The sequence below is a fragment of the Enhydra lutris genome, unplaced genomic scaffold, assembly GCF_002288905.1.
Source record: "Enhydra lutris kenyoni isolate GAN:26980312 unplaced genomic scaffold, ASM228890v2 scaffoldscaffold2, whole genome shotgun sequence".
NCBI lineage: Eukaryota > Metazoa > Chordata > Mammalia > Carnivora > Mustelidae > Enhydra > Enhydra lutris.
Window position 1 is genome coordinate 73,549,481 of NW_019154086.1, and position 72,089 is coordinate 73,621,569.

The window sequence follows — 72,089 nt, forward strand, 5'->3', positions numbered from 1 at the left end:
TTCATAGCTTCTATTGGTGGGGCATTTGGTTGTAAAACTTTGTGGAAACAAATATAAGAGATATCATGCAATTTTTAAGCACATTAAGTTGCTCCTTCGTACAAGGGAACATACGGATGATGGGAATACAATCGTGGGTTCATAAGTTATAGAGTCACATAGCACAACAGAAAACTGCTTTCTGTCTTGTTGGAAACAACAGGACATGCTTTTCTTCTCGAGTACAGGCTCTACCAGATTTGTGGGATTCTTAGGCTTGTCTGCTTTTGCCTCACCTATAGAAAACTCATATCCAGAAATAGTAAAGTCTACCCGTTGAATTGCTTAAGATTAATTGCCTTGTTTGCTTCAAGAACCTTGTAACTCCCTGCTCTGCACTTACGCCTCTGCTCTGCATGAATTCCTATGATGTATGTTACATGGTTACCTGAAGTCTTTGCATTAATAAATAGGAGAGTCTAGGAGTGGCTCAGAGTCTATCCTCAGGCTTCCTCTCACCTCCCTTAACTAAACGGTAGTCTTGAGTAATTATTTCTGCTGCCTTGGGTTTTGCTGGTCGAAGCCCACAAGATAGTAGTCTAACACCACAATATGGATTTTTAAAGAACCTGGTATGATTATTCAACATTGGTAACAAACACACAGTTATGTCATTTGCTCTCCTACACTGATTTGCAGCTCTTCAAACAAAGTAAGAATTTAAAAAGTGGTGAACTTGAAATTGAACTTGAACTTGTGTTACTCAAAACCAGGCATATAGGGGATGTAATAAAAGAGATTGAATGACTGGAACTCAGACTAGGCAAGGGGGGAAATAGTCTTAAAGAAAAAAAGAAAGCTAGCTGATGCCCTGATGCCTTCAGTAGGAAAAAAACAAGACAGGCCCTGGAGCCAGCCTGATCATGCCCCAGGAAGGCAAAGTGTGTATTGAAAAATTCTGGCTTTGAAGGTATATAGACTTGGATTACAGCCCTAGCCCTGCAATTTACTATTTGTGTAATCTGAAAGTGTCTTGAAATTCATCACTTCTAAACTTATGGAAATAATACCTGCTTGATTAGATTGCCATAAAGAACTAATACAATGAAACTTGGGTATAAGAGGAACCAACACAAGAGGCAGAGAAGAGGTCAACAGTAATAAAGGGCAACAACCTGGATGGAGTGTTGCTACAGAAAAAAACAAGCGTATCAGGATGGGGCCAGAATGTTGTTGAACATTACAGAAACCAAAAAGTACTGGTAGGATTTTGGATAAGATGAATGAAAAGTACCACGAGGTAAGTTTTATCCTGTAAAATGTATTTTATCATGTAAAATAAGGCCTAATGAGAAGGAACAATAGATCCAGTGTGGGGTGGGGAGGCTAGAGAAATGGGGAAGAAAGGGGAAAATCAGATCAATGTAGAGGAGTGGTTAAGGGGTTAGAAGAGAAGATATGGAGGAGGTATGATTAGTAAGAATGTTATATGACCCCAAACTTTATTTTCCACTCTAACTAAAGTTTCATTAAAATATATCAACTTTTCATGAGACATCAACCTTTCTAAATTAATAATCAAAAAATACAATATCAGTAATTATCATATGAAATGCATATGGATTTCCCTTAAATAAGTATTAGAGATATGGAACCCATGTCACACCATACACTTGGACAATGCTAAGTTTAGCATTATATGTTAATTCCCTTTGCCATATTCACCTTAGCATTCATTATAGAACCTAAAATTATTCTTAAAGATTAAGGCAAACAAATATCTCAGTGAATAAATAGAATTAGTGATAGGTGATCATGCAATTCACTTGAGGTATTGATTTAAAACATTTAACCTTTTATTTTTACTTGTGAATAATACAAATAAACTAAGAAATTATATAACATCAAATAAATTCATTTAATTAAAATTAATATAGCATATATTTGGTGATTATTTTTTCTAAATTTCTGTAAGAAAAATATATAAAATGGTGATTCAAAAAGGGTTGTCTTAAAATAGAATTGATTCTGATAGCAAACAGTACATCAAAGAAAATAAAATGAAATTCAGAATTCTTGTGGCAGGAAGTAATTTTGAACACAGTCTTGCTTGAACAAGTACATAAGATTATCTTGAATAGAAAATTGCAAATATCTGTCCCAGACTCACTCTTATGAAGCCATCATGACATTTCACCTGTGTAGCTTCCTTTGAGTTCCGGAAAGGTTCCAAATGGGAAAACCGTGGCTCCCTGGAAAGGAAGGAACTCAGCCCTTTATGAATGAACTCCAAGCAATATTCTAAAAACATACTCAAAAATAAACTTACAAAGCACCTACTACATGCCTTAGGGATAAGAAAATAGAGATAGCCAAGTTTTAAAATCTGTTTCTCAGGGGTTTCTAGCATTGCAATACACTTGAAGTTTAACAAATGAGACATCTTCATTTGGAAAAAAAAATGAGGAAACTCTCTCATAAGGATTTTGGATAGCTCTTATAAAACTATATTTTGATGATCTAATTTTAAGTGGATTAGAAACATGAAGATTAAATTTCTCTAAAAAGAACTACTTAAGAATCAAGGGTAGGTTGCTTGGCCAAGGATAGCTTGGCACTGGACAGCCTCGAGGCTTTGAAAATAACCCTCAAATATTTGATGAACCCAAATGACAGCCAAGTTCCCAGAAAATATTGAGCAGATGGTGGTTACTCATATGTAAGCTAAATCTCCTAGTGGACTTAAAATTACTGGGACATTAACTATGGGATATGTAAGGGAAATAAGTGATCAGAAGAAAGACAAGTAGGGCTAAATGTTCCTTTTTTTTTTTTATTCAAATCCTAATTGATTTTGTCCCCCATGTAATAGAATGTGTGTGTTCTTAAATCTGTTACTTTGAGTCCAGCATGGTACATATTTATTTTACCACCTATGTTATGGTACCCTATGTGCTTACGTTGTCTCTCATTATTCTTATTGTTTCACCATATAACTTTTAAATGAGCAAAGAGCAATTCTCCAGAAGCTCATAAAACTTTTAATCCATTTTCATTGTGTTTTGCTTGTATTTCAAAACATGCAAGAAGAGCAGAAATCACATGTAGAAAGGATGGGTGAACATGTTAAGAAGTGAAATACCAAAACTCTTAACATTTCCTGCATAGTCTGCCACCTCCATGTCCCTCCACTTATACTTCTTCATCTGTCAACTAACTCCCAACATCTAATATCTTCAAATGTATTATACTCTGTTTTCGGGTAATTTTTTTAAATTAGTTTATGTTCTCTACAAAACATCATTCAGTTGAAGATACTGCTTATCTCCCAGCCAGATCTCCACACCTATGCTCCAGTCTTTTGGGGTTACTGGGTTCATACCTCTGCAAATCATTGTCTCTTTTTTGCTAATCTGACACACTTCCTTTTGTGTCTGTGAACTCTGCTCATGCCCCACACAATTGTGATGTCCAACTCCTCTCTAAAGCCTTGTGTGACCTCCCCAGCATAATGAGAGTCTGCATCTCTTGGTTTCCAGCCTGTGCCCCCACTATTTCCTTGATAGTAAGAAGAGATCTTAGATTTATCCTCGTATACTTGTGTGGGAGAAGTGGATAACCATACAACACTGTTCTCCCTCTTCTGTATGATAGAGTTAGGTTTGTTTTGTTTTGTTTTGTTTTTAAAAATATACCCAAGCAGAGTCCTTATTTCTGAAATCTTCTTGCATCTGAATAGAGTCTTGTCAAGTAGAAGGGGTATTTCTCATTTCCAGAACAAAGAAATTAATCAACAGAGTTACCTTCTCTCTCTTCATATATGCCATCTTATGATGAGAAACATGGTATTCTGAGGCTCTGGGGGATAGTAGATCCATAAGATGGAAGGACCTGGGTCTCTGAACCACCACCTAGAGGAAAGTTGCATCCCAAACAGGAGCATCCACATTTAATACCAGAATTCAACTTGCATTTGGTTAAGCCACTGAAATTTTGAACTTTGTTACAGCAACAGAATTACTTTGCCTAGCATGCATGGGAATATCATATCACTCAATAATTGCTGAAAAAATGAATGAATAATTGAATAGGTTTGTGCATAAAAGTGTCCAGCTGTCAAAGAATTCCCTCCAACTAAATGCAAGAAGCATCAGCCTGAGAATTTAACTTTAGTTTTTGATCTCAATAAAAGCACAAATGACACGGAAGAGAAGGGCAGACCTGTTATCAAATGCTGTCAAAAGTTTTAATCATACTTTTTAAGGCTTCTCAGAGTTCCCCATTTTCTTCAGTTTCTACTATCTGACACTCTATTGGTACGTTACTACTATGATTACTGTTATTACTGCTGCTGCTGCTACTGTTCCTACCACCAGCAGCAAATATCTGTTGAGCATTTCCAACACACCAGGGACAGTTGTAAGTCATGTCTCCACTCATTTCATCTCACACCAGTGTTATGAAGAATAAAGTAGATCATGGAACTGAGGCACAAAGAAGTTCAGCAGCTCCAGTAATCAGGCTCCAGGGATTATATTGCATAAGAAGAGTCAGCAGAATTGAATCTGCACTCTAATGTACTACAGTTTGTATACAGTCTCTTATACCAGCTGCTGGGGCTCAAAGGATTCCATTTGTTGAAAGGGTTTTCTGAGAAAGTATGTGCATCACTGTGCCCTCCAGATCCTGAAAATAGAAGCACACCATGGCTATATGCATCTATGCAGAGGCTCCTTTTAAACGTTTGCCATTAAGAAAATATTTTTAAAAATATAAAAATACTAAAAAATATTTTTTTCCAAAGAACAACAGGGGTGATAAAAACAAAATTGTCTCTACTTCCTTAGGATTCAATACTTGATCCCTTTATTTCAAATTAAGCAAGAGCCATTAGTTAGGAGGCTTAGTTCTTCAGAGCTCTAAGCATACACAAATGTGACTCAGGTGGTTTCCTCTCCAGGGGCTCAAAATCAAGGAAAGGAGAGAGGAGCCAGGCCAGCAGGTCTTGTGGTTTCCATTGTTTCATTTGGCTATGGTTGCAGCCTTTGGCTTGTTCCATATACTTATGGAAATGCAAACCTCAAAGGTTTGGCTAGAACTTTATAAGTTGTTTGTGAAATTCCCAAAGACAGAAAAATAAACCACAGAGCTTTGGGTGATAAATGTAGCATGGTGTTTTTAATGGAAATTCTCATAATAACCAGCCTCCTTCAAGTGTACAATTTCCACCCTCAAAACTCATTTCTTTATAGTATGCATTTTCATAGATATCCTCATTTTCTTCCCTGAAGGAGGCTCTTGACAAGAACAAAATAAAAATTAAGCAGGAAAACAAGTATGACACAGTAGCAAGAGCCCTTGACACAGCCTGCAAGTCAAGAGATCAGGGTTTTAGTCCTAATTTGCCTCTAAGAATATATTTAAACTTTAATGGGTCACACAATCTTAGTGTCATGTACACAGCTTTTTTACTTGTCATTTAAGATGATCAGAGTCTCTCTTCTATAGCACACTCTCTTCAAATTCTGCCTTTTGTACTGTTTTATAGTTTCCTCTTATACTCTGAGACTATCTTTTGTTTTTATGTGTCACATAGAAACTCACTATAATTTGTAAGGATTATGTCTTTGAGCATGTATTGTGTGAGGCAATGGCTACTCAAGAAATTAGAAGCCATCTTGTATTTCAGAGGAAATTCTGTATAAGAGAATTGCTTTATGGGTGGAAAGCCAACCAACAGATGTTGAAACAAACAGAGTTAGGAAACATAAGAAAGTCTTCCCACTATCCAGTAAATTCTTTGAAGCAAAAATGTTGTGCCTCCAAGATCTAAAGTGCTCTTTCAATATTTCCTAACCTAGGAGACCCACGGAGACATCATCTAAGTGGCAGGGATCTAAGTGTTCATGGGATCTAGCTCCCAATCTCAGACATCATGTAGTATCTCATTATAGCATTTGGGTGCTTGCTCCTTGTTGTTCACCAGGAAGAAACTGAATATCATCCATATAACTGACCTGTGAGATGGTCTCTGAAATGTGCTGATAATTAAAGCCTCCAATTAGTGAGACAGTGAGACAGAGAGCAAGAAAGATGATACAGCCTTGAGCTTCTTTTCTTTCCATAAGCTATTGATTACTGTTAGAAATAACTGTACTCCATGTAACCTGCACTGGTACCATGATGGTAACATGAAGGCATTACTGAATCCTCCAAATACTTACTGTTAATCAGTGTTTCACCTTAAGCATCTGTACTCCTAATGTTTCTTCCTGTCATGGATTACTATAATTTCAGTTTCCACCTGCAAGGAAGCTATTACCATGTTAAAGGTGAAGAAGATGAGCTTCTCAGTCTCAGTATTATGTTATAGGGTCTGTTTCCTGGGATCAATCCCAATACTTTAACAGCAGTGAGGTTCCAATCAGAAAACCAGTCTAGTATGGACGCCTGTGTGGTGCAATTGGTTAAGCATAGACCTCTTGGTTTTGGCTCAGGTCATGATCTCATGATTGTGAGATCGAGCCCTCTGTGGGCTCCGTGCTCAGTGTGGAGTCTGCTTGAGATTCTTTCTCCCTCACCCTTTGCTCCTCCCGCTCATACTGTCTCTCTCTCTCTCTCTTTAATAAATAAATAAATCTTTAAAAAGAAAAGAAAACCAGTCTAATCTAGTATTTCAGGTAAGAAAGTCAACAGACGGAATTAGACAGATGGTAGAAAAATGGAGAAGGCAAATGAGGATGGTGAAGCAAACTGGAGATTGGCAGAAGGACAGCATTAGCAAAGAGACAGCTGGAGATCACTACCCCCCACTTAGGGCTGGAATAAGACTGGGAAGCGGGTGGTATTCATCAGAATCCAGAAATCAGGGCAATCTGGCAGGTTCCAGAACAATGTCAGGAGCTGCTCTGTAGGAATGAGGGCCACAGAAATAAACCCTATGTAATGAAGAGGAAGAACCATGAAAAAGATACAGCTACCGCTGAAAAATGTCCACACAATAATCTACATATTAATTTTCCTAGTGGTGAACAACTAAATTGTCTTCAGATCCCTGACACTACAATCAGTGCTGCCAACATTATGTCCTGAAAGTGTTCCCCTTGTGGATTTTGTGACAGTTAATGTATGAAGAACAGAATTTTGAGTGTTGGCCACATGAATATTAACCTCATTAATAATTACACATTTCTGCAGGATGACCATTCCAGTTTAGACAGCACCAACACTGAATATTTTTTACCATCTTCTCACCAATAATTAGTTCTGATCAACTTGGAGATTTTTGCTAATCTGAGCTGGAGAGCATGTGCTCCTCATTGTTTTAATTGCACAGCCCCACTTATCAACAGAATTTCTCTGAATATTTGTTAACCATTCAGAACTTCCTTCTGTACGTCACTTAATCTTTTAATTTTTGACCTAATTAATTTTTTCACTATTAACTACTAATGTTAACTCTTTTTCTAACATGTTTCCTATATTTTGATTTTGTTACTGTTTATTGTACAAATTCCTTTAGAATTCTAGACAGTATAAATATATATATATATACCTGGTATATCTAGATATTACCAATACTTGGTTGGTTCAATTCACGCAAAAATCTCCTATGGTGATATGCACTAAAAATTAGTGTTTGACAATATTTATTGTAAAAATATTTTTATGTAGCAAAATCAGATTTTTTTTTAATCTGGTTTTGGGTCTTGTTTTGTTTTGTTTTGTTTTGGGTCTTGTTAAAAAAAGCTTTCTCTAACACAAATGGACAAAAAGATTCTCTGGTATGCCCATCTTTTAACTTTTGTAAATTTATTTTCTCTTAGTCCACCATGGTTGATATTTGTTTTGTTTTAAAAAATGAACTTCCTTTTGCTCCAATTAATGTACCAGCATTGGCCCATATACAAAACACTCCATCTAGTCCCACATAAGTGCTGCTTGTACTTCAAGTTTTTCTTCTCACACAGCACTCTGACCCTGACCTCTCTGTTTCTTTCTACATATATTTGTCTATAAGCGGGACAGTGTTAACATTGTTTTAAAATGGTAGATATGTAGAGAGTTCTACAAATACCTGATAAGATGGATAATCACTCTGGGGCTTTTTACTTTCTCTTATTTTTGAAAATTGTTTCAACTCTTTACAGATCTTTGTTCCTATACTTAAACTTTATAATATAATGTTTTCAAAAATTCTTTTAAAACCGTATTCATAATATTCATAAATATCTTACATAGTCTTCTATCATTTCTTCTTTAACCTAAATGTTTACTAATATGGTTGTTTTGGGTTTCAGACATATGATTTTATACATATGTAATGCATATAACAACATAACTTATAGAATAGTCTATGTTTAAAATTATAATGTAAATATTGTATGTATACATATACCATGTGCAAAGGATTTCTAAGTCTGCATTACAGTCTGAAAATATGTCCTTTGTTGTGTTCATTTTTTTAATTTGTTTCAGTTTTTGTTCATATTCTGTATAGATTCTGCCCCATGCCCGGCAAAGGAGGACAAAATCCCAACTCTGTCCATTCTGTCTGTAGATGTGCAGCAGGAAAGTCCTCACTAGTTAATCCCTGCCCACCTCATGCTCCTGTTCAGCACTGACAATCATGTTAGCAAACGTTGAACCCCTGAGATGGAGAGCCAGGTGTCTAACCTCAGAAACCAGAGAAAAAGGGATGCCCTGGTCCATCTAGTTGTGTCAAGTTCCCTTGCTTACTGAGCACGGCCAGTCTTCAGCATCAGTGGAGCACTGATTATGTGCCAGAACTGTACTCATTACTTGATATGTAACAGTTCATTAAGCTTCATGGCACCATATGCAAACCATTCCGTCTATTTCTAAAGGAGTGATATTTGTGAGAGAGCTGCCATCCTCATTCCCATTTGATAGACCAGATTACTGAGGCACAAGAAGGTGAAGCACACTGAATTTAAAAAAAAAAAAAAAAAAAAAAAAAAAGGCCTGGAATCTGGAATGTTATGTGAAAGCTCCCAATTTGTAAATGTTGGCAACTAATTCAAACATTTTAACACAGCAACACCACCAACAACTAAAATCAATATCCTCATTTTACAGATGCTAAGTGAATCTCAAATTGAAGCAGATTTAGAATCCAGTGTTTTTTCTATTGGATGTTTTCTTATAGGTGTTATTCTGTGGAATAATTTCTTAAAGTATAAAATATGAGTTTATAACAGCAACTTCTTGTGTAAGCAAGGCAGCAGCACTTTTTATATTATACAACCATAGAAACTGTTTAAAAGACCAACCACACCGTCAAATGATCGGTGGATTGGAAAACAGGCTTATAGGCTTAAGAGATAAAAGGGTGGCTTACTTTAGCATCTCTTCCCATCTCTTCCCCATTCTTAAACACACAGAGAACTTCAAAATTTTAAAAGCACTACATATTAATGCTCAATGTCAAACAGAAACAAAATAAATAAAGCACACTCTCATGCTAGAATAATAACTTAAAAGGATTGAAGGGAGAAGCTGGAAGATGTCATGTATCAAAAGTTTAACAGTGGTAAAGAGAGTTAAATGAAATAACACGAACAGCTTTGTCTCCAAAGGAGACTGTAGAAAAAAAAGGTCCTAAAATAGCTAATCTGTCAACCTAGCTCCCTGGCTTAGGCAGGTCTCTGCCCTGGTTTCAGTGGTCCTCAAAATGAAAATTACGACAATGTAATATGGATGTACCTCTGTGTGTGTGTGTGTGTGTGTGTGTGTGTGTGTGTGTGTGTGTGCATGCACGCGCACAGTTATGAATGTTCATGCCAACACGTTTACATTTTTTCTTAATAGTCTGTTTTTAAGTTGCTTTTTTCTTATATTTTGTTATTTTAAAAGTTCTTATTTTTCTGAATTAAATTATGGTTGCAAATATTTTTAGTGTCTTTTTTACTACCTTAAAAGATCTTCCTTCTGGGGCACCTGGGTGGCTCTATCATTAAGTGTCTGCCTTTGGCTCAGGTCTTAATCCCATGGTCCTGGGATTGAGCCCTGCATCAGGCTCCCTGCTCAGCAGGAAGCCTGCTTCTTCCTCTCCCACTCCCCCTGCTTATGTTCCCTCTCTTGTTGTGTCTCTCTCTGTCAAATAAATAAATAAAATCTTAAAAAACAAACAAACAAACAAACAAGGTCTTCCTTCTTTGACAAAATAAATATTTATCAGTCTCAAAAATTCTTTATGACTTTTTGGTATTTGAGAAAGACGAAATTCTGAAAATCGCTGCTGTTGGGCTTATGTGTTATGCCTCTGTGTATATGAGACCATCTGTGTCTCATGGGCTGTACACTAAATCTTCAGCAACTTGAGGCTGGTTGGGACTATGTGGTTACATCTAAGGTGACTGGCCTAATTTGATCTCAATGATCACTTAACTTAATACCCATTGTCTCTTAGGAAAGGTAAACTTTTGACCTGTATTTGAGTTGCTTTTCTTCTCTGTGGCTTCTGGCTCCCTCAATTCCTTTTTATTAAAATTTTTTTTTTGATTTATATTTAGGTCCTCTTCTTTCTAAAGAAAATAGAGAATATAATGACTAAATTGTTCAATTCTTAGATGGAATTTTGAGACCAATCTATTAATTTTACACATTGCTTAACTAGAGCAAATGGTTCTGACTACAAACCTATCACCTAATCTCTTTCAAGGCAATGAGTTTCTCATTGATCTGCTAGGCTGCTGCTAGCCTTGGAAAAGTGGAGTGATAAGTAATCAGCTACAATGAAAATAAATCTACAGGACTGTATTTTGGAAACTCACAATGAAAAATAGTAGATGAAGAGATGATTATCAATTATTATGGAATACTATCTTTGAAATGAACTTACAGGATAGTAAATAAAATGGTGACTTTATTAAGTATATATAAATAAATTCTCATGTGAACAACAAAACATTAGCAATATTATTTGAATTACTAAGCAGCAACACTATACACTTAAAATATAGTTGTATTTTCACAAAATTTATATCATTTCATTTGTATAGATCATAGGATATGCAATTCAATGCATATCTCTTTCTCCTTGCCAAGTGTTGAATATCTTAATAAAAAAAAATTAGGTCATTTTATTATGTCTTCTCTTATGTAATTGCTTTGGTTTTATTTAATGTTAAGTTAAATTATTCTAAGTATCTCATAATAAAAACAACATAATAAAAATTCATGAAAAATTTAATGTTTGGGAAGGTACACATTATGCAGATAAAATGTATTTTCTTGGAATATATCCATGCATGTTATACTTTCTGCATATTTATTTCTTCTCTGTCATCATTCAAAACTTATTACATATATCATGGAAATGTCACTGATCTGATAAATATGGATCAATGAACATCAAAAATGTGACCTTTGAATAAAACAAGAGAAGGAAAGGAAAGAACCAACATTGATTCATTATTATATACCAAGTGCTTTGCTATGTCGATGTATGTGTTTATGTGTGTGTGTGTATTTAAATCATCATAATATAAGCTAACATTATCTTCATTCAAGGAGAGAAAACCTGTATTGAGATTTTTTTAAATGCCTAAGTAAACACATTTTTACTGTAGACAGGAAATTCAAACCCAGGGTCACCTTCCAGTCTTCTGCTGCTGTCTATGATTAGCTCGTATTGGACTCTTCTGTCAAGAAACCATTAAAGCTGGCTAAAATCAAAACAAATAAGCAAATAGCAGTTTGAAGGAACCTTAGAGCAAACAAGGAGGTCAGGATTTGAGGGGTCATGATTCTGAAGATAAGGGAAATGCAATGGAAAAAGCCTTCCATTTACTACTTTTTTTTCCACTTTGGACATTTGCAAATTTCCAGGACCAGGACATAGAGGCTACATGAAAAACAGCTTCATAAATTTCGTGGCCAACTCACTGAGTTAGAAAGGGAAAAATATTAGAGGTTATGATTACTGTGGCAGCAAGAATTTAAGGGGCTAAATTGGGAGAAATGTGTCATTTGCTATATGTTTTCCCTTAAGTCTGTGCCAAACTCTTAATCTTTTCATAAAAGGGTAAAAAGACAAGAAACTAGAAGAAAAATGGTTGATACAGGTTAAAGTACTATAAGAATGTTTAACAATATGACAGTGCTAGGCTGTCCACCAAAAAGGAGGATCCCCAAGGGCTCTAGATTCTCAGTTGAGATCACTGGGAAATCAACCCTGTAGGATGAAGGACCAAGTAGAGGCAGACCAGCCCTGAGAAAGCCTGAAACAAGTTTAGAAAAATTTTAGTTTCAAATTAAATCTAGGTATTCCATGAATAAGCTACCTCTCTAATAGATGAATATTAAATCTTCTCTGAAGAAAAATATCATCATTCAGAGTCTGTACAATTTTTAAAATGGCTGAAACTCAGTTAAAAATTACCAGGTATGACAAGAGACAGAAATAAATTATCAAAAACAAAGAGAAAAAAATAGACAATAGAAATAAACCACCAGTGATCAAGATTTTGGAGTTATCAGAAATAAACTTTATTAAACTTCAATTAAAATGCTCAAAACCAAAATAAATGAAGTGAAGAATAATTTTAACAGATATATGACATCTAGAATGAGACAGATGAATATTGTACTACTAAAAAAAGTACAATTTCTAAAAGTAAAAGCTTAATAGATAAGTTTAACAGAAGAAAAGAGGGATAGAAACTAGACTTTTCTTCAGTAGAATGGAAAGCACAATCCATTTCTTTTTAAGGTCATTACACTTGGTATGACTTATCTTGTGAAAGAACTTGTTGAGTTTCTTAGACTGACTGCTCAGTTTTGGGTCTCAACATCAATATCACTTTTCAGAGAGATGCTAAAGCCACCCTATTTTGGAAGGTTTCCTCCTACTTTACCTCCCTATCCATCATACTTTCATCTCTGATTCCTTCAAAACACTTGTCAGTGCAAAGAACTATAACCAATAAAAATGATAGATGTAAGGACCTTTTTTTTTCCCCTCTATGTATATGCTTAAACAAGTTACTTACCTTCTTCAAGTCCACTTTTTCTTCAGGTAATAATGATACTGATGCACAAATTAAATATTTTTAAAGAGTAAATGAGATAATACCTAGATAATAGCTAGAGTAAAGCACTAGCTCAGTGTGAAGGTGGAGTTTTCATTTTATCCAAGAATAAAACAACATGTTGAAAAACCGTGGCTATTTGGGAAATTAACCAAAAAACCCATGGACTAGTTAATTTGAAAATAGCTGCATGAGAGTGGAAACCAGAATAGATCTGGTGGCAGATACTATGGGGTCTAGTTCTCATTCAAAACTGCCTACCGATGCAGTGGCATTGGTCTGTCAATTTTTTGAATTATAAACAGGGATGATGTATACACCTCATAATCATGAAAGAGTCCAATGTAAATAGTAATACCCTTAAATCTGCCCACAAAATAAACTCCTAGTTCACAGACCATGCCTGATATATTAAGCAATCCAGAGTTTCCATTGTCCAAAAATTGATCATCATTTCTCTTTTAAGGTTTGAGAATGTGTATATTGATAATATCTTTCTGTTTTATTGTATCTTGATCAAATGGAGAAAGATATAGAAATGAGGTTCCTGTCTGGGAGTTTGCCAAAATCACATTGATTTTATAATTAAATGTTATTTCCTACATGAAACATTTAATTCTCCAATGCTCAAGAATTGAAAATGGTGTTGTCAAGTTTAAAAAGAAAATAAATGATCATTTGCTTCCTTAAATATTACTGAGATTGGCTTGAGATCAACAAAATGATGATCTATGGAAAGAGCATTTTTCATTCACTGTCCTAAGCAGATATATGCAAAGCTAATTTTGGATTTTCTAAATCAGGGATTGGCAAGCATTTCCTAAAGTAAGTATTTTAGGCTTATGGACCACAAGTTCTCCATGTTGGAACTACACTACAACTGTAGTTTAAAAATGGTCATTGACAGTGTAAACAGGTGGGGATGGCTATGATCTAATGAAAACTTATTTACAAAAACAAGCAGACAACCCTTGGTGTGTAATTTGCTGACCTCTTTGTTGTAAGTGATTAAGAAATTGCTATGATGAAAAATGAATGTATACACAAGAAAACACTTTGCCTTTTTTTTTTAAGATTTTATTTATTTATTTGACAGAGAGAGATATCACAAGTAGGCAGAGAGGCAGGCAGAGAGAGGAGGATGCAGATTCCCTGCTGAGCAGAGAGCCTGAAGTGGGGCTTGATCCCCGGACACTGGGATCATGACCCGAGCCGAAGGCAGAGGCTTTAACCCACCGAGCCACCCAGGTGCCCCAACACTTTGCCTTGTTAAGGAAAAATAGTTTATCACAAATCTATGACTTAGGTGTTTTTCAGGTAATCAAAATTCTAATGAAAACTGAAGGTTGATTCTTGTTGTATAGACTTACTAACTTCTTAGATGATCCATTCATTCTTTTTTCCCCTGGACACATGGACTTTCTTTCAGTGAGATGTGGCCTATACTTTGGCCAACAGAAATGGGCAGAAACTTCTAAATATGTGTCATTTCTAGTCTTGGATCATAAAAAGCCCCAGTGTACCATCCTTACCTACTACATCCCAATCTGTCAGCCAGATACTGAGGATCCAGTGAAACGTTGAGACTCCAGGAGGTGGAGACCGAACCACTAAGAGACTACATGAAACAAAAGCCCCAGACCTTTCCTGCCATCAACCGAACTCTACATGCATGCCAATTAACTTCCATTTTATCAGTTCACTGAAATAACAGAGTTGACATTTACCAAGTAGCATTAACTAGCATACAACATAAATTTGTACAAGAAAATCTAAATGTGTAAAATTGACTTACTGGGTTGCTAGCAGGTGGTGAGGACACGGATATAGCAGGCCTTATGACTACAGACCCCTGATCTTGTAATAAATGTTTATAAAATGGAGGCCCAAGATACCTTAGGAGTAAGACCATGTGACAACAAGACAAGTGGAAGAGGCTGGAAAGGGTCAGAATGTGTAGTTGGTTATTCTTAGCTGCCTCCAAAAAGGTTATCAGAAGACAGAGATGAGCCCAGAAGTGATTGGCTGGCTTTCATGATGAGATCAAGGACTGTACAGTTTGGAAATGAAGATCAGTAGAGGTCAAGTAATAGATAAAACTGAAAAGAATAATTCGAGTGCCAAAGGCCCAGTAAGATTTTTCAGTTGGTTCAGGTACTGAATGTTGCCGCAAAGATCAGATGATCAGATTAAGGGTGTTACCTCCTCACCCAAGACGACTTTTTTTCTTTTCCTTTTAATAGCCTTAAATTGTCTGCTATTAAAAAGGAGGAGAAAAGAGAACAGGAGAAGAGAGGGGAGGAGAGAAAGAGAGAAATGAAGATGAGAACAAAAGAAAGAAATCATGCTTGAGTATTATGTGCAGAAAAACTTGGATGTGCTTACTGGCACATGAACCTGGATAGCAGGAAATAGCTTCAAAGTGTCCTAGTTTTGAAAGGGTTTATTTCCAAAGAAACCACAAACCTGGACCAGAACCTGCTTTAGTGTCCAAAGCTTAAAACAACCTTTGGGCACAAGAGCTTCCTGCTTGCAGGAAGAAGCTTGCAACAGCTCTCCCGTCCCAAAGGTGATAGTGATGAATAAGGAGAACAGTGAGAGGATGGAGCTAGAAGGCTTGGAGAACACCTCCTAGAAATCAGAATCTAGGATTGGGTTTATCTCTGATCCCTCTTTTCCAAATGGGAAGCCACCACAAATCCACGAAATGAGAAGTTTCAAATAGTTCCAATTCAAAGAAAAAAAAAATCATTGCTACCTCTAACAGTGATACATCTCACAAAATTGTCTTTGTATGTGGACATACACAGATATATGTATTCACACACACACACACACACACACACACACACACACACAGTTTTTTTTTTTTTATTTTAAAACTGGTATTAATTTATACTTTCTGGGGTTCACAGTCCATGATCTAATCTCAAAAGGTACAGCACAGGCACCGGGCATGTGTTCATGCCTACGACACATCCTAGGTGAAATCCCTCAACCCAAGCACCTTCTCTAATAGTCCTGTCCATAGGATTGTGTAAGTACTCTACTCTGCCCGTGTTCTGTGAGGTGGGTAGAGCAACCCTCAAATGAATCCATCAAAATCAGGTAAGCTTCGGTACCAACTCTGCTTTTTCATTCTTCATACAAAACTACCTTCGCAGTGATTGCTCAATTATAGCTTGCAATACTTAAGATCTACTTTTCATAAAAATCAAGTGTATCAATTTAATGTTTGTAAAAGAAGTAAAACAAAAATTTCAACACTTTCTTTCATCAGCATAATAAGAAAAAATGCCCTCAGTTTGTAAAAGAAACTATAACTCAGCTCATCTACTGAATTTAATGCAGAAGAGCCCTTTTGATAGTACCAATTACCCAGATATAAAATATATTTTTAGGGGTTCCTGGGTGGCTCAGTGGGTTAAAGCCTCTGCCTTCGGCTCAGGTCATGATCCCAGGGTCCTGGGATTGAGCCCCGCATGGGGCTCTCTGCTCAGTGGGGAGCCTGCTTCCTTCCTCTCTTTCTGCCTGCCTCTCTGCCTATTTGTGATCTCTGTCTGTCAAATAAATACATAAAATCTTTTTAAAAAAAAATAAAAAAATAAAAAAATAAATAATATTTTTAATTCCTTTATAGTGACTGAACATCTTGGATAATTAAAAATTAGTGACCTGGGGGCACCTGAGTGGCTCAGTGGGTTAAAGCCCCTGCCTTCAGCTCAGGTCATGATCTCAGGGTCCTGGGATCGAGTCCCAAGTCTGGCTCTCTGCTCAGTGGGGAGCCTGCTTCATCCTCTTTCTCTGCCTGCCTCTCTGCCTACTTGTGATCTCTGTCTGTCAAATAAATGGATAAAATCTTTTAAAAAGTAAATAAATAGATAAATAAATAAATAAAATTAATGACCTGAAAAAATAGCAAAAGCTTAAGTGTATTATTTATTTTTATCCCTCTTTGGCTTGTATACTGAAAGTGACTTATAAATTTTACTATCATTTAATGTAAAAAGGTGATTTTCACCTCAAAATTCTCAAGTTCAAATCCCAGAATATTAGAAAGCCAGGGATTCCATATCGTATATTATGATTTGTAATGGTGTGGATACAGAAAATAAGTGGAAAAAGCTGATGTATTTCTATAAAATGCTAGTATAAAATATATTTATACTTCACATTTATAAATATAAATTTAAATAAACCTTTTAAATCTCACACTAAAAAAGAAAAGCACCACTGATTCTGAGGTTTTTATCCTTGCATATAATGCTGTGTTTTTTATTTAGATATTTTCACAAACAAGCCAATCCAAATAACTATTAAGTAGTGTTGGAACAAGAGGCTAAGATTTAATCCACAAAAGCACATACTTAATATTTACCAGTTGCATTGAATCAGAATACTTCCAGGATGTGAATCACAGGAGTGTCCAACATTGTCTCTTGGAGCTCTGGGCAGAAAACTCTCTGGATCCTGTCCAGAAGTCACTTTCTCTCATCTTTTTTTTTTTTTTTTTTTTTTTTCCTTTGCTTTGGTTATAGTCTGATGTGCTTGAAAAGCAAAAGATGGCTAAGTGGCAGTAAAATAGACTCGTTTTCTGGTTTCAAATTTTTAAATGGCTTTAAAAAGTCCCCACACTTCAAAAATAAAATAAGAACAAAACAGAAACATCCCATGGACTTAAAGCTCATCTCATACGACAGATGACAAAGGCCAATGGAATAAGCTTCATGAACATAGTGCAGCGAGAAAAGTAAACACAAAAATAAATGCATGCTTACCTTAGATGCCACCTGACAGTGCACTGAGATCCTTGACAGGTGATAAAGACACAACTTGGCAAAATCAGAAATTATTTTTGGCACCTACAAAAGAGGTAGTGAAGCAGAAAAATCTGTCCAGGAATTAATCAGTAGCTGTGCAACACAGTACTCCATCATCTGGGGGCTCTGATATGAAGCACAGTCAGTATGTGGAAGTGCCTTAAATACTACACCATCAAAATAAATTTTTAACAACTGAGCAAAGAACGGGTATCAATTAAGAGATGTTGTATATAAACACAGACACAGATTTTTTTATGTGTATTTAATTTTTGCCTTTAATAACCTCAAGAATAAAATTGAATTTACTAACAAAATATCTTTGAGAAATCTTATTGCATGCAACTCAAAGTAATTACATAGTTTTCAGCAGCAGAGCTTTTGTTCCAACAGGATTCACTGCCATTTAGTGATTCTGTGCACCAATTCAAGTGCTCAGTGAAGCCCCTGCTTGGCTTGAATGCCAAGCCATATGTATCAGTCACTCTTGTCATGACGAATTAGATATTGCCTCAATTTTCCAGTTTCCACAAAAGCAAATACTCATATACATGTATAGGATATCCTGTCCATAGCACTGTCTTACATACATTAAAATACATTAAAATACCATCATTTCAGGAGGAATAATCAAACTATTTTCTTTTGTGATAACCCCTGGTCTAGTTTTCATCAAGTCATTGATGCTTCACCTTGATGTCCAGTAACTCTTTAAACAAAAAGAAAAAGAAAAAGAAAAGGAAGATGGAGAAATACTTTTAGTAAAAATTTATAGAATCACAAATATACAGCAAATTGATTTTTTAAGTGAAAAAGGTACATCATTGGTATGATATTTTCTATATTATTATTATTTGTATTTCACTAAAAGTAATTTCCTTTTGTAAAAAGTAATCTAGTGTTAGTTATACCCTTTTTGTTTTCTTTTTCTCCTAGTAAATCATTATTGTTTTGGGTACGTAACAATATCCATCTCTCAGAATTAAATCCAACAATGAATTAATATAAATCATCACTTCATGGTTTTAAATGCACTCATAAATCCTGGAGCTCTGCTACATTTGATTTTTCTTTCAAAGGGCTTAACAACTGACAGTCAAGAGATTAAATGTTTAAAGATATTTCTTGGGGCCCATGGGTGGCTCAGTGGGTTAAAGCCTCTGCCTTCGGTTCAGGTCATGATCTCAGGTCCTGAGATTGAGCCCCACATCGGGCTGTCTGCTTAGCAGGGAGCCTGCTTCCCTCTCTGTCTCTGCCTGCTCTGCCTACTTGTTACTCTCTCTGTCAAATAAATTAACAAAATCTTTAAAAATAAATAAATAAATAAAATATAAAGATATTTCTTTTTCATCTACTATTTTTTTAAGTTAGCACATTCTATTATATTTCCAAATTATTTTTCTTTGTTTTTCTCCTCAAGCCATTGAGAATTGTTTTATAGACATAAGGAAACCAACAATTCAAAAAACATCTCATGCAATGTTGTCTAACCCCTTGGACTCACACTTCAGTGTCTGTGTGAGGATTCTAAACTGGGCCAAAAATGCAGGATAAAATCTCAAATTTCCTTATATGAGAGTCTTACCCAAATCAACTGAAATTGCTCAAGGGTAATCAAGAGTACAACTGGAGTTAATAATTTTCATTTAGCTGCAATATCATTGCTTTTTGAATGCTGGCCTCTTGCCTTGTGTATTATGTATTTTTGTTATGCTTAGCTTGCTTAAAATCATAAATTTGAGTCATTTGTAACTCAATATCATAACTAGAAAATATTTACTCTTCACTCTCATCTTGACCCCAATCTCTGACTTCTTATATTTAGGCTTCCTCTGTCTTTCTAAGTACCTAGGTCCAAATTTTAAATAAAACTGACAACCGTCCTAAAATGCCTCATCTCTGAACTGACCATTTCTTCACTGAATCCTTAGGGAACACCACTGGCCTCTTCTTCCCCAATAGCCAGCTGCTGAGCATTGTTGGAACAAATTATAATCTAAATCAATTGGACCTTCTAGAAATTCATGCTGCAGAACCAATACTACTGGTCAAAAATCTTAATGATGCTCCATAAGGGGAGAGCTCAAAGTTGACTTGCCTGTTCTCTTCACTGCTGTAGCCTCCATAGCCTGGAACAAAATGTCCGACTTGGTGGGTGCTCATGAATACTTAATCCATGAATACATTGCAGCCGTTCAAATCATCTCTGATTTATCCTATCTCCACCACCCTTCACACTCAAGACAGTTCCATATGTGCTACCATTTCATTCACAAACATTTTGTGATGAGTCAAGTTAAGATAACTCCTATTGGGTAGCTTCCAATTTCTCAGCAACTTCTTGCAACATAGCCTCACTACTTGTACATACATTCACTTTTTTCTTCTTCATCCCTGGTCTCTTAAGAAAATCCAAAGGCAGGGTGCCTAGGTGGGCTGGATTGGTTAAACGTATGACACTTAATCTCAGTTTAGGTCTTGATCTCAGGGTCGTGAGTTTGAACCCTACGTTGGACTCCATGCTGGGAGTTCAGCATGAGGGAGAATGCCAGGTTGGACTCCATACTTAAAAAAAAAAAAAAAAAAAAATCTTCCAGAGTCTGAAACTTTATTTTGCTACCTTATTGCATGTTGTCTTTATTTTCACTTTTTTTCCTCCTCACTCTTAACTCCTCAGAAGCAAAGTCATAAGAATTATAATGTAACTTACAGGTCATCTGGTCCATCCTTCTCATTTTATCAGTGATATAACCAAAGCAGAAGACGAAGTGATATTTTTAAGATCAGAGACAAAACAATTGCAACACCAGGATTAGGAGTGTTCCAGATACCTGTCCTGGGTTCTTCTTACTATGCCGCTTCAATTGTCCCTTCTCACTCTCCCACTGCTTTTCTTTTTCTGAAAAAGCATCTAATGAAGACTACAAACAGCCAGAGAAGGCTCTACTGAAGAAAAAGCATTTAAGTACATGCTCAAAGAATAAAGACATATTAACTCGTGGTGGGGGCATAAAGCAACTTATAGGAAAGCAAGTAGTCCAGACAGCCTGGAAGCTATAAAGAACTGATGGTACAGAACTTCCTGGAAAATGAAACAGCCAAATTCTAAAGTCCTTCTATGCCATGCTAAACAACTGACAGTTTTGTTGAATGCACTAGAAAGCCACTGAAGTGTTTATAGTAAGGCAGCAGCAAGATCATATTATTGTTCTGATAGATGCTCCTTAGAGATATCTGAAGGAAGAACTGAAGCAGAGGTTGATTAAACACAAAGGATGCCACTTACATGTGTGTACAAGTTAAATTGGTATTAACAGGTTATCACAACTATATTATCTTCAAATAAGTTTGAAAGTTTAGGAAATTATTTTCTCTCTCAAAAATTTTGAACATTTTAAAAACTATTCCTTGTTTAATTATAAAACTGTTTAATTATCTACAGATAATGATGCTGAAATAATTAGAACAAAAGTGTGGGTGAAATTGTCAGTGTTTTGCTTGTTTGGTTACTTTAGAAGTAATCTGGTTTCATACAGATACTAAAACTCATATTTATTTTTTTGAACAGTTCAAGTGAACAGACCCATCTGCTTCTTCCATGTTAGAAAGTTTGTTAATACTTCTCGCTTCTTATGAGATTACTCTGTTTCTAAGGAGCATTTATGTGACTTCATCTTTAAGGTGCTTCTCTGACAACAAATTCTAATATTCTCTTACTCCCTTTCCAATTCTTAATCTCTTACAGGCAGTAAAGTGTGAAGTTTTTTATATTTTTAAAGTGGCTGATCTCAGCTGAATTCTGCTCCCAAATAAAGATTCAGAATATACCCTCATCTCAGATGTCAATTTAATGTAATCAGACCTTCTCCAAACACACCCTTGTACCAGCCCCTACTTCTCAAATTCACAAGTGTAATGTCTTACTCCCAAATGTGGCTGCCCATCCAAATCATTTGCACCGCCCAGTATGGAGCCCAACATGGGGCTTGAACTCACAACCCTAACTCAAGACTAACCCCAGCTAAGATCAAGAGCTGGAGGTTCAACTGACCGAGCCACCCAGGTGCCCCTCATTTGCACAGCCTCTCAGACATGAAGAGTTCTGAGATGCAGTAAAGACTTAGTGAACCAGAATCTCCATGAATGAAGCAGGGAATCTGTATGTTTAACCACACAGGAGACTATGGCTAAGGCAGGATCACTGCCTTGTGGGCATGGCAGTGGCCATCTCTACCCACAGTTAGCAGAACCATGGAGTGTTAAGCAGGTAACTCTTGCCTGTTGCCAAACTAGGAACCAAGGTGTTCTGTGATGAAGGTTGCAATCCCTTGGAGGTTGCCCAACCTCTGAGGATTGGGGTGGCTGGCCATGAGAAGGAGAAACTGATTCCCTTGTTGTGTGAATACGCCTATGTGGGGTCAGGGGTGCGAGTCCAGAGACATGCATGAGGATTGGCATTCACAAGGAGAGCATCTTGTCCAGAAGGACAGGACATAAAATAGCAAATTTAAAAAAACACTAACAAAGCAAAACAGAGAGACTATAGAAAACGGGAAGTTTTATATTTCTGCACTTTTGAGGACACTTTTTCTTTCCTGCTTGTTTTCATTTTTCACAGTGGACCCTGCAATTTATGTATCTAGCCCTGCCTTGCATTGATCCTTTTTTATTTCCAACTGGGTCTTTCATTAGCACAACTTTCTGAGATACAGCTACAGGTTTGGTGAACTGGGGCTAATTTTCACATAGCTATCACAGTGTTAACAATGAAAGAAGAAATTTCCCCTGGTCAATTCTCCCAACTCAACTACCCATTCAGCAAGGTGCAGAGTTGAGGGGAATGGAGCCTATATCATTTTTCTTTAATGACAATTTGTATAAATAAATTGCATTTCTCTAAAATGGCTTATTTGAAAATCTTAGCCAACTTACAGCAATACTTTCTTCAAAGTTCCAAATCTGGTTCCTTGAGAAGGTATTGCCTTTAAAAGTGTACACCTACAGAAAGATATTCTAGTTTTTCTTTGTACAGTCAGAGTCATTAACATGCTAACGTACTTTGAGATTCTCCTAAAGGGATATATTCTCTTTTCAAAGAAATACCATTTATTCTCCACATACTGACATTTTCAGATAAAATTCAATCTCAAAATTACATGTACATTTACTAAAACATTTCTATTTTTCAAATTCAGAAGTCTGTCTTTAAGTCTGTAATGTATCATGATTATTTCCATTTATTTTTTAGAGTATAATTTTGCACTTTTTAGTGTACAAGCTTACAAGCTCTGACAAATATATACAGCTGTGAAAACAACTATACAATCAAGATGTAGAACAAATTAACCCATATCCCCTCCCCAAACTCCAGGTCCTGGCAACAATTGATTAATTCTCTTTCTTTATAGTTTTGCCATTTCCAGACTGATACAAATGCAACCATACAGTATCTAGCCTGTTAGATCTACCAAGCAGCATAAAGCATTCTTTCACTCAGCATAAAGCATTTCAGATTCATCCATATTGTTGTGTAAGACAATAGCCACTGAAGTAAAGAGCTTTATGCCTGGAAATGGCATGCATATTCTTCTGCCTGGCCTTTAGCGTGGGGCTTGTGTTAATCTAGTCAGTTTGGATGATATTATTATGTTTGCCTTCAGTGTACTACAGTTTTCAAATTTCTCTAGTTTAGCTTGTATTTTGGGAGGAAACTCTGTAACCAAAGAATTTTTGTCAATGTTGCTTCACACTCGGTGTCAGATTCTTACTTGGCAGGGTGCCTCCTTTCTCTTGTCCCTCTCCCCAAACTAGATAATTGTTAGTTATTATTCAGCATTTATTGGCCACATGGTGGGGTTCAGGAGGAGAGGAAATTCTCTGTTTTAACCTCAATCTGAAGCAGGCATGGTGTCTGGGTTTTAGAGGTGAAGAATTCTCAGTCATTTTCCCTCTCCCAACCCTTAATTGGCCAGGATGTATTCATACCCCCTAGCCACCACCCCCCCAACCCAGAGGATGTTTTTCTATTCCCTTCTCCCAGCTGCGGTCATCTTTTACCCAGGCCACACAGATGGCAAAGTTTGCTGCCTTTCCTGCTGCATAGTAGGACTTTCTTTCCCAAGGGGTAGATGTATTCCGGTGGGCTCTGTGCCAGCAACAGCCCCTACTCCTATTCCCCCAGCTCTATGCCTTCTCAGGACTCCTAGCCTACTCAAATATTTCTAATGAGCACCTGGCGAGGTACATGGACAAGAACCCTTGAGCGACAGTTGATACACTTTGTGTTGTTAGCTACTATGGTTTCCAATTTTTTTTTTTTTTTTTTTTGGTGGGATGAGGCATTCATTCATTCACTCATTCATTTTGCTTTTTTAAAATTGAAGTACGGTTGACACATATTAGTTTCAGTTGTACAATATGGTGATTCAACAATGCTCTGCATTATGAAATGCTCACTGTGATAAGGGCAGTTATTATCTGTCATCATACAAAATGATTACAATATTATTGACTCTATCCCCTATATTGTTTGTTTCATCCTTGTGACTTATTTATTTTATAATTGAAAGTTTGTACTTCTTAATCCTAGGAGTTCTAAATTCTCATTTAGTCCACACACACCCTTTAGCAATTTGTTAATATTTTAGCTGAATTCTTCTTACCAGCTTGTATGGTGCTTGGCACAATCTGCCCCAGGTAAGCAGTACTGTGCTCCTTTTCTCCTTGCAACAACTGTATTTTCATGGACCTGGGATCATTTGGTTGTACTGCATTCTCAGCTCTTTGTTGGAAGAATGGGAGCAATCTTCTTTTTAGCTTTCTGATTCCTCTGAAGAAGCCAGAAGTCTTGATTGACTTTAAAAACTAAGATATATAGCAACATTTTGCATTTGGTGGAATTTGTTATTTCTACCATTGAAAGAATTTTGAGATACTAGTCAGCTAAGGAATATATTTTAGAATTTATTTTACTACCTGTAGTATCCTTCTATTAGAAAAAAATATTTTAGTAGCAACTCATCCTAATAATGACTCTTATAAAATTTATATTATGATAAGAAATAAAATCTTGCAAAAAAAATCTACATAGACTTTTTCAATGTCTTGAAACAGAGGGAGGGGACAAGTTTATAGGAGAGAGTAACCAAAGAAAACTGTGGTATTCAGTGAGGAAATAGCATCCTGCTTGCTTTTTTGGTAGGTGATGGTCAGGCCAGGTGCACTGAGGCTATTTCCTCACTAGAGTAGGGCAAGTTTCAAGGAGAGAAACAGAAGGTGGCTATACTACTGTACAAACCGTGGCACAGCAAGAATTTCCCTCTGTTGTAGTAAGGTGAACTTCCGGTTTAGGATTTCTCAGTCCTGATGCATTCTTCACAACCAGCACAGCTCTGAGCCTCCAGAATTACTGGTGCATCCCCAGGATGAACAAGGGAGGCATGAATGATTCTATTCACTGTTTTCTTGACCTTGGGTTTGTCCTCTGCACAGCTTGTTGGGGGTTTGACGGTAAACGAAGGTGATAACTACCTTAACAAATCATCACTTAACAGTCATCATCAACATTGAACCAGCCTAGCTCACGTGTATATACATTTTGAAATATTTTGTTGTTAATTTTAGTAGACTTTGGGAACATTATCAGTAAAAAAAAATATGGACAGCCAGTTGCCTAATATTTTAAAGTTTGAAATATATTTCCTCTAATTTCCTGGCAATAGTGAGACTGATACTTAAATTTTTGACTATAAGAGCAATGTGATTCTCATTTATTTCTTTTCTACCTTTCTCATTACCTGAGCATAAATAAAATGGATTCGAATTGCCTACCTTTTTTATAGCTGAGGAACTGAAAGAAGAAAGGCAAACTAAAGAAAAATGCTAAATATATAAAAATATGGATATATTCAATACATATGTAATATATAAATATCATATTTGATATGATAAAATATATTATTTTAACATATTTATCAAATATAATTATTTATTTAAAAATTTAACTCAATAAATAATTAAAATATTTTAAATATTTATACAAGAAATATACACAAATAAAGGCGACTGGGTGGCTCTGTGGGTTGAGCATCTGACTCTTGGTCTCAACTCAGGTCGTGATCTCAGGATTGTGAGATCCACCCCACATGGGGCTCTGTGCCCAGCACAGTGTCTGCTTAACATTCCTCCTCCTTCACCCCGCCGTCCCGTCCCTTCCCTGCTCTAGGCCTTCTCCCTCTCTCTCTCTAAAAAAATTTAAATAAATAAATAAATAATTAAATAATTTAAATAAATATACTCAAATATAAATGTATAAAAAAGAAAATGTATTTAGAGTCATACAGGTATCCTTGCTTTTCAAAAAGTGAATGTTACTCCACTTTGCTTTTTTTTTTTAAAGATTTTATTTATTTATTTGACAGAGAGATCACAAGAGATAAAAGCCCCTCCACTTTGCTTTTAAAAAGATCTACATCGGGACACCTGGGTGGCTCAGTGGATTAAAGCCTCTGCCTTCGGCTCAGGTCATGATCCCAGTCTCCTGGGATCGAGCCCCGCATCGGGCTCTCTTCTTGGCAGGGAGCCTGCTTCCCCCTCTCTCTCTGACTGCCTCTCTGCCTGCTTGTGATCTCTATCTGTCAAGTAAATAAATAAAATATTTAATAAATAAATAAAATAAAAATACCTACATTAGTATGTTTTTGTTAACCAAAAGAAGTTCAGATAGGATTTTTGCTTCGATGGAAAAAAGGTAAAAAGTGAAAGTAGCATTCAGTGTTTGGTTTGCAGGCAGGTCCTTATAGAGGCAGCACACTCCCCCAACAGCAAGAGGGGCATCACCAAGCTCCTTCCCTAGGAACTACACTCAGCAGCTCAGCATCAAGCTGCCACAGCTGTGAGCATCAGTGGTTTATCTCAGTTTATTTTGTGCATCTGTTAGCAAGCTGTATCAGAAAAGCCCAAGGGGTTATTTTTTGGGTCAAAAAAATTTCCATATAAAGTACCAGTAACTGCTTCTTTGCTTTATGCCTACCATTTTGGCTTACAAAAACTTTGGTAGGAATGCTTTACTTTCGAGTAGTGGGGGAAACCTATATATTGACATATGTTCTGTGTAATTCTTGCATCTTTTGTTTCTTACATAAAGACTATTGCGCTGAAGACACTTTCATTTATTTGAATCCATTTATAGTGACCCCAAATCATATTCCAGCAGAGGTTTTACAGCAGAAATCTTTGATGGGGGTTGAGGAGCTTCTGGTGCAGTTTTGCTGGTTGTCAGTATAAATAAATCCAAGAAATGGTCACTTTCAAGATGAGTTCGTACTCTCTCTGAAGTTACTTATTTTCAAATAGTTTCCAACTATCACTTCTTTATTTTTCCCCTTTGAGCTTTCAGATTTTCAAGGAATGATCAATCCACACTCATTATGTGCTTTTTCTTACAGAGCACAGATGTAAATACTAAAGCCCAAGGTGACATTCTCCTTTTTAACAGTGAAATTGAATCACAGACATAATTAACTCCAAGTTCTACATAAATAACAGCAACTATTCTCCAAATTTGATTAGTAGAGGCATTTTTACACTTAAAACTCTGTCTGTTTACGCATATAATAGTACACAGTGGTTTGTTTTGGCTTTCCAAATTAATGTAGTAACTTTTGAACACAGATACCTTGAGGCATTTGTTTCTTGTAATAAAATCACAAATGGCTCTCCTAGGTTGGAATTCAAGCAAATTGTGTCTGTTGATCATGCCTTCAGTTCAAGATAGCAGAGTTCTCATTCACTCACAAAAAAAAAAAAAAAAAAAAAAAAAAAAATCACAAATAAATTGTAGCAATGAATGCTAGGAAGAAAGTTGTAAAAGATTACACTGGAAACAGAGGACCATCTATTACATACAATTTTTCACATTTAGCTATCTGAATGGCTGATATGTGCTAGATATTGATCTAGATGTAATAATGTCTGTTGTGTATTTTTATCTTAGCTATCTGAATGGCTGATATGTGCTAGACATTGATCTAGATGTAATAATGTCTGTTGTGTATTTTTATCTCACAAAATTCCTTTGGGTAACAATTGTTTCCATTTTATAGCTGAGCCATGTGAAACTTGGAGAAAATAATTTAAGTTCACACAACTATTAATTGACATGGTTGAAAGTTCTTTTCAGTTTCTCTAATCTGAACCATAATCTTATTTGAGGTCATATGAGGAAAGCTAACATATGAGATAGAAAAACATAGTATTGGGGGCACCTGGGAGGCTCAGTTGGTTAAGAGTTCAGCTCAGGTCATGATCCCAGGGTCCTAAGATAAATCCCCATGTCAGACTCCCTGACTAGTGGGGAGTCTGCTTCCCCCCCTGCCCCTCCCTCTGCTCATGCTTGCTTTCTCTCTCTTCCTCTCTCTCAAAAAAATACAGAAAATATTTTTTTTTTAAATGTGCTTAAAGTCAAATTGGGGATGAGGTGTTGTTTCTCTTTTATTCTCATATAACTGAAATATTTTGTGATATCTGTCCCATCCAGATAGCTATATAGAACAGTACAGGTAGGGAGCATCTGGGTTGCTCAGTCAGTTAAGCTTCCTACTCCTGACTTCATTTCAGGTCTTGATCTCAGGGTCATGTACTTAGAAAAAAAAATACAGATAGGATTTTTTTTTAATATGAATACAATAAAAAACTTTGTAAAACGTCTGAAGACCCAAGTTCTGTAATGAGAATCTAAATGACATATTAGATTTATTTGTGTAAAATGAATTGTATAATAGATTTTATCATCTATCTGGATGCTGCACACATAGCCTTGATGGTAACTCTTACTTAATGTGAATCAGAAAATAATTTATTTCCAGTTGTATCCTTTTCTGACTGGACTGTTCAAGGCCATCCCATTTTTGCTTCAAGGCCTACAGAACATATAACCACTAGGTCTTACTCTTTGCTAATTTAATCTGGGCTTTGATTTTCTGAACTTGTAAGTGGAGCATGTTGATTACATTATCCTCCTTCAGCAGTAGTTCTTCCTCCCTTTTTGACTTCTGGATCTGAGCCTCATCAAAGACTGTCCGTGGGCTGCTACATTGAGGAGAGAAATTTTACAAGTTTGGTGGGGAGGGGACTCTTTCCTTTTGAAAGTAAATTTCCAATTGTTGACCATCCTGTCAGGCCATAAGTAACCCTCTGTATACCCCGGAAATAGTTGCTAAAGAAGTTATCACTCACGCCCTAGCATATGTGGATTGCAAATTTCATATAGCTTTGTCTTCTAAAAAAATCAGCATCAAGGGAACAATCTCAATTCCAATAATATCTTCACATTGAGCAATGATTTTCTTTCTATAATATTAAGATAAAAAGACTACAGACTTAATTACAGAAATGTGTAATATCTTTACTATTAATTCACATATCTTACAAGAATATAAGATGGTGTCTTTTCACAGTATCTGGCAGATTTGAGTTTTTTGTTTGTTTTTCACATATTCTGAATTTCTGCTAATGTCTAAAAGTTAACCGTGAAATCCTTGGGGCTAGAACTTGGAGGGGGTGCTTTTATATTCCATGCTTAAATTGCAAAGTATATTTTTTGGAGTTCTATAAATGAATATATTTTAACAAACAAACAAAAAGACTGACATTATTGTTCATCAAAGCTGTCTTGTAAAAGAGCTTCCTGATGGCAAAGATGATGTTGCTACAAAGGGAGATCACATAGTCTCTAATTAAAAACAGGCACTGTATCTGCCTTGTACTATTCTTTACTTGTAAGCAAGTCGATGGCTTGATTATGTAATTGCTTTAGATCCTTTCAAGTATATATGCTATGATTTTGGTTTACATCACAGCCTCTGTGATTTTGAGCTTTTTTAAAAAAACATGTCCTATTAATTCTGCTTCCTTCCATTTGCCTTAAATTTTATATTAGGTTTACAGCCACACCAGCAACACTAATCTTTAATAATGCACAAAGATACATGAGTAATGTATTATGTCAAATTAACAAAAAAACTCTATTCCTCCCCATAGTTCATTTTAATTAAAAATGTATTCCTAAATACTTCCTTGATTAGGGACTAATGCTCTATTAATTTGAAACACATCTACTGAGAACAGAGTAAATTCAGAGAGAGGAACTGACATTACATGAAACATAACTTATCACCCTGCAGAATACATTATGCCACTATTCACAATGCATGCATGTTTCCCATTATGCATTAAAATGCACAATGCAAGTGTAATGACAGATTTGGGGAAAAGGCTGTAGCAAAGAAAACTCGTGAGGAATACTGTGCAGGTATGTATGCTAATAGTAGAAAAACATTTACAATTTGCACTACCAAGAGAAAAATAAGCAAAATAAGCATGATGGATGAATAGATGTTCCACAGAAATGTTTTCTAAAATGTAGTCATTGATTTTTTTAGTGACTAAAAATTCATCAATTTATCAGTGACTCTTTTAAGATTCCTGAACACCAATTGTATGTTAAACATTTAAAACTTGGGAAAAGTAAAAAAACAAAAACAAAAAAACTAGGAAAGCCAATTTAATCCATCAGTGTTTACAGAGTGCTATGAATTGTGTAAGACTGATGAATCACAGACCTCTACCCCTGAAACAAATAATATACTATATGTTAATTTAAAAAGAGAAAGATCTGTAAAATGTATAATAAAACATATTTATTTGTGTATTTATCATTAAATGAGAGATCTGTAATAGGTCTAATAAATAACTGAAATATCAAAGAAAAAACAAACACAAAGAGGCAAATGGCAACATTTGACAACTTCAAAATATTTACAAATAAGCATTTTCAAATGGAAAATTTTAAAAATTACTGAGAACTGGGGCCTGGGTGGCTCAGTTGGTCAAGCATCCAAATCTTGATTTCGGCTCAGGTCATGGTCTCAGGGTTGTGGGATTGAATCCCCTATCAGGTTCCATGGCTCCATGGGGTGTGAAGCCTGTTTAAGATTCTTTGCCTCCTTCTCCCTATGTCTCCCTCTGTCTTCTTGTCTGTCTCTCTCTCCAAAAAAAAAAAAAAAAAAAATCTACTGAGAACATAAAAGGGGTAGATTTCAAACTAGAATATGAAATCAATGAGAGCTTTCTATTAAGTTAGAAGAGAAACAAAGCTATACCACCCATAGCATAATGTCCAAATCAGATTAATAATTCAACAGATTACTGAAGAAGGAAATAAAATGACATGTGATAGGAAATATGCTTTGGAAAGTGAAAGAAAGTGAGTATTACTGAAATAGGCTGGATGATGTGGGGAATGAGTAACTGAGGAATCAGTGTTAACTGGTGATATGTGGACTTTAATATCAGACTAAAATATCATAGTAATCATACTAAAACTGCCATACTACTGTAAGACTAAGGAAATTGTATGAGAGAAAAGTATGGCTCACAAGAATGCAACCAATGAATAATTTTAGAACCACTAACCAAGGAATCTTTGAGGAACAACACGAAATATGTAAATATGCAACAGTCACATTATTTTCCTCAGGTTACTTATTAGAGAAAAAGAGAAGAGGTATAATAGTGAAGTCTCAGAGCCCAGCCAACGCAAAAAATGTCTCTACACTCAGGAGTACACTCTGGTGTAGTAAGGAATTACAGCTTCATTGAAAACCTCTACTGATTAGGGAAAAAATTATTGGCAGGATAGAGGAAGTTATTTCCAACCATGATTTGGAGATTCAAGTATTTTTTATTTTTTATTTACTATGCAAGTAGCCTCAGCCTTATTTGCATGTATTTTGTTTCATTAGCTTTTTTTTCATAAACTGAAGTGTATAAACATATTTTATAATAATCAAAATAATTTAAATTTTAATAAAAACAAAAAAATCTAATTCTTTCTCCATATGCATACACAAAACTCATATGGCAGATGTTGATACCTATGGTTCAGAACTGAAAAAAAAAAGAAGAAGTTTGAAAGGTTTAAGTAATTTTCAAAGAAAAATAGCCAGAACTAAGAAATCAGACATCGCTACCATGTTATCTAATTCCAAACTATGTACTGGAATAATTCGAAAACTCAACTTTGTTTAACTTAAATTTTAAAAACAAGTCAAGAGAGAAAAAGAAGGAGGAATGGAAAGAGGAAGGGAAGAGGATGGAAGGAAAGAAAGAGGCAAGGAAAGACTGAAAGAAGAGAAAAAAGACAAGTAAGTTAGTATAACCCTTAACTGTTGGTTGAAATCTATTTTTAGTTGGTATATCTGGTAAGCAATTTCATCAACAAGTTACACTATAGAATATATCTATGTGTCTAACTACACTGACTTCACTACTGCAGATTTATAGTAATTCCTGAAAACAGGTATTGAGAATCTTCTTTTTTAAAATTTGTGAATATTCTACTTCATTTTCTTTTCCAGAAAATTTTAGAATCAGTTGTCAACTCAACAAATTATAAATATGCATGTACATAAGTACATACATACACACATATATACACATACATACACATACACATGTATATGTATACATGTATCTTGCTAGGTAGGATCAATATCAGGATAATTGACATATTAAATAATACTGAATCCTTCAATCCATAAATATGGCATTATTTCTCCATTTATTTAGATCTTTCTTAATTCCTTTCATGAAGTTTTCTAGTTTTCAGCCTATAAATTGGACACATATGTCTTTAGATTATATTTTAGTATCTACCTCTTTTTTTAGTGCTACTTCTAATAGCACCTTTTTAAAAATTTAATTTCTAATTCCTCATTCTAAAAAAATCCAAAATTAATTTTTTAAATTCAGTTTTTAATAGAAATTTGGGGATTTTCTTTGTAGACAATTATGATATCAGTGAGCAGACAGTGTTATTTATCTTTTTCCAGTCTGTGCCTTTTTCTTTCCTTTTCATAATATATGGTAAAACATAGGATCCCTATCATGATGTTGAATAAGGAACATGAGACCAGTGTAAATCTTTTTTCTTCTCACCTTACCCTAGTGGCATATGAGGTTAGCTGTAGTCTTTTGTTTTTACTGTTTTGTTTTAGAAGATGCTTTTTATCAGGTTAGAGTAACTGTCCTCTCTTCTTAGTTTGACAAGAATTTTTATAGTGAATGGATATTGAGTTTTGCCAATTTTTGTTTATATCTATTAAGTAGATCCTCTATTTTTTTTTCTCATTCAGTTTATTGAAATGGTGAATTATATTACTTAATTATGTTTCTATCTCTTTGGCTTCTGAATGCTAAATCAAGCTTGCATTCCTAAAATCACCACTTAAGCTGATGTATTATCCTTTTCATTTATTGCTGCTTTAAAATTGCTAATACCTTGTTGAGATAATTTGCATCTGTGTTTGCATCAAATTTTTTTTGTTATGCCTTTGTATGATTTTGGTATCAGAGCAATAATGACCAGATAAAATAAGTTAGATAGTGCTTCAACTTATGCTGTTTTCTGGAACACTTTATATAAAATCAGTATAATTTTTTCCTTAAACATTTGCAAGAACATCATTGAAGTTATCTGGCCTGATTTTGTTGGGTTTTGATTTTAGGTTTTTTGTTTTTTGTTTTTTTGTGATCTTTTTTGAATAAGACTTTTAACAACAAATTCAATTATTTAATAGATATAGATTATTCTAGATGAATTTTGATAACTTTTTTCAATGAATTTATAAATTATGTCTAAGATGTCAAATTTTCTGACATGGAATTGTTTAAAATATTGCCAAATTTATCTTTTAAGATTTAAGGGTTGATGATGATGTATAGTCTTTTATTCTGTATGTTGGAAATATATATCTCTGTTTCTTTGTAAGTCTGGCTTAGTTTTTTTTTTTTTTATTTTGTTTTGGGTTTATTTGTTTTTTTAAGGAAGATAGCAGAGGAGTAGGGGACCCTAGCTTTGTCTGGTCCCTGAAATTCAGCTAGATAGCTATCAAATCATTCCGAACACCTGTGAAGTCAACAGGAGATTGAAGAAAAGAATTGCTGCAATTCTACAGATAGAAAGGTGACCACTTTTTGCAAGGTAAGAGATACAGAGAAGTGAATCTGAGGCAAAATATCAGAAGATAAACCACAGGGGGAGGGAGCCTCCATCAGCCAGCTCCGGAAAGTAGTGAAGAGTGGCACGAGTATATGCCATAGGAGTCTGCAGAATTTGGAGACTCTAAATGTGGTCACATACCTGAGATAGAAATGCTTGGTCACATGCTGGGTGAATACAGAGTGTAGACAGAAACCAGGGAGACAAAAACGATTGCTTTTCTGTGAGGGTTCATTAGAGAGTGGGGGTGTGAATTTTTAGCTCCAATGCTGGAGATCAGGGCACAGCCATTTTCATCCTCTAAAGTGGTATGGAGACACTTCAGGGTACAAAAGCCACTTAGAGCAATCAGATCTGCTTACAGTGAGCACAATCCCCTGGAAAGAGGCTGTGCAGTTCTGCCCAGGGCAAAGACATCTGAAAACCAGCACAAAAGGCTCCTCTCCCAGAAGACCAGCAGGAACATCCAGCTAATACCAAGTTTATTCATCTCACAGAACTGAAAAATTCTGGCACTAGAGGAAAATAGTATATAGAATTTGAAGTTTTTTCCTCATGATTCTTCAATCTTTCAACTTAAAATTTCTTTTTTTTTCCTTTTTTCCTTTTCAACTAGTTTGGTATTTTATCAACTCTTTTTAAAGCTTTTTTCAATTTTTATTTTAATATTTACTATATATATATATATATATATATATATAGTATTCATTTTTGGCTTTCTTTCACTGAGCTCAATTTTATTTTTGTATTTATGTAAGTTTTTCTTTCTTTACAATTTTGGGATCTAGGTTCTTCTAACAAACAAACCAAAATATACACAGGACTTAGTGTATTATTCTGTTCTGTCCACCTATTTAATTATATTCTCTTATTTTTTCCTTTTTTGTTTTTTTCTTTTTGGATTCTGACCTTTTCTGATTTTTTTCATGTATATTTTGCTGGGGTCATAGTTGATATTTTTGTATTTTGTTCTCTTATTCATCTATTCTTTTCTGGAAGAAATGACAACATTGGAGCTAGGATTCAGAACAAAGATTATAAAGATACTCACCGGGCTTGAAAAAAAGCATAGAAGACACTAGAGAATCACTTTCTGGAGAAATAAAATAACTAAAATCTAATCAGGTCAAAATAAAAAAGGGTATTACTCAGATGCAATAAAAAATGGAGGCTCTAACTCCTGGTATAAATGAGACAGAAGAGAGAATAAGTGCTATTGAAGATAAAATCATGGAGAATAAAGAAAATGAGAAATAAGAGAGATAAACAACTACTGGATCACAAGGGGATGATTTGAGATATCAATGATACTATAAAGTGAAACAGTATTAGAATAATTGAGGCCCCAGAGGAAGAATAAAGAGAAAGAGAAGGCAGAAGGTATATTTGAGTAAGTTATACCTGAGAACTTCCCAATCTGGAGAAGAAAACGGACATTCAAATCTGGGAGGCCCTCTCTCAAATCAGAGAACCCCTCTCAAAATAAAAAAAAAATCAGTCAACACCTTAACATAAAATTATGAAGCTTCAGATTTCAGAGACAAAGAGAAAATTCTGAAAGGAGCTCAGGACAAGAGGTCCTTAACCTACAAGGGTAGAAACATAAGGTGGGCAGCAGATCTATCCACAGAGACCTGGCAATCCCAATGGGAAAAATACGCAACAAAGAATACTTTATCCAGCATGGCTGTCATTCAGAATAGAAAAGATAAAGAGCTTCCAGGACAAATAGAAACTGAAAGAATTTCTGATCACTAAACCAACCCTGCAAGAAATATTAAAGGGGGTCCTTTAAGTAAAGAGAGAGTCCAAAAGTAACATAGGCCAGAAAGAACGGAGACAATATAAGGAAACAGTAACTTTACAGGTAATATAAATTCATATCTTTCAGTAGGTATTCTGAATGTAAGTGGGCTACATGCTCCAATCAAAAGACACAGGGTATCAGATTTCATAAAAAAGCAAGACCATCAATATGCTATCTACAAGAGACTCTTTTGAGATGCCAAAACACCTCCAGATTGAAAGTGAAGGGGTAGAGAACAATCTATCATGCTTATGGACATCAAAAGAAAGCTGGAGTAGCAATCCTTATATCAGACAAAATAGATTTTAAACCAAAGATTGTAATGAGAGATGAAGAAGTTCACTGAATCATACTTAAAGGGTCTAACTAATGAGATCTAATACTTGTAAATATTTATGCCCTTAACATGGGAGCATTCAAGTATATAAAGCAATTAATAACAAAACTGAAGAAATACATTGAAAATAATACAATAATAGTAGGGGACTTTAAAACCCTACTTACTGCAATGAACAGATGACCTAAGCAGAAGATCCAACAAGGAAACAAGGGCTTTGAATGACACAATGGAGCAGATGGACTTCACAGATATATTCAGAGCATTCCTTCCTAAAGCAACAGAATACACAATCTTTTTGAGTGTACATGGAACACTCTCCAGAATAGATCACATACTGGGTCACAAATCAGGTCTCAACTGTACCAAAAGATTGGAATTATTTCCTGCATATTTTCAGACTATGGTGCTTTAAAACTTGAACTCAATCAGAAGAGGAAATTTGGAAGGAAAACAAATGCATGGAGGTTAAAGAGCATTCTATTAAAGAATAAATGGGTCAACCAGGAAATTAAAGAATTTTAAAAATTCATGGAAACAAATGAAAATGAAAACACAACCTTTCAAAACCTTTGGGATGCAGCAAAGATGGTATTAAAAGGGAAGTACATAGCAATACAAGCCTTTCTCAAGAAACAAGAAAAGTCTCAATACACAACCTAATCTTACATCTAAAGGAGCTGGAAGAAGAATAGCAAATAAAACCTAAAAAACAGCAGGAGAAAAAAATTAATAGAGATTAAAACAGAAATCAATGAAACAGGAATCAAAAGAACAGTAGAACAGATCAATGAAACTAGTGGCTAGTCCTTTGAAAGAATTAGTAAGATCAATAAACCCCAAGTCATACTTACCAAGAAGAAAAGAGAAAGAACACACATTAATAAAATCATGAATGAAAAAAGGAGCTATCACAACCAACACTGAAGAAATACAAATATTTATAAGAACATATTAGGTGCAAATATATGCTAACAAATTAGGCCATCTGGAATAAATAGATGCATTCCTTGAAACATATAAACTAGCAAAATTGAAACAGGAAGAAACAGAAAACCTGAGCAGATCCATAACTGGCAAAAAATTGAAGCAGTAATAAAAAATCTCCCAACAAACAAAAGCCCAGGGCCAGATTGCTTTCCAGGGAAATGGGAGAATGTTCCTCCTACAAACATTTAAAGAATAATTAATACCTACTTTCTGAAGCTGTTTCAAAGAAATAGAAATGGAAATAAAACTCCAAACTCTTTCTATGAGACCAGCATTGCCTTAATCCCCAAACCAGACAAAGACTCTACCAAAAAGGAGAATTAAAGACCAATATCCCTGATGAACACAGAGGCAAAAATTCTCACCAAGGTCCTAGCCAATAGGATCCAACAATACATTGAAAGGATTATTCACCATGACCATGTGGTATTTATTTCCAGGCTGCCAGGGTAGTTCAGCATCCACAAATCAATGTGATACATGACATTAATAAAAGAAAGGACAAGAACTATATGATCCTCTCAATAGATGCATAAAAAAAAATTGACAAAGAACAGCATCCTCTCATGATTTAAACTCTCTACAGTGTAGGGATAGAGGAACATTCCTCAATACCATATAAGCCATATACAAAAAGCCAACAGCAAATATCAATCTCAAAGGAGAAAAACTGACACCTTTTCCTTAAGATCAGGAACATGGCAGGGATGTCCACTCTCACCACCTTTTTTCAACATAGTACTAGAAGTCCTAACTTCAGCAATCAGACAACAAAAAGAAATGAAAGGCAACTAAATAGGCAAAGAAGTCAAACATTCAGTCTTCACAGATGGCATGATACTTTATGTGGAAAACCCGGAAGAGTCTACCCCAAAATTGCTAGAACTCATATAGGAATTCAGCAAATTGGCAAAATATAAAAATCAATGCACAGAAATAAGTTGCATTTCTGTACACTAACAATGAGACAGAAGAAAGAGAAATTAAGGACTCGATCCCATTTACAACTGCACCCAAAACCTTAAGATACCTAGGAATAAACCTAAACAAAAAGGTAAAGGACCTGTACCCTGAAAACTATAGCACACTCATGAAAGAAATTGAGGAAGGCACAAAGAAATGGAAAAGGGTTCTATGCTCATGGATTGGAAGAACAAATATTGTCAAAATACCTATGCTTCTTAGAACAATCTAAACATTCAATGCAATCCCTATCAAAATACCAACAACATTTTTCACAGAGCTGGAACAAATAATCCTAAAACTTCTATGGAACCAGAAAGACCCTGAAAACCCAAAAGAAAGTTGAAAAAGAAAACTAAGTCAGTGGCATCACAATCCCAGACTTCAAACTCTATTACACAGCTCTAATCAAAAAGACAGTATGGTACTGACACAAAAACAGACACAGATCAATTGAACAGAATCCAGAATCCAGAAATGAACCCTCAACTTTATGGTTAACTACTCTTCAACAAAGCAGGAAAGAATATCCAATGGAAAAAAGATAATATCTTTAACAAATGGTGCTGGGAAAATTTGACAGCCACATGTGGAAGAATGAAACTGGACCATTTTCTCACATCGTACATAAAAATAGACTCAAAATGGATGAAAGAGTTACATGTGAGAGAGGAATCCATCAAAATAGAAAAGAACTCAGGCAGCACCCTCTTTGACCCCAGCTGCAGCAACTTCTGACTGGACACATCTCCAAAGGCAAGTAAAACAAAGGCAAAAATGACCTATAGGCACCTCATCAAAATAAAAAGCTTTTGCACAGCAAAGATATATGCAAATGACATATCAGATAAAGGGTAAGTATCTAAAATCTATAAAGAACTTATCAAACTCAACACCCAAAAAATTAAAAAACCCAGTCAAGAAACGGGCAGAAGACATGAACTGACATTTCTCCAAAGAAGACATACAAATGGCCAACAGACACATGAAAAAATGCTCAACATCATTTATCATCAGAGAAATACAAATCAAAACCACAATGAGATACCACCTTACATCAGTCAGAATGACTAAAGTGAACAACTCAGGAAACCACAGATGTTGGCAAGGATGTGGAAAAAGAGGAACCCTTTTACACCGTTGGTGGGGATGTAAGCTGGTATAGCCCCTCTGGAAAACAGTCTGGAGATTTCTCAAAGAATTAAAAACAGAGCAATTGTACTACTAGATATTAATCCCAAAGGTACAAATGTAGTGATCTGAAGGGCCACCTGCATCCCAGTGTTTATAGCAGCAATGTTCACAATAGCCAAAGTATGGAAAGACCACAGACATCCATCTACAGGTGAATGGATAAAGAAGAGGTGATATATATATATATATATATATCACACACACACACACACACACACACACACACAGAGAGTAGAATATAACACAGCCAAAAAAAAAAAAAAAATGAAATCTTGCCATTTGCAATGACGTGGATAGAACTAGAGGGCATTATGCTAAGCGAAATGAGTCCATAAGAGAAAGACAATTATGATTTCATTCTATGTGGAATTTAAGAAACAAAAAAGAGGAGCATAGAAGAAGGGAGGGAAAAATCAAACAAGACAAAATCAGAGAGTGAGACAAATCAAGAGACTCTTAACATAGGAAACAAACTGAGCATTGCTGGAGGGGAAAGCGATGAGGGTGGGGAAACTGGGTGATGGGCATTAACGAGGGCATGTGATGTAATGAGCACTGGGTGTGTATACAACTGGATGAATTACTGAATGAAATATTGTTTGATATTTTTAAAGAATCAAATTTTTAAATTTTTAATTTTAAAGAATCAAATTTCTTTTTTTTTTTGCTCTATTCTTCAGTACTCATTTTCATTGATCCCTGCTCTTAGTTCTTATCATTATTATTACCTTATTTATGCTTTATTTGGGCTTCACTTCCTTTCCTATTTTTATTTCTTAAAATTATAGATTAACTTGATATGGCTTCTTTTCTCATGTAAGCATTTAATGCTGTAAAAGTCTACTAAATGTTGCTTTATGCTGTAAGTTTTAATATGTTTGTCTTCTTATAATTCTAAATGTTTTCTAAATTGTAATTTGACTTTTGCTTTGACCCTTGGGTTATTTATAAGTGCCATGTATGGCATGAAATATTGTGTGTTTTCTGGCTTTCTTTTATTGATGTCTAGTTAAATTTATATGTGGTCATAACACATACTCTATGATTTCAATTCTTTCAACTATAAGTTTTGATCTCTTGGTGAATGAATGTCCCATGTGTACTTAAAAGGAAACCGTATTCTGTTGATGGTTGTATTGTTTTATAAGTTGCTTTATATCAGTTTGATAGCTTGCATTGTTTTTATAGACCTTCTTATACATTTTCTGTTTTCTTGTTCTATTGTTACAAAAAAAGGAAGTTCTTTGTAACATCCAACCTCCAACTAAAATTGTGGATTTGTCTATTTCTTCTTTCAGTTCTACCAGTTTTTGCTTAAGGAATATTGAAACTCTACTGTTAGGGACATATACATTTTGTGTCTTCTTGGAAAAGTGACCTTCTTATTCTATATAATATCTCTTTTTTTTAATTCCTGCTAATATTTCTTCTTCTGAAGTCTAGTTTGACTAATATTAATATAGCTTCTACAATTTTCTGTTAATTAGTGCTTAGGAGGTATACCTCTTTCTAACATTTTACTTCATATGTATCTACAGCTTTGTATTTAAAGTTGCTTTCATGTATTGGAGGGAGTAGTATACAGCTGAGTCTTGCCTCTTTATTCCAATCTGGCAATCTCCATCTTTTAGCTGTTATGTTTATGTCATTTATATTTAATGCAACTTTTGATGTGACTAGATTTAAATCTACAATCCTAATATTTGTTTTCTATTCAGTTTATTTTCTTCTTTATTCCTTGTGTCTACCTATATACATGCTTTGGGATTAATTTAGTCTGTTTTATGATATCATGCTAGCTCCAATAGTGACAATTTTTATAACTATTAATTTTTATTTTCAATTGCTCTTGTGTTTACAGTATTTATCTTTAATTAATTAGTTTCACTTCAAATGATGTTATATCAAGTGTAATATGAAGATGCATACTTACAATGGTATACTTCTAATTCCTCTTTCTTATGTTATTACTGTCATGCAGTTTACTTTTATATATTCTGTAAGCCTATATTATTACCATTTTTGCTTTAGACATTTGATTATTTTTAAAGTTATTTAAAATTCCCTGTGTCTGTTTTTCCCAAGGTTTTTATACTCTCACAACCACTTCCACTCATCCTTGAACACTTCACTAAAAATTATACCTGAATTCTTACGTACCTGTATGACACCCAGAATCTCTTCCTAAACTCTACCAAACGTGAGTCAAAGCTCATTCCCCAAACCCTCTTGGGGTTTCTCTTTCTTTAGATTTCAGACTGCCTATTTACTCTGCATCCTATCTATGATGGGTTTATGAAAAGTTAAGACTTTATAGTTTCTCCTTTTTCTCTTGTTAGATTGGTAGCAATGCTCTTTTTGCTTTTTCTACATCCTCTGTGGAAGCAGACTACCTACAATTGAAATTTTAAAAAAACAGATGTTGCCAACAAAGAAAGCATTAATTTTGAGTTTATTACTTAGTGCATTAGTGTATACACTGTAGAGGAAATAAGTTAGTTTGTTAGTTAAATTGTAATTATATTTCATGGAATATTTTATTTTAAACTGTTGTATAGTTTTGTCATTTACTTTTCTGTGTTCCATAATTTTAATAAGTCATTCAATTGATAGATGTTATTGAAGTGAATTGTCAGCATGGTATAAACATATATAGAGAGCAAATCTATTTCAAATGTTTATTCAACAAATAATTATTCAAGCCTACAATTGAAAGTTAGGGTTTTGATGTGATAAAGATTGTTTAAACCCCTTCTCCTGATAACCAGCAATACTTTTTAGGTTTTGTATTCAACATATAGAATATATTTGCTGATATTAGTGACATATTACAAAGAAAAATAATCAAGACACTTGAATAGAGTATCATTTACAAGAAGAAAATAAACTAAACCATATATCTTAGAAAGTGAATGTGAGACACAGAGCAATAATACATAATACATATAATAAATATTTTCAAGGAAATAAGGATTAATATTAGTACCCAGGAACCAACAGGAAGAGGTTATGTGCCAATTTTAGAGCAATAGTTGAAAATGAAAGGAATTTTGAGCAATTCATTAGCAGGTATATGCAAGGGCTCTAGCTAGGTCTAAAGAGACTGGAACAGTCTATTAGCATAAACTTTTAAAATAGACCAGCAAAAATTTCTTTGTAGGACATAGCTCCACATTGAGAAGAAATTAATGAGAATAAAATTTTACAAATAAGTAGAACAGATAATATAGAAGGAGAGAAAAGAGAGAAAGTGAAGGAGCATACCAAAGCTAGGGAATCTCAGAAATCAAATCAAGTCAAATATTTTTAAAAACTACATAAAAACAACAGAAAGCAAAGCTCTATTAAGTTAGAAAAGCTATCCTGAACTGGCTTCCTTTTAAACATCCAAAAAAATCAATTTCACATAACAATGAGCAATGGGAAAGGGTTATGGTTCAAAACCCATAAAATGCTATTATAAGGAAAAAGAGAATAAGTAGCAAAATAGGATACCCAAAGAAAATATAAGCATACCATAAAGATAGGAACACAAAGCTATGTTTAAAAATTAATGACTTTAGAAAAAAAAATTAATGACTTTATAATGATACTATAAGGGAAAAAGTGTAATTTTTCATTTTTGAGGTGAACAATTTATTATTTTGAGAATTCACAAGTACAGGGAAAATATTTTTATTGTCTTTACTAGATGAACTGTACCACTGGGTAACAAAATACTGGAAGAAGAAACATATTACTTCCTAGAACTATTCCATCTAATAATTGAAAATCAATGATAAAGTATTGCTATTTTTCCCCCTCACTCTAAATACACAAATCTAGGTATTAAACAGAAACAGGTGTTAACATCATAAAGAGTGAGACAACCAGATATGATGTTCCCCCTGAAAAAAGAACACAACACCATCTAGACTGCCAGAATCAAAGGGACTTTGATTCTAAATCCATCTTCTCATTGTCAGGAAATACAGAGGAGAGAAAAACATGCAGTCACCAAAAGCTGGACTTTGGGAAACTCTACAAGTCAAATAGCCTGGGTTATTCAAACTAACAGTAAAGAAAAGAAAGGAATTGATGAGGATTTATAGAATAATGGAAACTCAAAAGGAAATCATCAAAAAGGGTGTATTAAAGACTACTGTCCATGGATATAGTAAACTATGAAGAAACATACGAAATGATTAACAGGAACTTCGAAAGATTGTATAATTTGGAAGAGGAAAAGGTAGTTGTGATTACAAGTTGTACATGGATGACTCTTTAGGATCTATACTAAGCAAATACTTACATTATAGACACACCACTACTAAAATTTGGAAGGATGTCTAAGAAAAGATGTTCTAGTATATTACAAGTAACTCAAGTCTACGGCAGCTTTACTATGTGGTAGTTCAGCGATTAGACTGTGGAGTCAGAGTACTGTCTAGGTTCAAATCCCATCTGTAGTCTGGTAGCAGAGATGTGGATAAATTTATCTGTAAAGTGGAGATAGTCTCCCTCACAGGTTTGTCATGACAATTAAACTAAATGTTGTAAGGAATTTTAGTTTTATATTTTGTAAATGAGATAGTCATGGAATATTTGCAATATTATTCAGAAATAAATGTACATATTTGTATTGTCATTCCCCCACTCTCAATATTTAATCTAGGTAAAACTCCAGAAGTAAGATTTAAGCTTTATGAGTTGATATTTGAAACGTAAAATGTAGGAATTCAACTGAAATGCAAATATTCATTGATTGAACTAAATTCATAAAGCATGATATGTCTTTTAGGTGAAGTGGCAAATACTTCTAAGATACTATTGAGTCTTTTAGGCTCTGTTAGCTTCATTACTAATCTTTGTTCAATATCTTTATTGTCAGGTGTTTATTTAATCTCTGTCTCATTCTCTCTTTCTGTCTCTGTCTCTCTCTGTCCCTCTCTCTCTCCATATGACACTTATTTGAAAAGTTTTTAAGAAACTTTTTAGGAAAGGCAAGCTTTTGTGCTGACTGCTATGATTAGTTGGGTCAAATAACTATGCAATATTTTGGAATTTCATGGAACATTACTGTGAAGGCCATGCTGAATAAACAAAGGGCCAAGCTTGATTAAACTCACTCTCTTCTAGATGAAATTAAATTTTGCATAGTTCTTTTCAGATTAAATTTGGGGATCATTTTTATATCAGCTTTGTAAAAAATTGCCACATGTTTGGCTATCATTTCATTAAATGGTTCATGCTTTTCAAATAGTAGTTCCAAAATAGGTTTCATATTTATGGTAATTGCTCTTTGAGATTCAAATGTTTAAAGTTAACATGTTTTACCTTACGATCTTTGGAAATATTAATTGCATCCCAGCCTCCTGAAAGATAAGCGCTTAACTGTTAGTTTCATATGTTTTAAATGATTTTTCTAAGGTAAAATTTTAATGTCAAAATCTTTGGGGATTTTTGTACTTTGGCATAATTTCTTTACTCTGTCACAAGTGGTTAAAATACTCACCCTCATAAAGAACTATTACCTTAACATTTTATCCTCTTTAAAATATGTTCCTTTCTGATTACAAAAGTCAAAGTTCTTAAAATTCAAGTTCACAGAAATCAATAATGTTCAGAGGTAATGTCTCCTATAAATTCAACCTCCAGAGATAATCACTGTCAACATTTGCTCAAAAATGTCTTTTGTATACTAAGTCATATATGGATATGTTTGTGTGTATATGTATACGTATGTGTATGTGTATATATATATGTGTATACCAAGTCATATATGTATATGTTTGTATATGTATATGTATATGTATGTGTATGTGTATGTGTATATATATATACACACATATATATATACAGCTTAAGTGTAATCATACTATTCATAATTTATCCACTTTTGTAGACTAAGGAAAGATTGTCTCCATATAATTAATGCAGCTTTTAACACTTGATAAAGAAATTTGAAACAAAGGTAAACATTTTCAGAGAGGCCAACACCTATAAAGCACTTACTCATATCAGCCAATAGCAAATTTTTTAAAAAATTAATGGAATGTCTCATGTTTCATATTTTTGAAAGGTTATCAATTGGAAATATTAATAATATCCAGTCCCAGATGATACCACAGAGCAGAGCAAATCTTGTCACCCCAGAACACTCATATCCAAATTGACAGCTGAAGGAGAAACAAACATTTGTCTTAAAAAGTCCCTGTTTTCAGATTTTTTCACAGAAGCTTAGTGTATAGTTTAACTAACACCAGAACCACTAAATGCTAAAAGCTACTCTATAAACACATCCAAACATTTTTATGGCATTTCTTTTTAGACAAAAAATTATGAAAAAAGGAGATATGGGAATACATTCATTCAAATTATTCATTTATTCAATAGACATTTTTTAACAACTGGGTGATGAGAACCACAGGACTGAGAAAAAACACTACATTCTGATCTCGTATGCATTATTTTTAAGAGAAATAGCTGCTCATCAGAAAGCACAAATGGGATGCCTGGGTGGTTCAGTGGGTTAAGTGTCTGCCTTTGGTTCAGGTCATGATCCATGGATCAGGTTGGGTTCCCTGCTCAGCAAGAAGCCTGCTTCTCCCTTTGCCCCTCCCCAACTCATGCGTGTGCATGCTTTCTTTCTTTTTCTCTCTCTCTCTGACAAACAAATACTTTTTTAATTTTATTATTATTATTATTATTATTTTAAACACAAATAGTGGTGCCTGGATCGCTTATCCAATTAAGCATCTACCTTCAGCTCAGGTCAGGATCCCAGGGTCCAGGGATCAAGCCCCAAATCAGGCTCCTTACTCAGCAGGGAGTCTGTTTCTCCCTCTCCTTATGTCCCTCCCCTTGCTCATGCTCACTGTCTCTCTTAGGTAACTAAATAAAATCTTTTTTTTTTAAGCATAAAAAAATATAAAGAATTACCAGTGATAATAGTTTCAATGTTAGGTACTTGTTATTACAGAGAAAATAAAAGGATTAGTCTCAATCACAAATATTTATTACCTAATAGCTGCATAAAAAGAATAGCAAGGGGTACCTGAGAGACTTAGTCGGTTGAGTCTCTAACTCTTGGTTTCAGCTCAGGTCATGATCTTGGGGTAGTGAAACTGAGCCCCTGGTTGGGCTCCCTTCTCAACCGCAGTCTTCTTCCCCTCTCTCTCTCCCTCTGCCCTCTCCCTCCTCACACTCTCTCTCTCTCTCTCAAATAAATAAATAAATCTTAAAAGAAAAAAAAAAAGAATAGCGATAATACAAGGTACTTGCTTTTCATTACCCCAGAATATGAGAGAGGAAATAAATTGTAAAAAATATAATCATCAGTTAAGGCGGTATGTTGGTACTACATAAGCACTAAGAGATGAATGAGTGTGTCATAGGCATGATAAAACCTATTCAATGGTTTTCTAATGTATGCAAAACAATACACTGCCTTGCAATGTGTGCTCCTCCTAATACAAAACATCTACGTCTGAGCTATGAGAAAAATACACTGCAATTGTGTGGAGCTACACATATTCATTTTTTTTCACATAAGCACTGATTATGAGTCTTACTGACTAGTGGTTTCAATCATGATTTGAAATGATTTGATTTAAATTATATCTTTCCTAGAGAAGATTTGTCCAAACACAGAGAGAAAATCTTCTCCTAAAGTCTTCCAGGTTTTAAATCAATCAGTAAATGGAATTTTAACAGAGGTAACCGCATAACTTACATTTCCAAGTTCCAACTTATTATTGTAAAGAAATCGCTGAATCCTCAGGATGAGTTCAACCAAAGCTTGTCAGAGTTCACTCTCAGGTTTGTTAACCTTTGGGGGAGAATCTTATGTGAATATAGAATGCGTTGGAAAACAAAGAAAGACCTTTCCAAGCCTCATGATTCGATGGTTAAGGTTTGGATTTTAGAATGTGGTAAATTTGTGTTAGTGGCTTTAAAACTCTTGTCCTGACTTCCAGAGATCAGGACAGCTGGGACATAATAAAATTATGGAAAATAAATGTTATACATACATATATATAAAAAATTTAATGGTTTCAAGAATGGTTTTGTTGATATGTAGTGTTGAAAAGTTTATTTATGACTTCTCAATTTTCAGGTGTAAGTTGTGTACCCCCAGATTTATATGTTAAATCCAAATCCCCAGTGGTATGATATTAGGAGGCGGGGCCTCTGGGACTGGATTAGGTCATGAGGGAGGAGTCCTCATGAATAAGATTAGTGCTTTAGAAAAGAGAACCCAGAGAGCTCCCTTGCTCCTTCCACCATGTGAGGACACAGCAAGAAGCATTTACGAGCCAGGAAACCATCTCCCCAGACATGGAATTGCCAGAACCTTGATCTTGGACCTCCTCACCTCCACACTATGAGAAATAAATGTTTGCTCTTTAAGCCACCCAGGATATATCACACTAAACAAAACTAAGCTGCATGAAAAGAGGGAGAATGACTGTTTTTCTCCCGGTCAGCCTCTGAATCTCAAAGCCATTTTTGTGGCATACCTGTTTACGGAAAATTTCAGTCATCCACATAAGGTATCATTGAAGAATGTGCATTTCCAAGCAGTCCTGGGAATTCCTGAAATACAGCAGGCATACTTACCACAAAGTTACACTGGTAAATTTAATTTAAAAAAGAAAATGCTTTATGTCACATATCCCAAGATTGTGACTAAATTATAGATACTGTTAAATTGTAGGTGGTTTTAAGTTGGATTTTATTCCCTTTTTGGACCTGTGAGGTCTTGGTTGCCTATCTGACAAATCTGCATATCAGATTGCCTACCTGCTCTGACGGTTGAGACTGCCAAGAATTTCTAACCACATCTGACTTGGTCGAACTGCCATGTCTTCCTGCCACCAGCAAATCTCTTCTTGTTTTTCACACACATTACCAAACCCTCAATTTTATACCAAGAATGAAAGAAACTTAATTTTGCTGGTAGTTGCTATATTGTCTCTCTTCTGTTTCTTTACATTTTCAGCTTTTGAAGAGGAACTTCCATAGGCGCTCCTATAACCATTATACCACCCCCCCCATAGTAAATCCCTTTATTCATGTCTAACTATATATTACTGGCTCACTTAAGTCTGTCATTAGATTACTTCATTTTGTTGGATCAAACTTAATTCCTTATTCATTTACTTATCTTTGGAAATGTTAAATCTTACTATGATTAAAAAGAAAGAAAAAAAAATGGGTTATCTGATTTCTAATTTGGAACAGATAAACAGTTCTTCCAAACTGCTATTGAAATAAAACAAAACACCACCCCAGAAACCTCTCTCTATATGTTGTGACTTATTCCAAAAAGACATGGAAACCAATCTTACTCCTCATCAATTAAAATTTCATGTTTGAATATGCCATGATTTGTTCTCTAGCTTTGACGGATTAACTTGAGATTTAACTTTAACTCAAATGTAGCTGCCAAGTTTAGAGAGGAAAACGAGATAAGATTTATCTATACCAATAGATCTCTCAACATGTCTGGTTTTTATCACTCACGTTGCTGAACAATTGTATATTCTGGAATGACCTCAGTGAATAAAGGAAGGAAAAGATGCACTCTATTTTTTTTTTTTTTTTTTTGCCAACACTGTTATATATCGGATTATCTGAGCTTTGAAACTGTGGCAGGACAGGAGTACTGACAAGTATAACTGCAATGTCCGAAACCTGTATTATATAGCGCAGGTGGATTATCGTAGAACTGTGGAATATTTGTGCTTCAAAGAACATTAGCGACAATAAAACTGTTCACCTTTAACATTTTTCCTACACTTATTTTAGCCCACCAACCATTTGAAGTACATCTCTTATATAGACAATGTTAAGTATAAGACATTTCTTAGCTGTCATTTCTTTAAGGTGAGCGATTGCTCCCTATCACTCCAAGAGGATGACTGAAATGCCTCTAGGAGACCATATATTCTATAGTTACAAATGCCAAATGCCTCTGATTCAACTCTGCTCCCAGAACATCCTATGCTCCTGTGGGAGTACAAGACTTTTTAGGAAATAAGACCCTGTGTCCCTTAATGTAACCTCAAAATTCATATTAGTGTTAAACATTCCAATTAAATTGGAAATTTAAGGAAAAAACTCTCAGTTTAGGTTTAAATATAAGGCCAAAATATCAGCTGTCCATCACTCAAACAAGTCTGTTTCCCACACATTCTTCTAGCCCTGAATGACTAGAGTAATAGATTGCTCACTTGTTCCTCTTTTGGCTTTTTTTTGATTCAGTAGATTTTCACTCCACTAATATCACTATTTTTATTCCTTTGCTTTCTTTCATTTAATTAATAAACATGCATGTTAGGAAGAATACTGATATGTGATTAATAGACTTTTTGAGCACAATTAATTAGCATGCACAAATTAACAACTTAAGTGTTGCTGGGTTCTACATAATTTTAACGAAAATACTCTGTAGGGTATTCTTCCTCAACTTCAGAGGCAACTATCATGGAATCACACAGTCTTTGCTTTACCAAAACATTTTGCCTGATTCAACTAGCTGCTCAAACTCTAGCGACCTTCACTGCAAGGTACCAAAAGTACAGCTGTATTTATTTATTATTTTATTTTTTAATTTATTTTTAATTTCCCCCTCAGAATGTCTTTTTTTCTAAATTATGTTCAGTTAGCTAGCATGCACTACATCATAAGTTTTTGATGTAGCGTGTCAACAATTTGTTAGTTACATATAACATCCCGTGCTCATCACCACACGTGCCCTCCTTAATACCCTCTGTTTAAAAAGTTCAGATTTGGGACGCCTGGGTGGCTCAGTGGGTTAAGCCACTGCCTTCCGCTTAGGTCATGATCTCAGGGTCCTGGAATCGAGTCCGGCACCGGACTCTTTGCTCAGCAGGGAGCCTACTTCTCTCTTTCTCTCTGCCTGACTCTCTGCCTACTTGTGATCTTTCTCTGTCAAGTAAATTAATAATATCTTAAAAAAAAAAGATTTTAAAAGTTCAGATTCACAACTACTGACTTTGGCAGAATGAGACATGTACTTTTTTTATTCTGAACAACTAGTGGAAATTTAACTTTAAAATGTTTCCAAAATCTGAAAAACCCTGCAAATTTAAAATGTATTACATTGATGTTATACTTTCAAGAAAATAGCAACTAGTACAAATCTAAAGTGCTTCTGCGGTTGTCCTTTTTAGCAAGATAAATTTTAGCTGTAATATTGACAAATTCGTTGTCTAATTATAAATGTAATGGTTAAAAATGTTTGCTGTTATAGGAAATGCTGTTTTATAACACGTAACATTTAAAAACTTAATAGAATATTTGATGTGTTCTTATTATGGCATATCACGAATAATGACAACTATAACTGCATTGCCAGGAAACTTTGTTCCTGTAGTTCACTTACTTGACAGAAGTCAAACTTGAGAAATCGCAAGCAAAGCAAGACAATATGCCTCTCTATTTATTTCCAACTCTAAAAAATTCCCATGATTTAGTACTGATGACTCTCTTTAAAAGGATAATATTCGGGGCACCTGGGTGGCTCAGTGGGTTAAAGCCTCTGCCTTCAGCTCAGGTCATGATCCCAGAGTCCTGGGATCAAGCCCCGCATCGGGCTCTCTGCTCAGTGGGGAGCCTGCTTCCCTTCCTCTCTATCTCTGCCTGCCTCTCTGCCTACTTGTGATCTCTCTCTTTCTGTCAAAAAAATAAAACCTTTAAAAAAAAATAAATAAATAAATAAAAGGATAATATTCAAATATGAAATAACTAGGGTTCTCTATTCCAGTGAAATTAATATATTAGTGCATTGTGAGCATACTATGTATTCTGTTTCAGACCATCCCTACCACTACTCTCCCACCCCCCTCCCAACCTCTTGCCTTAAAAGAACAGGAAAAAAGGCACAAAATTATGTAAAAACAAGTAAACCAAGGCAAATGTAACTCCTTTTATGTGAAAAACATAGTACCAGAAGAGCTGAGGTTTGTTAAGTTCAAGGTCCTGTTGTCATACTGGAGTGAATGCCTAGTTCATTCTGACTTTCAGACTCTGTGACCAAGAGGGGCTCCAGGCTCCAATCGTTTCTCCTTCTTCTCTTTATGGTAAAAACTGTACCTCTTTACTTTAACCAGGATGTGATCACCAGTTCCTTTTCAGCAAACTGCCCTCCCTTGATTTCTGCCTTCTCCCAGCCCTTCAGTATGCCTCTTTCTGAAAGGATCTTTATTGTGACAGTGGTTTAAGGCATTCTCCTCCTGAGTGTCTCAGGCCCCACAGACCTCAATGGTTTCTACTAATTACTTGGGAGAAGTGGTGTTACCAATTTCCACATCAGCCTAAACAGACATTATGTCTTGCCTAGCTAGGATCCCTACTATAATTATACCTACTTTTAATATTCAGATACATGCATTTGTAAATAAATGGGATATACACATTATAATTTAAAATAAATGTGAATATATTTATTTTATAAATATATGTAAAATTTATAAAATAACTCCAGTGCAATTTCACTTTCACCAAATTAAGTATTCTGAAGATCCAGAGACATTAACTATTAGGCTTTGGTTATTTATGCAGTTTTCTTGCTCTGCTGATCATGACTAAATTTTCTAGAAGAAAATAACTGTCTAGATCCATAAAATATTCATTATTCTCTTAAGAACTAATGTTTATATCATCTTTTGCCCCCCCCTTCTCTTTCAGGAAATAATTTTTAGATGAAACTGCATTTGAAAGATGTTTTAGTATTTTGTTTTATATACTGTTTGTGGGAAAGTCAAAGAAAATTAAGCTCATGCTGTTTCTTCCTTTGCTGCTAACAGAAGTTTTGAGAGTTTCAGGCACACTTATACTCTCTCTACTCATTAAACAAAAGAAAAAAAAAACTTTCATGGATATCAAACATTTCTTTGTCTCTGATATATTTGTTTATGTAAAAAACAAAACTTATGGCAATCTGGACATATTTAGGTTTTTTTTTTTTTTTCCTTTTCCTTTAAGTTGGAAAAACACATGATAAACATTTGTCATAAATTGTAAGCTTACCTTTCATTCTTGGTTTTGATCCAGCAAGTGTTCTCCATCACAGACTCTTCATCTGGCATATTTCACTGATGACTCTGCAGATAAAGCTGAAAGAAGACGATTTAATAATTCCCTTCATGTTCTTGTCTCAGGTTAAGTTGCCCTTACTTTACATTCATTTCAAATTTTTTTTCTTTTCTATATAAGAGCCTCTAAGTTTTCCCTCTTTTTCACATGAAGAAAGGTCCTTTATACAAATAATTATCTCCTCTTTATTTTTATTTTTCAGTGTAGTGTTCAATCTCTTTAAGAGCTTTTGCTTTCTTTTTTTAAAACAATTTTAAAGGGGGCTCCAGCTAGCATCTATTTAACAAACAACTCTATTAAATGTTTAGTATGTGCTAAGCACTAAGCATAAAACTATGGTTGAAACAGATCCTTATGTAAAGAACTTATGATTAGGGGTGCCCAGTCAGTTAAGCATCTGCCTTTGGCTCAGGTCATGATTTCAGGGTCCTGAGATCAACCCCAACTCCATCCCTGGGTGGGTTCCCTGCTCAACGGGGAGTCTGCTTCTCCCTTTGCCCTTCCCTACCCCCTCTTGTGTGCTCACTATCTCTTTCTCTCAATAAATAAATAAAATATTTTTAAAAAGAAGAGAACTCATGATATATCAGCAGTGAAATATAAAGTAATCATTTCATTCAAGGAAGACCATATGGTGGAGGGGGAAAAAAAAAACTTCCAGAATTTCACAGGCCTAGTTAAAAACTGAGGCTCAGTCACTTTAAAGGTGCATGAAATTGGTCAAGTTCTTCACTCTTTCTGAATTACAGTAGAATCTTTAAAATTGCTCTCTACAGACAAAAGGGAGTAAGGATCTTTAGCTATAGGTAGTGGTTTGTCCTTTATCCATAATTCTTAGGTGCATGTTCAGAAGACATTGTCACAGAAAAGGAAAAATAGTTTAGAAATCTGCATTTCTAAAAGAGCTTGTGAGAAGAATACAAAATACCTACAATGAGATGAATATAACAAAAAAGAACAATATGCACTTCCACTTACAGCCCCAAGGGAGTAGCTCTCTTTTTCCAGAGTTATACCTGCTGCAATTAAAAACCCCTAGACATAACACAACAAACAAGTATAAGACTGTGAAAGGTGGAAACAAGAACAGAGATCGTCTAGGGACCTTGGGACTTGAGGAATACCACGGTAGTGGGTCCCTTGGGTTTCCTCATTGTATCCAGAGTGCTGGAGAGAATTCCAATGCAGAACCTCAGATAGGCAAAGACAAAAACAAACAAGCAAACAACCTCCAAGCAGGATTGTTTCCTGAGGGAACTTCACAGAACATAAAACCAATTTTGGAAATACCCTCCCTACCAAATACCAACAGAACCTTTTCCCTCAGGGTTTCAGGGAGGATGAACAGGTTGCTGATCTTCCATCCCACACCATCCACCAAAACAGAAGGTTAGCTCCGTGTTTGTGCCAGTCAACACTGCTGACCTCTGACTGGCCAGGCCAGTCAGGAACAAATAGGGAGCTAATCTTCCACGCACCACCACATTCCCCTCCCCACACACTCCTCCCCACTCCCCCACCCCCCGTGGAAGGAGGTACTGCTCTGATTCTTCTGCTGGTGGTGGTTGACAAACCAAGTAGGAAGCTGATTTTCCAACCCATTCTTTTCTTCCCTACCCCCGACCCAAGTAAAACTAAAATAATAGGTCAAAGCTGAATACCATTTTCATACACAACTTTATATTGCCTGCTCCCAGTTTAACTTTTTAAAATCCATTTCTTCTGGTTTCACCACGTAAGGCTTAAGTTTTGATACTATGTTCTAGCATAAGCAACAGTCTTGTTGTATTTTCTAAAATGATACTTTATTTTCTTCTAACAAACACCTTCTTAATTCTTTCTGTTAAAAACAATAAGAAACTTCCCCAACTAAAAGTGCTGTGATAACTTCCCCTAACATACCCTTCCAAAATGCTGATTTTACATTATTTATAGATTTATAGTAATTTTTGCTTCAAGCATACTGCATTTTAGAAATGGATGCTTATTTGTATTTGCTTTTATGTCTATAAATGTTATGAATAACAGAATTCAATTTATAAGCATAAGTAATTTATCAGAGCAATCCTGGGAATTGAGAAATTAATATTTGGTGCTATCAAGAATAAACAAGCACATATCTATTTTTAGTATTTTTGATGAACTTCCATACTGTTTTCTGTTGCAGCTACACCATTTTACATCCCCTCTAAGAGTCTACTAAAGTTCCCTTTTCTTCACATCCTCACCAAATTTGTTACTTATTTATTTTATTTTTTCAATAATAGGATTCTTAACAGGTCTGAGGTGGTATCCTTTGTCTTTTTGATTTGCATTTTCCTGATGATTAGTAATTTTGAGCACCTTTTCATATATCTCAATCTGGTTTTTTACCAGTATTGTACTGTTTTAAGAATTAAAAATAGAATTACCACATGATCCAGCAATTTTACTTCTAGATATATATCTAAAAGAATTGAAATTAGGATCTCAAAGAGGTATCTGCACTCCAATGTTCATTGCAGTATCATTCACAATAACCAAACTAGAGAAACAACCTAAATGTCCATCAATGTATAAAAGGACCTCAAAATGTGATGTAAATATACAAAGGAGTGTTATTCAGTCATAACACAGAAGAAAATCCTGTGGAACAGGATATGGAACAATATGGATGAACCTAAAGGATCATATGCTAAGTGAAATAAGCTAGTTGTAGGACATATAGTGCATGATTCTGCTTATGAAGTATCTAAAATAATCAAGGTCATCAAAACAGTAGAATGGTGGTTGCCCAGGCCTGGGGGAAGAGGAAACTGAGAAGTTCGTGTTTGATGTGTGTAAAGTTTCAGTTATGTAAGATGAGTAAATTCTAAAGATTTGCTGTCCAACATTATGCCTATAGTTAACAATACTATATTATACACTTAAAATTTATTAAGAGGGTAGATATCATGTTAAGTGTTCTTACCACAATTAGGAAAAATAAACAAGCAAATTTTTTTAAAGATTTTATTTATTCATTTGAGAGAGAGAGAGAGCATGGCACACATGAGTGGGAGGGAAGAGGGGCAGAAGGAGAGAGAGAAGCAGACTTCCCACTGAGCTGGGAGCCTGACATCAGGGCTGGATCCCAGGACCATGAGCTGAGCCAAAGGCAGATGCTTAACCAACTGAGCCATCCAGGAGCCCCAGGTAAAAATGTTTCTTTTTTAAAAGAATGAATAAGTAGAATATATTAGAAAAGAAAGCTTAAATTATAATTCTAGGACTATGGCTATACCATTTTTAAAATCTTTTACTTAAATTCAATTAGCCCACATATAGTACATCTTTAGTTTCAGATGTAGTGTTTAATAATATATCAGTTGTGTATACCACCCAGGGCTTATCGCATCATGTGCTCTATTTAATGTCCATCACCCAATTATCTATCCCATTCCCACAACTCACGCCCCTCTCCAGCAACCCTCAGTTTGTCTCCTATACTTCAGAGTCCCTCATGGTTTTTCTGTGGCTATACCATTTTGGCAATATCATTTTAACTTAAACTCAGAAATGCTGGAGAAATGTGTTTCTGATCATTTTCATCTCACTTTTTTGGTTCATGGTGTGGCTAATAAACATCAAGAAATAAATAGACGTTAAAAATTTCATCTTCCTCGTCGGGTCTTGGTGGTTTTCTTTAAAGTATTTTTCTTTTTATTTTTTAAAAACTAATGAATTTTGTATTGTGTTTCATCTGTACATTATGAAATTTTGCTGCAGACTGAACAAGATTCTGCTCAGCTTATAACAATTCTTCATATAAACAAATCACCATGGAAATCTAAGCATATACATAATTTATAATGTGATTAGTTGTTTGCAAGCTGAGAAGTTTGCAAGTAGCCCAAATTGGATTTCCTTGGCTTCCCTCAGTTGACTTTACTGTGTCTCATATCAAAGCACATAGCTTTTTATCTCACCCCTATTTCACAGGGTCAAGAATTGATATTAACCCTTTTCCAAATGAACAACTACAGCTAAAAAGTCACATAGCAAAAATATGTCCACAGGATATAAAGAAAGGTAGAGGGTAAAAGGGTAGAAGGGTGGCTTTTTTGAGAAATAACCAAGTGAAAAAAAAAGATATTTTTAGATTCCTAAGTATCTTGAAAGAGAGAAAAAAAAGAAAGAACAAATGATAGGCTCTTGCCTGGAACTGACACTTGTACCAAAAGGAAAATGCAATGAAGAAAATGAAATGCTGTTCAGTGACCTTTCCTTTAATGTACCAAAGATAAGGTTTGCTTATTCTTTCTAATAACCTGGCTGGTAAAATAAGAATTCTTATAGTTTACACTCTCCAGTTTCTCCTGTTGCATGGAGAATTGCATATTACCCGTTAGTGTTTTAAACATAGAATATAACAAATCACTATGGCATTATTAGCTCCTTAAATTCCATTCACTTATAAATCTTCAGACATACAAACTGTTTTCATACTAAAGCAAGTGGAAGAGTTTGGAGATACACACACACAAACATACACACATATATACAGATATATATATACACATACACATGTACATATGTATGTATATATGACAGGAGCTCCCTGAGAAAAATATATGGATCAAGGCCAGAGGTCCCAGAGCTCCAAGAAGAGTGCAGAATGCGGCAAAGAAGGAAGAGGAATCAGAGAGAAAGAATATTCTTTAGTTACACTTGATGCTAGATTTTCACCAATGCTCCAGGCAAAAGGCATAAACCTAATAATAATAATAATATTAATAATAACAATAACAACAACAACTATTGTGCAGTAAAAACAACTGCTTACAAATACTAAACACTCCCTTTCTCACAGGTACTGCATCCTTAACAATTTCAGTTAATTCTCTCAATAGCTCTTTTAGGGTTTCAAACAATGAAATAAAGGCACAGAAGTATCTAAAAGCAGTATCTAAGATCATACAATTCTCAGGTAGCAGCAATGGGCTCCAAGCTAAAGCAATCTGGTCTTTGAATCTATGCTTTTTCCCAGTATGTTATATTGTATTTACTTAAATCTAAATATCAATTTTTTTCTCAATAAATACTACAAAATTAAATCCACAGGATGGGTACATTCTTTTCACTTGTTTAAAATATTTATATATAAGTTGCAAGTAAAATAAGTCTTTAGTTTTCACAGGGACTGTTTATCTAGAATTTGGTCCATAAAGTTAACTGCAGTTAAGATACTCTGGTCCCCGTACAGAACACCAAGCTGATTAAATGGTCCTGCATGGAATCCCTGAATGAAATGCCCTCCTTAAGGACAATGTCACATGCACAGATTTTCAATCCTTGGAAGTTGTATTTGATGCAGTGAAAACTGCTGAATTATACACTGAATTTTGAGAATATGTTCCATTTTCATAGAGCCAGACTCCAACAGTTTGCAACAGGATTACCAATAGTAGATTATGTAAACTTGTTAATATCTTTCCTTCTTGCACTCAGAGGAATGCATTCCTCAATGCTTATTGTTTAAAACATAAAATCAATAATATGCTGCTAAAACCCCCTGATAGATATTCCCTGTAATGCTTTATTAATGCTACTTTTATTCATCTCATATGCAAAATAAAAGTGATTGCTTATTATACAGTTATTCTTTGTTGCTTATCATACTTCTTAAAAGCTTACTCATGCTGTGCAAATGAATAAAGAATACTGTTTATCACAAATACCACATTAAAATAATTGTTGTTTTTCCATAGGAAAAAAAGTTAATTATCTGGAATATTTAGATTGCAGTTCTTTCATATTATTTCCCCCTCTTCAAAAGAAGAATTAAAAGACAATCAGAGACTTACCGTCCAGGACTCAGAGATTCTGAAGCTTCCCGTATTTCATGAACACTATTATATTGATCTTTCCCAAGATGCATTCATATTGTGACCTGTTTTTCATTATTAACTGTTTGACCTGACAGATTAAAATTATCCATACTACCACCTTCCATCTCTTCCCTACATTTAAAAGGCCCAATACTAGTAACATAAATTTGTATGACACTTTACACTTCACACATCTTTTTCACAACCTAGTCACACGCTTCTAGATAGAGGAGCTGTGACTTTCAGGCTCTACATTTGTGTCCTTGCTATATCCATAAACCGGCCTCCCTCCATTCTCACTCAATTTAATTGGCCTACAGAATCCTCTTTCTATGGAGCTATTAACTTGCCGTTGCATATGCCATCGCCTGTACCTACTTTCTTTACCTTCATATAACCAAATATCTCCTGTCACTTATGACCCAGTTCAGTTATCTCCACCTCTAAAAGAATTTGCTGATTTCATCCACTTGCTTGTGATTTATTCCCTCTTCTGGATTCCTGGAGCATATTATCTCCTATAGCATGTTTCCTTCTCTCTTATTTAGAATTAATTAAACATATGTATTATCTTTCCTTTACATGGTAAGTTTATAGAGGATAGCATTCTGTTCCTTTTTCTTCTTCCTCCCCAAGAAGCATCTAGCAAAGAACACATTGTTGAAATTCCATATATTTTACATGGAAAGAATAGCTAAACTTTGAGGAGAAAATGCACAGAGAGCTTAAGTGGCCTGTGTAAGAATTTGACCTAGAAATTCTGACTCTGAAGCTTCTACGTGGAAAGAAGGTAATGTTGGATGATCCCTAAAAGCCAAAGTATTACCATGTTCTAAAATCAAGCCACTCTACCTTCAAGCATAGTTCAATCATTTGATCTGGAATGTGTCTGGATTTCATGACTTATAGCTGTCAATTCATGCTTTGAGTTGCCTTCATAGTCATGCTTTCTTTTTTTGTGATGTACTTCTTTAGCTTTCTGTGGGAAAAGGTAGTTTTCAACATTATCTTACCTTAAATTTATATGTTAATCTAAAACTTCCTTGAACAGTTGAATTAAACATAAGCAAATGAATGAAATTATAAACAAACAAAAAATTATTTCTGAAAACTTAACAAGTTACTGGAGATTCTTTTAATAGAAAATAGAGGCATGAATGTGATTATCCTGGCCTTAGTAATGATTTTCAACATGTTCTATATGAGTTTAGCATGTATTTTTTTTTAAGTTGTAAAGAAATTTCAAATACTAAAAGGTCTTTAAGCTATGACAAAACTGTAAGGAAATGATATAATTAGAACAAACCTGTTTTGAACTGGGCATCTCCTAGGCCTTTGTGCTTGAGTTTAAAGTCCATATTTTCTGTTTTATATAATTACTACAGCATGCATTAGCTGCACTCTTTTACAAGACTGCCTATTTTCTAGGAACCACTGGTGTTTTTAAATCATTCTTTTCAAGGAACTCATGCAATTGCCACACTTTGTAGGCAACAACTGTAATTCCAAAATGTGTCAAAATCTGTCATGGATCTGCTTTATTATTTAGTTAAACTTGAAAATAAAAGATATTTTATCTCTATCCAAAGGCATTTTTGTAGAAGAAATTACATACAAACACAGAACACAAAAGAAACCGAATGAGAAAAGAAAATTGACATTTTGATTTGTGGACTCTCCAGTAGGTCTATCATTCATCCAGAAAAATATCACTATTGTCACTCTTCTCAGGCAGGGAGACTAATTGGTGCAGCTGTGGCAGAACACAGTCTTTCTGCAGGGAAAGCTGCCTTGCAAAGAAATGGAACATGCTAAAGGACTTGCAGGTGTTACGAATTGAGTCTCAAAGATGAGACTGTGTCTGATTAAAAAGAGCTAAAGATGCATAGACATGTCTTTCTAAACACTGAGTTACTAATATGCTTTTTTGTTTGGATGACAGCTCATTCGTTGAGCAAATATTTTTGAATTTGTGCTCTGTACAAAGCAGTGTGCTAGTTACCTCCTTTAACTTAAAAAGAAAACAAAATTTGACATGATGGAAAAGATGGTAGAGAATCAACACGGAAGTGAACTCGCTCTCTAGGTCATGCAATGCCTTGTTTGGGTTTTCTTTTTTATTATATGGCTCCCATCTAAGTCATTCTAGAATCCATAAAGGTGATAATGATTGCTACCATTTACCAAAGGGCAAGAAGGTGAAATCATTGGCCCAAGGTCATGTGCTGGTTACTCGATCTCCCGTTCAGTGGAACATTCCCTTTACCCTAATCTGTGAAAAGATAAGAGTTCTAATCTGTGAACTCAGATAAGAGTTCATAACCACAAGATCCCCTTACAATACTTTGGGGCTTTGATGAGAATTATTATGTATGCTTTCAGGATAATGGGATCTTGTTCACAAGCCTGGAGGCCAGGTGAGGGAAAGAGGAATAAGATCAGTCCTTCACTGCAATGCAAGAAGTTGGGAATTTTCCTAGAAGCAAGAAAAAGTCTTAGAACCCACACTTGCCACCTTACAAGACTGATTTATCCATCATTCCTTCTGGTGTTTGAACGGAAATCACTGGATATAAAATGAGAAGGCTTATTGTTTGAGCAATCTTGAATTTTTTTATTTTAACCTCTGTATGTTTCATTTCTTATCAGCATCCTCGAGCTATTTTTATCAGTGTATTTATTCCACTGTATTTATTTTCTTTCTTAGCTGGATGTTCTTAAAGAGAGGTAGTATGTTTTATTTATCTGTGTATGCCTAAAGCCTACACCAGGACGTATCAAACATTAAATGATAAATAACTATCCAGTCAAAGAATAACACAGGGATAAAATATTCTCCTTATCTACCTCATGGAATTACTAGAAATATTAAATGGAAACATTGTGAAAACACTGTAAAACTTTAAAAACCTATGTAATATAAATAAGAATAACACATGGTTATAAAATAATTATTCTGTTATTTGTTTTTTCACTTCATTCTTATAAAAAACTGATAAGGGATGTATTATTGGTATTCCCTTTTCATGTATTATTGGTATTCCCTTTTCATGTGAAAACTGAGCCACAGAGTGATGAACAAAAACACCCAATACAATGTAACCAGTACTTGCTAGAGCGAGGATGTGAGCCCATGTAGTCTAAAACCACAATCTGTGCTCTTAACCAATTCCTATTATTGCAATCAAGTTGATTTATATATTACTTATCAATAGGTTTCTATGTTTCTCAATGAAAATATCAAATGACTAAAAAAGATTGTAGTAGATGAAGAAAGACCACTAAGGGGCACCTGGGTGGCCAGTAGGTTAAGCCCCTGCCTCTTGGCTTTGGCTCAGGTCATGATCTCATGGTTTGTGGGAATGTGCCCTGTGCAGGGCTCTGCACTCAATGAAGGGTCTGCTTAAGTCTCTCCTTCCTTCTCCCCTTGCACCTGCCCCCCATGGTAATAATACACAGATTAAACATGTGAAGGAAATTATATGTTAGAAGATGATATGGGCTATGGAGAAAAATATAAAACAGGTAATGTTGCATAGGGTGTCCCAGAGGAGAGGGAGTATTAATTTTAATAAGGTGGTAAGAACAGACCACATTAAAGAGGGGACATTTCAAAGAAAGAGATAAGAAAAAGAAACCATGTGACTATCTTAAAGAACAGCATTTTGGGCAGAGGATAGAGCAGGTATAAGAGGCCTGGAGTGGGCTCTTGGCTTGTTGGAGGGAAGGCAAGAAAGCCACTGTGGATGGAGTGGATTAAGGAAAGGGGACAGAAATGACTTAAGTCAGAGAATTCTGGGTGGGGTGGGGTTATCAAAGGAATAACTTCTCTAAGCCCATTGCAAGCATTTTGAGTTTTATCCCAGGGGAAGTAGGATACCCCTGAAGTATTTTGCGAGGAGAGCAGAGCCATGAGCTGTTAGCTTGGGCTGGTATGTTATGCAGAAATGTTACAGAGGGAAGGGTAGCAAGAAACAAGTTTGGAAGTTTTTGCAATAACCTTGCTGATTGATAATGATGTTTTTGGCCAGAGTTTGTTGTAGTGGGGGAGTTGGGGACAACTACTTGGGTCATGCTGACATTTGATCCCCTTCTTTGGCTCCAAAGCAACAAGAAAAGGTAGAGGCAGATTTTGAGAAGGGTAAGAGGCACCTTGCATCACCTCAAGTGCTATCTTAATTCAGTGCACAGGCAAGAGACGTGACTGTCCTCTAGCGAAGGGGACTAGGTCACTTTTGCTGTTCCGAGAATTCAGAGAAATTTGGAGGTTCTGGCTTCCCAAGCACATCAAACAAGATGTTCCCAACCTGGCTCCTAGTGCCACTCTCTTTCTCTAGCATTATGTTCCTGAATATAATATGAAAGACTTGCTAAGATTATAAATTCAGCTGACTCTAAAACACTGTTATTCTCAAAATTTGATCCTGGGCCTCATTTTTAGCACAGCTTCCTCTTTGGCTACGGAAGATGAGGGTTTTTTATATTCTAACAGTCAAGGCCTGAGTTAATAGCTGGCTGATTTGGTCCTACTAGGTCCTTCCTCCTGTGAATCAAAGGCACTTGAGAACAACCAATACCTCCACAGTCCCTATCATTACTACTTCTCTTGCAAAAGTAGCATTTAGTATTATTTAGGATCAATAATAATTATAAAGATAGGGGTGATAGCAGGAGAAAGTGAGGAAATGGAAAGTGAGGAAGCGAAGCAGAGAGTTACCGTCAAGCAAGTTATCCCCTCAGTTAACTAGAGCTTAATCCCACTGGGAACCTCTGGAAGCTAATGCAGAACTCACCCCTCAGAGTTAACCCAGCAGAACAACAGGCTGAGGTATTTATACATACACTCTCAGCAGCCACTGGTTGCAGGCTGCTCCCTGAGACACTAATTCTCTGGCAATTATTTCCTGATATGGCTGAAGTACAATGAGATCCAGCCACTAGAGAAAGGTCTCAGGCAATGAGTTACAGATGCTAGCAGCTGGAAGTCAGTCTGGTGTGCACTGCGACTGAGAGGCCCAAGGTGTATGGCCAGGGCACTGACAGCGCCACACATATCATTCTCCTTTGGATGAACATCGGGTAGCTTCTAGGTTTGGCTCTTCTGACGAATGTTGCTGGGAACAGCTTTGTACATGCCTTTTGGTGAACCCATGTACGTGTTTATATTGGGTGTATATCTAGAACAGGAATTACTGGTCGTGGAGGACACATATGTTCAGCATATTAGATACTGTCAAACGTTTCTCTACAAGTGTTATACCAGTTCACACTGTCAGGACCATTTAGGAGAATTGCAGTTGTTCCGTGATATTGGTAACAATGGATATTTTCTGTGTCTTCTCATTTTAGCCATTTTGTGGCATGTGTTATTGCACCTGTATGGTTCTAATTTGCTTTTTCCTGATTATTAATGAAATTGTGTATTTTCACATGTGAAAATGTCATACCCTCTGTTGTAAAGTCCTGCTCAAATACGTATCTTTAATTAAATATTGTACTATAATTCTGATTTAGTTTCTTCTCTTTTCATTCATATTTTTTATATCCTTTAAATCTATCAATGTTCTATACATAATTTATTCATTTTATCCATTCAATGTTATGCCTAGAAATGGGCCCAAATTTAGTTTCCTTTTCTCTCTCTCTCTCTCTCTCTCTCTGTCTCTCTCATGCAAATGCTATGAAAACCACTCTTATTCATGGTTTCTTTCGACCTGTATGTTCCTTTGGATCACATCCCAAGAATATGAATGCCTGTATTGTGAGCTAAATGCTCACGTTCAAAATATACTGCAAAATTGAGAGTAACAATTTCATATTCCCCATCAAGTACCTAATTGTTCATCTTGTCCAATATCCTGGCCAGATCTTGTTATTTTTCAATTTTCTTATTGTTGCTTCAATTTTCTATTGTTTGTTTTTAATTTTCCCATCACTTTTTTTTTCTCATTATTGGCAAACTTTAGCATCTTTCCCTATATGTATTAATAGATTAGTCTCATAACAGGTATAATGTACATACAAGTACGAAACAGGTTTATTGAAGTTCTTATGTAGAAGTTGATTATGTGCAATCTCCTGAGTCCTCACTATCCCACTGGCCTAGCACAGCTAGGCATAATGTAGCTGGCACATTGTAGTTTGTACTCCAAGGAATGTATTCCATTAAACTTCTTCTTCATTTGTTTATTGGGAAATTGGCAAGAGACAGAAAGCACTTGATTAATTACATAATGTTGGGAATCAGAAGACCTTGATCTTTCCATTCACGGACATGTCCTTACTGATGAAAGGAATAGCTTGACTTCCTAAGTTATCTACAGAAATTTGATTCCCAGTGCTGGTTTCAGATAGAGACCTTGGGAATCCTTGTACTGAGCTAGATGATTACTAGGCTACCTGAGTAGATGTTGCCTGGGTCATCCATCCATCCATCCATCCATCTATCCATCTAGCCAACTAATGGCTCTGTGTCTTCTGAGTCACCTACTGGTCCCTAGGAGGAGAACTGATTAAACAAAAATTTTCTTATTGGGAAATTAACTGAACTTCCAGTGAAGCTTCTGTCTTCTATTGAAAATCAGGGAGATGATATTCTATAATTAAGGAGACAACAAGATTAGTAAAATTCTCATTAAAAGGACTTCCAAAGATTATCTAGACCACTTGGTTATGAAGCCCAAGCTGGAAAAAAAAAGAAAAACTCCTAGAATTAATTAAGAATGGCTTTGTGTTATTTCTTTTTTTTGAATTTTCTTTAAATGAAAGCCCATATATCATTTCTTTGCCTAGGAAAGCTGTTGACAATGCAAGAAAACTCTATGGGGATTGTCATATGCTCTTCCTCTCCTCTTGTTCTTGAGTCATCATGGATCTTATGGCTCCTTCCAGAGAGCAAATAATATTATATCTAAGTGAAAAGCAAGAGATAGTCTGCCTACTTCAGAGAAAACAAGTCCTAAGGGACACAATGTGTTGTACTGATAATTTGCTTGTCCTGAGATGAAATCATGTATTTAACTAGTATTGATTATCTCCTGCTGTGGGCATTTTGCTTTTATTTAAGATGTTGGTAAGTTTTAGTTGCCTTAAGGAAGTAGAGGAAATTGGATCCATGACTTTTGCAGTAAGCTCTGCTATTTGGAGTCATTGCAGTTTGTCAAGATCCAAGATATTAGAAGAAGCATATCATTCTTCTAATGAGGAAAGGCTGATCTAAGTTGTGAGGTTGATGACCCATCAATATGAAAGACCAAGGCGAAGAGGCTGTGACAGCCCCCAAGAAGGAGTGATTGTCTGGGAATCACTAGGAATTGTGGAGGAAAGGGAATGGGATCTGACATGGTCCCCCACATTTTGACTTTTAACATCACTATGAGCCACAGAAACAGACAGTCATAGGTGACTGTCAAGGGTGGTCAGATTGTAACAGGAAAGGAGAAAGATCATTTATCCCCTCTCTGACCACCCTTCCCCAACATCCCAAGGTCAGATGTGCTCATGCATTAATCGTTGTTTGGGAAATGCCTAGAATGCTTGTCCTTCCTCTGAGGGGATAAATTCTACAGAAAGCTGATAGTCACCATTGTGCCTCCAGTGATGAGCTGTGAAGAAAAATGAGGACCACAGTGGGAAGAGGATGTGTAGGGAAACCATGAAAACTATGGCAGTGTCTGTCACCTCCAGAGAGATGGAATCACAGATATCCCAGGGGATGACATGGTACTATCCTGGGAGCAAGAGGATCCAAAAATCAGTTATAGCATGTTCACCCAATCATCCTCAATCCACGTAACACAAATCCCCATCTATTCACCTAGGGTCAAGGTGCATTTGAATAAAGGGGAAGAAAGAATGAGTGTTGAGATACAAAATCATTAAAGTTCTTATAAGCCAGGCAGAATTGTGGTATTCTGTAGCATTAAAAGGAAAAGAGGAAAAAAATGGAATTTCTTCATGGACTGAAATGGAATCATCTCCAAGATGTGTGAAGTTAAAAGACCAAGATGCAAAAGTATGTTCTACTTATGTTAGCTGTGTAAAAATAAATGAAACTCAGGGTACCTGGGTGGCTCAGTGGGTTAAGCCTCTGCCTTCGGCCCAGGTCATGATCTCAGGGTCCTGGGATCAAGCCCCGCATCAGGCTCTCTGCTCGGCAGGGAGCCTGCTTCCCCCTCTCTCTCTGCCTGCCTCTCTGCCTGCTTGTGATCTCTCTCTGTCAAATAAATAAATAAAATCTTTAAAAAAAAAATGAAAAATTAAAAAAATTTTAAAAATATATGAAACTCCTCATAATGTCATACAGAAATACAAAGATACTTTTTTATCAGATGGACTTTCCTTCTTCATTCCATGTCTGACAGCTAGAAGCCTAGGAGCTTCACACTGGTAGAAAATCTTCATAGTGAATGGCAGTGTTCAACTGATTAATTCAACCACTCTTCGGCAGCAGAAGTCATTGCAGGAGAGGCTGTTGTAGGTCATCTTTGAGAGGGTCATCTTTTGCTCAATGGTATTTGCTGCCCACCCTTGATAGTGGCAACAACTACTAAATGCCATGCTTGGAGACCTAATGCAGTGACAGGCATAAATAGGGACCCATTGATAAATTATATTATGTGGGGAAATTTCAGTCCCTGGCAAATATTGTCAATCAGATGCTTGCTAATATGTGTTCTATCTGGTCCAGGGAGATATTTAAATGGAACAGCTCCATACTTTACAAATGTGTCTGTGGTAATCAGGTTCAATTTTTGTCCCCCTTATGAGGTCAAGTGCATCTTCCAACTACAAGCTGGTCCAGATGCATGTGATATTTGCCTGTTTTGTTTTAAGCATGCCGCTTTTAAAAAGCAAATTGGAACAAGAGCTCCAGAGAGTGGGATTTAGCAGAACTTGCTTTCAGCTGGAGGGATATTTTTGTCATTGAGAGAAACATCCTGACCTCAGAAGTCAAGAAACCTGTGGACTTTGGATATCAGAGACTTTATCACTGGAGAACGTACAGTCCTTTCTGTGGATCTAGCTCATTGCGAGGTCATGGTGATCCTAATTTATAAATAGGTCTGTCTCTCCTCAGTTATTAAGGTGCCCCTTCTCTAAGTTCTTATGTATATCCTCTGCTCATTTTCTTCTTGGTTTTCCTGTTGATGAGCAGTGTACCAACTGTAGAACCGATTGTCTCAGTTCAAATCCCAGATCTACCAGTTAACAAACAGTGGGAACTGGGGCAAGTTACTTAAATTCTTTGTGTATTAATTTCTATTAATTTAGAAGAGACCAAATAGTGTCTTCTACTTCATAAATTTGTTATGATTAAATACATTAATATTTTAAGCACTTTCAAAGATTCTTTCAAAGATTATTTGTTAAACACTTCCAAAGATTACAGAACAAAGTAAAGCATATTGGTTTATTAAGTGAATGAATTGAGCTTTCTTGTCTATTTCTTACTGGTCCACAGAAATGTATTCTACATATCAATATTAATCTTTTATAGATTACAGAATGGCATACATCTTCCATCCAGTTACCTATTTGTTAATACCCTTTAGTACAGAGACATCTTACATGTTATCTAGTCAAATATCTTCATTTTTTCCTTATGGTTTTGGAGTGCAGTTAAGAAATTTTCACTACTCCAAGTTCAAAAAGATATTCTACAATTTTATCTATTTGCCTTATAATTTTATCTTTGGCATTTCATCATTTAACTTACTTATTCTAGTATATAACATATGTTAGAGATGTAAGTGAACCTTTTCCACAAAGCTACCTAAAAAAAAAATCCTTTGTCCACAGATTTATCTTACCACCATCACATCCCAACCTCAAATTCATAGTAGGATCTATTTCTGAACTACTCTGTTACATTGGTCTATTTATATTTATCCTTATCTATACCAATAATATAAGGTTTTCATTATCATAGCCTTACAATATACACATTTGAATGTGCTTTGATAATAAGAGTTCCTCAGTAATTTAGATCTTCACATTGTGAACTCTGCATACCTGCATTCCTGCATTCCTGCATTCAAGTCTAAAGGAAAAGGGAAGGTGGTTGTGACATGGGTCAATGTCATTGCAAAACTTTACTCAGATACAGAACATTTTATTTTTTCCTGTCTCTGCTCATGAGTAGCCAAACAATATTTATTGTCACCACACACATTATCTTACAACCACTTTGCAACATTTACCTAGAGTTGACTGAGAAGTTCAGTAATCCAAGATACTCTTGAGACCGTATTTCCACACATAATGATATATTACCCATGCAATAACTTGAATAAAAGTTTTAATAAGAAATTTCTATTTGGCCTCTTGAGAAAATGTTGCTGCATTCAATTGCACATTGTTTTGAACTAACAGATACTGGTTTTATATAACCTTGCTATAAATAGTCATTTAGTGGGATTAAAAAAAAAGTCATTTAGTGGTCCAAAAGAGATAAAATTACTGTCAAATTGCCTAGAAAGTGAGGAAGTAGCATAGTCACAGCAATGCTTTATCAGAGAAATTTATTATTAAAGGTTGATTTGCATTGGGTAGGATTGGAGAAAAGCTGATTATGGGAAATATTCAAAGAAATGACATCTAAAATTTAGAGTTTTCTAAACATTTAGTAAAGCTTCTGTCATTTTAAGAAACTTAAGCTTTCTTTCAAAGTTTGTTGTCTCCACATATAGGATTGACTTATAACACAGCGAAATCTTTACGTGGAAGTTACATGATCATATAAAGTATAATCATAATTATTTGCCCTGCCACTGATGATTTTTAACATAATAAAAAGTAATCCAAATTATTTCAATATTTGGGCAACACAGACTTGAACAATGTCATTAATGCTGTTACCATTATTCAGCAGATTATTTGCTTTATTCTAGTAACAGCCTTGTTTCAACACTTACTACATGCAAAGTGCCATACAAGGAAGGGTAGAGAAAAAAATCATGAATAAAACATATTCCATGAATTAATGGGATTTGCAGGACAGAGGGGCAGGTATATAAAACAACAGTTGGAATGAAGTGTGTTAAGTTTATTTGTTGTACTAACTTGTTAAGAATCTATGAAACTACAGAAAAAGAAACACCCAATTTAGTGAAAAAAAGAGGGTGAGGAGGCAGGTAATAAATACTTCGTAGAGATAGCAACACTAGAACGGAATCTTAAGAGCAGAAAGAGCTCAGAAGCAGAAAATGATGGGAAGGAGCTTTATTTTATTCATTTTGTTTTTTAAAATTACTTTTGCTTCTAAAAGAAAAATCATATGCTTATGGTAGGAAACCTAAGAAATATTTGAGAGAACAATAAATGATAAGCAAAAATAAAGCATGCATTTTATTTTGTTTGCTTCTAGTCATAGAGTTATATTCTTATTGAGTAAAGATGCAATTCATTGTAATGACATGGATTAGGCTTTCTATTTGCCAACCATCATCCTGCACATAAGATATCAAGTGATCATAACATAGCCCACAGAATTTGGACAATATTTTTACCACTATCTAATTGTAGAAAGTATTTCCACCATAGGGAGAACAAAAGGGCCTTTCATGTGTCTTGTTTTCAACAAGGGTTTTTCTCTCACTTCTGTGCCCCATTCAAAAATTGTACAGTATTGATTGTAGAGCTCTTATGTAATCCTTAGGATTTCTTTATTCCATTGAAAAACCATCTTTTAGTTTGTACAGTTATTACAGCACTACAGGAGTCTTCATGGATGCAATTATCCATGCATTGTTATAGAGCAAATGCCACAAGGTGGGGAATAACTACATAAAACAACAGAACCAGATGGATATTTGAAAATAAAACACTTAAGATATATGTAGTTTTTGTGGTTAACAACTGTCCACCAGAAAAATAAAACAAAAAACAAAAAACACAATATAAATAAAACTTTGCATTCTTATAGCCTAAGGTAGTTTTGTTGGTGGTGGTGTTGTTTTTAATTCTCATTTGCATTTCTTTAGTTACTTTCAAAGAAAGGAGCCAACAAATATTTTCCTGTTGCCTTAGTGGTTAAAGGGAAAAATAGTTTATCATTTCCTAGGGCGGTGCCAGATGACAGGATAGAGTCAATCCCCAGGAGTCTATGGGAAAATTACCAGTTACAGAAAACATAGTGAACACCACATTTGAGACACTTGAGACCTCCAAGGACTAAAATTAGAACTTAAATTGGGCATGGCTTTACAGGATATATTACTATCTTTGGAACAATGAGGAGAAAAAGTAAAGTAGGTTCCAGGTAGAGAGAAAAAGAACAATGCTTCATTTCCTCAATGCCAGGAGAGACTTGAGCTACAGAACCCCAAAGGGCCAACCAATATTGGGCTAATGTCAAGACTGCACCAATTGCAGAGACCTCTTCCATTCCTATGCTTCCTCCCAACACTCAGTGTCCCATCACATATATAACCTCATTGGTTGCAAACAGAAATGAGTTCACATTGTTTTGTCCAATGTTGACTTTAAGAATGCTATTTCTGCTAACGGCATCATACTGTTGTGGTATTGTGTTATTATTATTATTTGAGATGACTGATATAATTACAAATGCAGAGGTAAGTGTGTGAGCTCTCAGATCAGTTTGCTGACATTCTTTCATCATTTCTATGACTACCCAATCTATGTATTACTTTTCTTCACTCAAAGGGAAAGTAAATATAGCACCTTGTTCAGAGTGAAGTGAAGGTGAGCATAAAGGTATGAATCCAGTGTCTAGCCCTTAAAAAGAATGTAACCATGTTAATATTGAATACTATGAGTGTTAAGGGTGCCTGGGTGACTCAGTCAGTTGGGAGCCTAACTCTTGATTTCAGCACAGGTCCTGATCTCAGGATCATGAGATGGAGCCCTGCCTTTGGCTCCAAATTGGGCAAGGAGAGTGCTTGGGATTCTCTCTCTCCTTCTCCCTCTGCCTCACCTCCCTCACACACACCCATGCTTATCCTTTCTCTATCTCTCTCTCTCTAAAAAATTGAGGCACCCAGGTGGCTCAGTTGGTTAAGCATCTGCCTTGGGTCAGGTCATGATCCCAGGGTCCTGGGATTTAGCCCCACATCCAGCAATCTGCTCAGCAGGGAGTCTGCTTCTCCCTCTCCCTCTGCCTGCTGTGGCCCTTGCTTGTACTCTCTCTCTGTGTCAAATAAGCAAATAAAATCTTTTTTAAGAATAAAATAAATAATAAAATAAAAATAAAAATAAATTTCACATATATACATATGTATATATGTGAAATTTATATACATATATACATATATATATATACATCATTTATATATATAAATGTATGTGTATATACATATACATATACATATATATAAATGATGGGTGTTTACACTATTATGATAAATAAACCAAATGGCTTTGCCAAATTCTACTTGGTAAAGGGTAAAGACACTGGAAAGAAATATTTAGCAACAGAAGAAATCACCTTGGCCTTAAATATTATTTCTTTCCTCTCTTTTTGGTCTTCAAAATAAAAGAATTTGATCTTTGTGGGAGGCCACAATAAGGCTTGAGACGAGGACAAAACCAGGCCCTGACTTGTGCCTCCTCTAAAGTCCGAATAACCTAACAAAAGGTTTAGGATGGGAAAAGTTGAGTAGCACTGAGAAAGGGTCTGTGCTATGTGTTGTGCACTCGCCTACGTGACTTCCCACATGCTTGCTAAACTAATGAGAACATTTCAGTGGGGTCATAAGTTCATGTCTGGTCCTTGCTGCCCTAGTACGGCCCATAAATTACTTTCAGGTTTGCTGTATCAATACAGAACAATTGTACTGGCATCAGCCATTTGGCATCATGAGGTACTCGTGGTTGTTTAACTAGACATAGATGTATTGCTTCTCCTATTGTAATATCACTATATATATGGCCTTAATGCTTTGAATAAACTTAGCACTGTTGGACAT